The 70,812-nt window shown below is 39.5% G+C and overlaps 2 protein-coding genes across 2 annotated transcripts in view; both read right to left on the reverse strand.

Moving 5' to 3' along the window:
* Positions 1-21,528, reverse strand: part of LOC139717139 (calcium-activated chloride channel regulator 4-like) — a 25,138-nt gene extending 3,610 nt beyond the window's left edge. Inside the window, exons 1-9 of the mRNA XM_071628640.1 lie at positions 20,746-21,528; positions 6,958-7,118; positions 5,921-6,051; positions 4,443-4,765; positions 3,713-3,955; positions 2,338-2,577; positions 1,294-1,596; positions 838-1,092; positions 1-129 (exon numbers count right to left, since the gene is read on the reverse strand). The exon at positions 1-129 is cut by the window's left edge and continues 145 nt beyond it. Coding sequence (XP_071484741.1) covers positions 1-129; positions 838-1,092; positions 1,294-1,596; positions 2,338-2,577; positions 3,713-3,955; positions 4,443-4,765; positions 5,921-6,051; positions 6,958-7,118; positions 20,746-20,940 — 1,980 coding nt within the window. The 5' untranslated portion in view covers positions 20,941-21,528. The remainder of the gene's footprint in view (positions 130-837; positions 1,093-1,293; positions 1,597-2,337; positions 2,578-3,712; positions 3,956-4,442; positions 4,766-5,920; positions 6,052-6,957; positions 7,119-20,745) is intronic.
* A 10,701-nt stretch (positions 21,529-32,229) lies between these two features.
* LOC139717188 (uncharacterized) lies at positions 32,230-58,146 on the reverse strand. Its single transcript, XM_071628687.1, has 9 exons — positions 56,046-58,146; positions 43,689-43,835; positions 41,877-42,062; positions 41,201-41,599; positions 40,485-40,646; positions 39,312-39,436; positions 35,797-36,065; positions 35,550-35,628; positions 32,230-33,418 (listed from the first exon to the last, which is right to left on the reverse strand). Exons 1-9 carry the CDS (start codon positions 57,963-57,965, stop codon positions 32,662-32,664), a joined length of 4,044 nt encoding a protein of 1,347 aa, XP_071484788.1. The 5' UTR covers positions 57,966-58,146; the 3' UTR covers positions 32,230-32,661.
* Between the last annotated feature and the right edge of the window lie 12,666 nt (positions 58,147-70,812).

Genomic DNA, 70,812 nt, shown 5'->3' on the forward strand with positions numbered 1-70,812 from the left:
CTCCCGCTGTAGAAGGAGCGGTCGAGCACGGATGGGTGGTTGAGAAGAAGAGGCTGCAGAGAAAACTTGGATATCCACCGTCTGATCAGGTTGCTGCTGACTGTCTATGCTTATGGTCCATACTCCCTTCTGTTCAGATTGAAAAAAAAGTACGGAATTTCATGAAACATAGAGTGATTAATGTTTCCGATTTCTATGATTATGGTCTCATTTACCCAGGGTATCCTCTTCAGGGTTGCCACTGCTCTACCACAGGGCCCTGCCATTATTATTACCCTAGCGTTGCCAGGTACCCATTTATACACCAGGGTCGAGGGGGACACAGTGGGTAAAAACATCTTGTCCAAGGACATAAGCACTTGGCGGGATCCGAACTCGAGTCCTCCGATAGGGAGTCGGGAGTGTATCCACTATGCCACAGCCCTCCCCCTTAGGATTTCACACATTGACGCTCATATCTGCACTAATGACAGAAGTCAAGGGGAAATTGAGGGTTAGATCGTTCCAATCCAAGAATGGGAATACATCTAAAATGCTGTACTGCATCAAAATTATTGCTGATTTCACCGAGGAGGTATACTGGGCTTGGCTATAGTACATCCTTGATTTGACTAAACTTAAAATAAAGTTCACAAAATGTGTTCTCCATTTGGCAGTTTGGTAGTCAGTCAAGGTAATATAGATGTTTAATTCCTGTTGTTCGACGCTTGGATAGTCACAGCTATGTTGATTTTGTTTCATCACACGAATTTCACTTTGACTATATCTCTCCAATTTCCGTTTTTCTTTGAATTGATACAACGAAAAAAAAAAGGGAAAATGTCCAAAGTACTTCACCTTCATCAGATTGTTAATTCTAAAGTCCATTTGCTGATTGGACTCATCCAGGGTAACCCCTGGAGCGCCGGGCGTCACGGGATGCCATCGTCTTAGTGGGCTACGAAGTGAGAATACTGGTCGTGGGTCGTGGTCCCAAGAAAAGCGGAACGTAGTGGATCGTCCGATAGATCCGTCGATAATAAGTGGTGCAGAAACATTGGTGATCGGGAGCGGATTGGGGATTTCGATTTTAAATGACTGAACTATTTGTACCTTGCACATACACACACACACACACACACACACTCACTCCCTTAAAAATATAGAATCTATATCCTATAAAAGCTAATCTGATAAGTTCATCCTATTCAACTCGACAATATTGTTAGTAGAGAAATCATTTGCTGATGACTTCATCTTATTCCTAAGTTGACTGGTAGTATAATGAAGAGAAAAGCCAAATCCAGTCCATACCTGCACGAAACGAGGATTATTTTCCAAATCAGCGAAGACGGGTTCAGCTTGTGGTCCAGCAAATTCTGGGTTCTCGGGTGTTGAAGAAGGCTGGTAGGCATACCACGTCCCAGGCTGCAGGACACCCGATATATTGATGCTGCGGGGGTTCCCTGGAGGACCAAAGTTTACTGCGCGCACAGCCACCCCCTTATCACGCAGCTCTGTGATGCGGCTTGTCGGAGGTACGCCTTGCCACCCGCTCAGTAAAATAATGTCCGATCCAACGCCATTCATTTCCATGTTTGTTCCATTCAGAATAACCTATATGAAATATATGAAATTGAAAATACACAGGTCCTGTTTAATCGACAGCCATTTGTTTAGCTAAAGTTTCTCTGGCTTACATTTTTGGAACATGTTTAGTTGTTCATTTCCTCTCATGATTGCAAAAATGTGAAGGTTGAATTATTCTACTTTCGGCATAATGAGCAAGGTGCTGTTCTCAGTAGGGTTTTATTGACACGTAAAATGGAAACTTATACCCCAAAAATATGTGGATCCAGTGAAAGTGCAAATGATAGAAGAAACATCTGTGAAGTTTGAGAAAATTGGACAATCTGTTCGAATGTTGTAAATTGCCGTCCTCGCTGGATAAGTCAACTCCAACAAATCGGGATTTGGTTGTGGAACAATATTATAAAAACAATATGATGAGAATGACTCAAATTTATCACTTTTATACTGTTTGACGTATCACTGACACATGACAAGCTTATTCCCTCTACTTTTGAAAGAGTTAAATGAAGTTCTCGCTTTTCTTTCGTTTGTTGTTGTTGTTTTTAAAGTCAAATGTGTATGGGGGGGGGGGGTGCAGCCCTCTTCCAGTTCTGCAGCCAGAGAACAAGTATTTAAAATGTCTAAGACCAGTTGGTCCTATAGAAAATGTTGTAAATGGCAACTCCCTCTCCCCCTCGTTATCTACCTCAATCCCCTCCCTTCGAATCTCCCTATTTTCGTCCCTCTCACATACAAGACAAAAGAAAAGAAAAGAAGGAAACTCACCCTGTAGTAGGAATGGCGGAGAGCTGCTCCTGGGTTTACCGCGCTGGTGCTACTTGGTGACGGAAGGTTATCCAGGACGGTGAGAAGTGACTGCTTTCCTTGTGTACTCATCGCCGTAAGGGGCGCCCTCGTTATTGGTTTCGAACGAGAGTAGGTGACGATTCCTATGAGACTGTCTGCTGGTGCGTCATCGACGAACCGTTTGGACATCCTGATGACGTCATTCCAATATTCGTCATCCTAGCAAAAAGGATGCATACAGTCGAAACGATGGTGAGTGGAGAAAATTTCTTGAAATGAGAACTAGAATCTGGTATTAATTCAGAGACACCCATTAATCGACGAACCGTTTGGACATCCTAATGACGTCACTCCAATAGGCGTCATCGTAGACCAAAAAAAAAAGAAAAAAAAAGAAAAAAAAGAAGAAAAAAAAAGATGTACACAGTCTAATTTGTAATACCTTCATACTTTTTTTTTTAATTCCGGATTTGTTATCGATTCCAGAAGACAAATAATTCTCTGTCGATATAGGGAGATAAAAAACTCCTGAACTCGGGTAATTATTTACTCACTGCAGAAAAAAAAAGTTAAGAAAGTGTGAAATCTAATCATATAAGAACTGAGAGTAATAATGAAGCCGACTCTTTACGTAAAGCTGCGTTTATGATATATATATATATATATATATATATATATATATATATATATATAAAGAGGAATACTTTTCTAAACACATTTAGGAAGTGATCTGAAATACTGTACGTTTCTCTGGTTGCCACTAAACATTACTTCCAGTGACTTCAGCTGTACTAGGGACTTGTTATTGTGCTGCTGCTTTGCGCCGTTCGATCAGGAAAGTACAGCGATATGTTTCAAAACGGCTTTGCACTTTATCTCCTTCTTAAAAAGGCGTTTGAAGCTCAAATGAATTTCACAATCACCCTGTTAATAGTCGTTTCAAATCAGAGTATTTAACCACGATCTAAAAGCATGATTGCGTGTAATAACCGCCTGAAAACGCCTCCAACACGTTTGGAATGGTGATCATAACTATTCAAGAAAGTGTCATGGAAGTTATTGGGGCAAACATTATACACAGCACCTTTGCACCACATTAACAAACCACCTACCTTGAAACCATAGAAGACCAGGGAAAGCTTTGACAAAAATGCTGATAATATGTTGCCATAACTTTAAACAGAACAAAAGATTGACTTAATCAATTGAATTATACCAGTAAATACAGAATACAAAAGAAGAATATGCCACCCTGCCGTGCTGTGCTAGAGGTCTAATGTCTTAAACAAATACAGGGAAACAGGATGGGCAGTGATATGACAGGTGGAACTTTGTGGTTACCATGGTTACTCACAGGCATTGAGTTGGATCGATCGATAACGAGCACGGTTCTGTTTTTGTAAAGCATCAGTGTGAATGACGGAGTTGTGTCAACAACTGCCGGTGGGGGCGGATTTCTGTTGTTGAGAAAATCGGGCGACTTCAGCATGATGTCCCATGAACTTTGACCTGCGCACAGCCTGTTCTGCTCAGTCGGTGCTTCAGAGGAATGGAATGAGGCTGGGTCGTTCGGGTCGCTTTGGCAAAACTTTCTGATCTGGAATAAAAGATGATGCCATGTGTGCGAAAGAGTCTTTTATACTAAACAAATTAAGTTCTTGTATAAACACGCACTGGTTCTTTGCTTTTTATCGCCACAAGACATTTCCACAGGACTGCGTATTGCAACAGTTCCGGTTTACAGTTTTACCTTCAAGTAACATATCACTTATCATAATATAAAGAATAGAAGTGTTAAGGGGCAACTTGAACACTTCATAATGTCGGATATCTATGTACAATGATTTTGGATGCCTTATGAAGGATGTCTTTATCAATCAGAACAAGATGTTGAATGGGTGAAATCCCTAAAGCATACTAGTATCCTCCAAGGAAATTGGATACAAATGTAAACAATCGTTTATCAGGATATTAGCTCTTCACGTGCTTCAGTTGTCTTTCATCAAATGCGTTCATGGTGTGGTAAATAATGTCACTGTTGCTAACTGTGTGTTGTAGATTATCAAATGTAAATCACAACTTACGGATGGAATGCTTGTGCTGTACATGATTGAACCGGAAGCGGTTTGACCCTCGATGTTGTTCGGCCGGAAGCGACATGTTGGCGGCGGGATTTTCCCGGCTTCGACGTCACACACCACTTCCGGGTTCTGTTGAGTAACTGCGTCTCCGCGGGTGATGGCGACAGCGAGTGGCGGTAAAGCGACCCCTGAGATTGCGGTAGAGCACTTCGTTCCCTCCAGTTTGCCGCTGCTGGAGATGTAGAATTGAGGACTTCCGGGTCGCGTGGGGTACTCATCGAATAAACCCCAGTTAAGATGGCCCCACTCGTGTACAAGAACCTTGGCTGTGTGCATGTATGTGTGCGGGGGGTAGGGATAATGGCAGGTAAAAGACGAAGATTGGAGAGAGGAAGAACATAGTAAAGGTCAGGGGTACTTTTCGAGGCCAAAACTAAAAATTGATGGCTTGGTTTGTGCACTCGGCTACATGCAGCTCTCGAGAAATTAGTGTATAGTGTAAACAAGCTGAGGTTTAAATTGACATGGATAACTTGTTGCTGCCTTTTCCATAATTATTGTTTATTCAAATAAATAAAGTGGTCTTCTATGAGGTTATATATCATATCATCGCCATGAAAAGTCCATCGCTCATCGGGGGTTGCTTGTTTCTCGATGCTCTTCAAGATATCAGAATGGCAGTGGACAGCGTCTTATTTCTCCCTCCCCACCCTGCCCATTGAAAATAAAGCAAGTTGTTACGTGGTGTACCACTCAGCCAGGCTATTGCTATGCACGCGAGCGGCTTTCGTTACTATGACAACAGACCTATACAACAAGATCCATACGTCACTGACAGAGAAGGGGGTTATGACTACGTGACGTGTCATGGTAGGTCGGACACACGATAAACATGATAAAGGCGAGAGAAAAACTGGGATGTGTTTGTGTATTGAATGTTTATAGCGTGTCATGAGGTGACCATGAAAACGACGAGACATTCGTGCAGTACTAGTATGTGACGTAGTGCTGTGTAGTGAAGCATAAATAGTGTAATCGTATAGTCGCGTGTAGTGTAGTGTAGTGTAGTGTAGTGTAGTGTAGCGTGGTTAATATGCAGTGTAATTGAGTGTGTAGTGCAGTGTATAGTGCTGAGCAGTGCAACTATGTTGAACCAGGGAGGTGGTTTGTCTCACCTCCCTGGTTGAACCAAGGAGCCTCACTTATTATAGATAGGGCCTCATCCATTTCAAGCTCTGCTTATGATGACGGTCCCCTGTATTGATTTCTCCTTTGTTCATGTATAAATACAGTAGGCCTATTCCTTAATATGTTGCTTTGATTAATATGTTATTACAGACTGATGTTGTTATGAAGTTGACATTTTTTTATATCGATTTGTATGTTATACTCTCCTTTTTTGCAGACTCTGTATCACTTTGTTTTCATTTGTTATTGTATTGGGAGAAAGAAAATGCAGAAATAAGCCAAACCAAACTCACCAGGATCGCCCCATCTCCCTGTCTCTCCAGACATGATAAATTCTGGTGTCAGGTGCATGTATTCTCCAGGGCTTCCGCATTGTCCCGGCTGGCGGACGAAGGGTCGTGATGGGACGTCAGCCGATGTAGGTCTATGTCAAGATAAAGAATTGTGCTAGCATGAAAGCGACATGCTCCGCATTACCTTTAGAACAAGGGACCCGGTACCATGCTGATACTATTTTTCATTACATAATTCAAATAAGATGATAAGGTATGATGGCAAGTGCATATAAAACGAAACATCATCTGCTCTAGTGATTGCAAGTGAAAGTTGGAATCGAATTCAAAAGCTATATACGGTTTTCATGAAAATGCAGTTTAGAAAGCTTCATTAAGGGATTTGCTCGTCGAATCTACTTATTTTCGAAGCAAGAAAAAGCATATATCGTTAATGTTAATGTAAGCGTTAAAGGAGATATCCGGTGATATTCAGACTTCGGCATTTGAACAACTATAATTGGTTTTACTGGATACAGAATTTCAGAACTTCTAGTGATTGGAATGAGGAATAGAAAGTTTTCAAAATTCATAGCAAATCACAATGAACACGGATGACGACGTAACAGCTTCACCATTATTATATGAATTTATGAGTGGGGGCTCAAGGAAGCATAACTAAAAAAGAAAGCCTGCATAAATTCTACACAGATGAACTAAGTAAGCACGTGGTATTGTAATGGAATTATACTACCACATTTCTGAAAGATGTGAGTCTCCTATGTCGTCATCCTTGTTGAGTGTGATTCGTTTCGGGTTTTCAGAGGATTCATGGTGTCTGCTCAAGGACCACAATAAGCGCCAGATATAGATGATGTCGATTTAGGCCCTATGCCCTACAATATGAAATGTTGAAAATCGTCTGGACTTTCCAGGGTGTAAACACATGTAAACATGAGACTCCTTTGGAATAACACATTCAGTGCACCTGTATGAAACACTTCATGGGGGAGGTTGGTCGTCATGGGGACGAAATGAGGGAAATGGTGTCATTTTACCTCACGACGATGTTTGCTGCTGGAGAGCGAGCCCCATGAGGAGCGAACTTTAAACCAGGCAGCCGCGGCCAGGATGGGGGGATGAGAATCGACACGTCCCTAAAGAAAGCTCTCTGGTTCGTAGCGTTGAAGAGGAAAGATGACGCCGAAGTAAAAATGTTCTGTGAGGGGTAAAATGGCATACAAGCACGTTATTGCCTCCTACTATCTAAGAAATTTATGAGACGATAGGTTTAAGAGAGGCAGAGACTGGTCTAAAATGGCCCTGGGAGGTCGGCGACTCCCAAATATTCCCTCCCATATAGTCCTCGAGAAGATAAAGAAGGTTTGAAAAGAAAAACAGGAAGAGAGAGATAGAGAGAGAGAGAGAGAGAAAGAGGGACGAGACATTATTAAACCATAGTCAGCATATTACACTTTAAGAGAATTCTTCTGAAATTAAAAAGTTGCTTATTCTATTTTCTTGAAATATTCTTGATGTTCGCTCCTGCTCAGCTGATTTTTACGATGTTAACAAAAATCTCATTTATCCTCCGATCCATTCTCCTTACGATGGTCCTTCGTTTGACCTAAACTGTGATTAAAAAACCAGGGGCGGATCCAGGAACTCCGTAAAGAGGGGGCGCGTTTACAAAATTAAAGGGGGGGGGGGGCGCACGCACCCCATCCCCCATTTTTTCTTTTTATTTCTTTTGTTTCAACAAAAAATAAAGGGGGGGGGGGGGGGGCGTGCGCCGGTTGCCGTCCTCCCTGGATCCGCCACTGAAAAAACAACAAGCAAACAATGAAGTCTAAAGTAGGATGACAACATTGTATAGACGAATTTCTTCTGTAAGTCGTGTCCATATAATTATCAAAGATGCGCATAAAACTTACAAAAAAGTTAGGCTTTGAAAGAAAAGACACCAAGAAGACCTATTCATCTGCAACATCTGATTGTGACAATACGCACTGATTCACATCGATAAGTCTGAAATAATCTGAGGGAACAGGAATGAAAGATTCAGAACGAGTAAATTAATGGGATCTCGTTATTTCAGTACGCTGGAGAAATGCTGGAATAGGGAGAAAAGGAATGTTAATTTCACCAAAATGCTCACTTCCTTTCAAAATCAAAACCTCAATCAGGGACGTGACTTGTACACGGTCATTTTCCATTTATAGAAGCGCATTAACGCGATGAGAGAAAATATAATCACACACAAATATTGTACCATGCAGTGAAATAGATCTAAAAGCTTATACATACGACATTATTTCATTTAAAAAAATTTCACAATTTGAACGCACTTCCTCTAAAATGACTGGATTTTGTCTGCGCCCAAAGATCATTCACCCAAGGCGGCACACTGACAAAATATAATTATAATGTGGCTGACAAACTTCAAACGATGCGACGAATAGTGGTTTGAGAGAGAAAAAAAAATCACAGTCCCCCTAAAATGAGTTACTGTATCCTTTCAAAAGCTCAGCTGAACAGTCACGTTTAACCTGCAAAACTGATTTTACTACTTGGACCAAGCACTCAAGATCAATAAAGAAGTTAAACTCATGGAATTTGTTCCATTAGAAAAAACAACAACAACAAACGCGCAGGAAGCGTATTTTAGAAAATATATTCACAAACAGCAGTACTAAAATGTGTTTTGGAGTGAAAATACGATAATTATGAGGGACCAAAGGGGGGACTTTAATTGCTAATGACAGAGTAAGAAAAGTATGACAAGAGATGGTAACTATAGACTGCCACAAATTCACATAACGAGAAGCTGATTAACAACGCGAACGGGAAACAGGTGTCAGACGACATGTGTTCCGAGACTGGCGGAGAGAGAGATATATACATGTTGGATAGATATAAACCTAGATAGAGAGGGATAGGCTCTTAATGGTCATTATAATTACAGGAAAAAACATGACAAGTGTTTGAGATTCTCGATGGTTATAGATAGTTTGGTATTACACTTTTTGAAAAAGGTTTAGAAAAGGCGAGAGAATGACTGATACGATAACACGATGACGGGTTTGCCTCTCCGTGCTCACGTGCTGTAGGTTATTAAGAACATATAGTAACCGCGAGTAAAGCTACCTTATGATGAGTTGTCCTTGATTAAGATATATTGTATCATCTCTCTTTGAGTTCAGGCTTCATGCAATCTCCTTAAAGGGAAGGCCTATTCGAGCTTCGAGTCGAACTTCATAAAAGTAGACTCAGTCACACAAGAATACAATGCAGGTTTTACCAAAATTACATCAAAATAATGGGGAACACGTAATTTCAAATTTCATGTGCTTCGATGAAACAGTATCATGATTTGTTGCAATATACGCAAGTTGCAAATAAGATCTGGCGACGATCTTGTGGTCTCAGTAATCAATATTTTGACATGAGGCGTAAAATTATTGTAAGTCGATAAGTTAGCATCTGTAGCTCTCCTGTAATAAGAACGTGGTAGGTCATTCCAATTCTAGAATAATTAAAAGTATATACAGTTATGTCTTATATCTTCTTTAGAAATCATCTTAAGGTTAAGGAAATTAGTTTGATGATGGATGTTGCGTAAACCCATCGGAGATTTGGGTGACATGATAACTTAATCTAATCTAAAGAGATTAATGTGACAGGTATCACTACTTTTGATCTACTTCAGTATTACTTCCCGCTTTATTGCTCGTGTGTTTAATTTCATATTCAAGTCAAATTGAACAAGGAATAGAGTTGTTTTCAGAAGCCCAGTTGGGGTCTAGCTTGCATCAAAGGTACATGTACGCTAGCTGCTGGAATCAGATCAAAAAGAAGAGTCTCCCGAGTTCAGATTGTACTTAGGATTTATTTTTGATTTCACCACCACTAAATCGTTGTAGCCTTCATTCATTACGTCATTGATTTTCCTACATTGTTTCTTGCAGTATAGGACCCCTCTTTCTCCCAAAGTTATTGTGGAAATGACAGCGTGAAAGTGTCAAAGCAACATAAGTCAAATTCTAACTAAAAGATCATCTTCGGTCATTAGGAAAATTATTGAGTAATTTGGAGAACGTATCAAATGAATTCGGAAAGATTTCTGTTCCCACTCTACTACTTTATGTAGAGTAATATTTCAATGGGCCTTTCGGAATCGTTATACGGTGAATCAAAAATTTAGGCTCTTATGAGTATACATAGGCCTATATCTTTTAAAAAGCTTAGTCGAAACATATCAGAGTAAATTATACAAGCGCCTCAATCTAGGCTATGCAGGTGGCTTATAGAAGTTACAGGCGATGGCATCTATGGCACGAAATTCGCATCATCAAAGTGCATGAACCTGCCTAACAGACATAATGATATATGTTCCCTTGCCGATCATGTCTTCGAACGTAAAATAGTTCTTCAAGAACTGTCCCCTTTCCCCACTCCTCCAGGGGTTATGTTCACAGTATATAAGGAACATTAACAACAACAACAACAACAACAAAAGTTTTCTGTTGTATAAATCTCGATGTTTTTCTCAGTTTGGGTTTCTGCTAAGATTCATAAGAATAACTGGAGTCCCGTGTGTGAGAAGATCACGACTCATGCACCCAAAAGATCCCAATTTATTTATACATTCATCGTAAAGAGCAGGTTGCTCGCTGAAAGAAGTGTTTCTCCCACATGCCTTCACAAGAAAACTGGCAAATGATTATGACCTTCGCCAGTAGTTCGCCCCAGGCAGCTAGCAATAGCCAGCAAAGGGTATCAACCATGCAGGCACATAGTGCTGTACGAAGAAAAAGAAAAAGAATATTGTAATATTGTTTATGATATTGTCCTGAAGGACCATAATGTTTCTTTTGCCCAGCCCCTTTTTTATTCTTTTTAACATTGTGCCCCCTTTTTTTTTCTTCTCTTTTTTTCTCTCCCTTTTTTACAGTATTATCATGGAATATTGTGATTTCCGATCGTATCTATTTCTGTTATGCAACTGTTATGAAAATAAATAAAGACATAAAAAAGAAAATACGCTTGTGTTTCTTTTTTTTCCGTCTTGAGTACAGTGATTTGAATATGAATACAGTGAGGATGTTGATGGCAACCAAGGACTGGATCTCTTTCATAGGAGACTTCGGAGAAACCACTGTCAGTTTCTGCTAGGAGAACACAAATCATCTCACACGCAATGAGTTGAAGGATAATGGATGAGCGTAACAAAAGAAGATATATGTGTATGAAGCTTTCGGGTCACTCCATGACGTCATTATCACTGCAATAACTCAGAATGTGCTGCACCCCCCCCCCCCCCCATGCACCAATCTTGAACTATTTTCTCACTTTCTTGCACTTCTCTTCATCTTTGCTCTATTACTGAGTATTGCACAAGTCAGTGTTATGAATTGAATTGTTGGCGTGAAATACATAACAATCCATTTACATGTGAATTTCTAGTATTACCTGTGAATTTCTAGTATTTCTAAGAAACCTAGACTAATGTGACTTTTGTAAACACAGACTTTTTGTAAACATACATCCGTCGTTATAGAGCAAGGGTCAGGAGGGCATTCTTCCACTGACGTCAACGCAAAAGTCGCTTTGTTATAGATTTGACAATGTGATCCAAAATGACCTCAGCACAACAAGTGGCAGGTTTTAGACTGTGGAGTGACAAGCATCCCGAGGTGAAGGTGACTCTGCTCTCTATGTTTTTACAAGCATGCTACAAGGCTGATCAACACTCTGCAACGTTTTCTTCAAGTTCATAGTACTTTCTTAGCATAGAGCGTATTCATATAGATACGATACGTGAGGATATAAAGCAATTCATTTATCAATTTATGCAGTTTCATTTAAACAGAGTAGTGTGTGATTTGTTTGATTTATGTGCAACATAACCAACTATCAAAATATAGAGTTTGGACCAGTACATGAGTTAATCACAAATTCACTGTAACTCTATACTTAACGCATTGCTTCTGGAAGCTAGCTGGCATGTCGTGTACAGTTTTGTTAGAAATTACAGCATATTGCAGCCACCCCCCCCCCCCCATCAAGAAAATAAAGAAAGAATGAACGAAAAAGGTAATGACATTATTACGTTTTCAATGGGAATAGTGGAAATTCTCTCAATCACTCGAGCGAAGCACAATGAGTCCGACCAGGGTTCTCTTTCTTGTTCTTATGAGTCTGGGTTCGGGGGGGGGGGGGGGGTAGGGGGTAGGGATCTAAAAGGGAATATTTCTGCCATGATTGAAAATGGAGTATTTCCATCAAGCTACTTGCAAAAATTAGGTCAAATTAAAAGGTTTGTTCAGGGTGTTAATATGGAGAAGAGAGGGAGAGAGAGAGAGCGCGGAGAAATACAATGACATCACACAATCAAACAATAGGCAAGAATTATAAGAGGATAATTTATATAGTTGCTGGTACATGTCAAAAGTACCAGTGAATGTAGCTGTATAGCGAAGATGTTCCACGATTAAAAAAGAAAATCGACATTTTGCGAGATTGGTATCTGTGTGAGGCCCTTATCAGAGACACCAAGGTACTGGCTGTGGCGCCTGTGAGTAACAATAGCAACCTTGATATGGAGCTCAGGGTGAGGAGGCTAGTTCGCAGTCATGTTCCGTAACATGTTTCCAGTTTGGGAGAAAGAGAGAGGCACATCAAGGAATGACACGTGACTCACCCTCCCTCACAATTTAACAAACTTTCTGTTTATCAGCACCCACCACCACCCTTACCCCTTCCTCTCGATTACTCATACTGAGCGACTCTTACCCTACCTTCCCTGGACGGATCTCACTGGAAAGTATGGCTACAGTTATCTTAATAACTTTCAGTCAAAACGGAAATCCTCTGAGACGTGGCCACAGTCAAAGCGTAAACCACGGGAGATGGTGAGTGGCAAAGGACAGAGAACCAGAACTCTGGTCAAAACAACAACAAAGTCTCGATATCATGTAGTCGGGGTTGATTCAGTTCATCTTCTGTAAATCTTATTTTGCTTTCTTGTAGTGTAAATTTGCATACCTCCAACAAAATGCCCTATTTAATTTGCATATCAAAACAAAAGAAATGTAATCATACTATAATTAGTTAAAGAATGCGCTAGAGTATTATATAATCTTTCATATCATACTAGATAGTATTATCTTTGTTATGTTGTAAAGTATTTAAGATGAATGAGTTCGACATGATTCATGTTCACACCATGCTGTGTACCAGCACATAAGTTATTGCAAGCGGAATGTCATGAAAGGCTCCGAGGACTGTTATACACGGGATTTCACCGAATGTTAGTAGCATAATTAGATTATGCTACTCGGTCATCTTGGCTTTGATAAACAAATTCGGCAGAAGTTCTCATAAAGCGGTTGTATTAATGAGGCAGTGATATAACTAGTCATCCGATAAAGCAATATAAAGCAATAATAACCATGACTTTACAAGCATTAGAAATACCTGCAGTGTTTTTTTTATTTAGTTTTTCCGTTGCCTCAGCATCTGATCCATCCATCCATCTTTCTGCCCCACTCACTCTTTTTCTCTGATATCCTTGCGCGATTTTGGCTCTCCGCTAAGGGTTAGTTGACTTACATCCTCGAGTTAGAAGTGAACCCAGTGACATATGAAGCCGGATGCTGCCGTATTCCCACATGCATCGTTGATGACAACCTTGTGGTAAAGGGCTAAGTGTGGAGGTAGAGAGCCTCTATACGATGGGTTCAAGCTCTTTGTCTCCGTAGGTCCTACCCTTGTCTCTTACTCCCCTGACTGACAAACTCACTTTAACAGAGTATTCTGTAATGGATGTCACATTCTGACTGAACGATATACATGTGCAAGCGCAATAGCTTATTTAAGATCATAAGTGAAAATGACGAGACTGACTCGGCTGTGTTAGCTCTAAAAAAGTCGTCTCAGGGTAAAGAAGGCTGAATAGATTCATGAATAGATTTCCAACATCAAAGGGAATATATGATACAATCACTTTATGTAAAGTATCATTGCAAATTTAAAATAAAAACAAAGCAGAAAAGAATAGGATGGTCAAGAACATAATGAGAAATCAAAAAGCAGCAATCTAGACATTATTGTTCATAACATCGCTCACTTTAAAGCATGCATTATTTAGTGATCTGTAGTTATTGATTGTACAGAAATTTGTGTTTCTGGTACTGTTGATAATAATATGTTAATGTATTTATGATTTTGAGGTATGATATGATAATTTGCCTTGTATTTATCGCCATTTCCATTTGTGAGGGCTATCATTAAACAACTGGGTTTGGAACAATGAACTTGACGGATCTGTATATACCAAGGCATTCGAGATATTCGTTACGAAGCTGTCAATTTTTCTTTTTCTCCTCAAATCTTCTTGTGACAGGAATTGGGGCTGTAGGATGTCCAGGTGCTTCTATAAAATCTGTGAGTCATGGCTTGTCATAAAAACATGCAGGTATCGAGAGTTAGAACGTCACAGTAGCCCGACCCTGGTGGAAAGAAGACAGTGTCCCACAGTGTGAAGCACAATGTCAAACACAGCGAGAACACAGGGTGAAATCTCTTCCTATTGTAAGCTTCGAGCTTTTAACATTATGACCACACTGTGAATTCAAAGCGTGAAACAAAACGTTACTATGTTAACAGTCTGCGAAAAACTATAGCACAGTGTGAAACCATCTTCTCATTGTCAGATCACGCAAGTTGACTTTGTGAACACATTGTGAACACACTGTGAGACACTGTGAGACACTGTGAGACACTGTGGGATACTGTGTTCTCTCAAGCAGGGGAGAATGACGGATGGATATCCTGCCTTTTAGTAGGATGAACATATCGTCTGTTGAGAATGAGAAGGGCGTTAAGTTGTCTCGAACACTATGGGTTTTGTGACAACTTAATGCCCTTATCATTCTCAAGCGACGAATATTACGATGTATACAAACCTCCGAAGACCACCTTTTCAAAATATCGTCACATCGCAAAAGGCAAGTTACCAGTCTTGGATGACAGAGTTATAGATTTTAAGCGTAAACGTATAGTATATACGTATACATCTCTTGGAAAACCGTCAACATGCCGTGACGTGAATCTCTTGGAAACCGTCATAAAACCGTGACATTTAAACTCCATTTCAATCAATTTTCTTATACGGGTCCTCATCTTGGAATTCCATGTTAAATGTATCACGACAGTAATTCGACCATCAGGGTGTGGCTGATTGCTTTAATGGTGGCTGTACCCGGTGATCAGGTGCAAATGCGGTCTTAAAAGTCTTAATGTCACGAGGGTGTCATAAATGCCTGGCATCAAATGCCGTGTTAATCACGAAGATCATGCGAATCGTGATTTCAAGTTATCAAGACAAAACACGTACACATTTTTTTTAATACATAGGCCTATCCATCAAGTTCTTCTGCGATTCTCCAATAACGATCGATGATACTCCAATAATGTAGCATAATAACCCTCTCCGATTCCCCCCCCCAAAAAAAAAAAGATTAGATCGAGCATCGTGTTTCTAAACGCATATGAATGAAATTAAACCATTCATGAATTTATAATACAGAACATTCAATCATGTCGTATCATTCTGGAACCACCATCCACACTTATTTTGTAAATTTCTCCCGAGAATGTTCTTTCTCTAATAACGCTTACAAATCCAGGTGATCGATGCTATTGTGATGTCACCACGCTCTTTCCCCGTATGGATGTTCGCACAAGTGACAGTGAAATGAATCTCTGCTGGTATGTTTATTTATTCATACAATTTATAAAATCACAAAGTAATAATGATACAATAAAACTGGGATAGAAAACTGAAGATAAACGGATGGATTGCCCTGCTCAGCTCGGCTTTCATGGTCGTGCTGGTCTTCCCGAGGGGTCCAACTTCAAATGGATAATCACATTTGAAACTCCATACAATGAAATCAACGAAACTAATAAATACATACACACACACACATACGCATGCATAGATAGGCCTACATAGAATAATATCGTACGTACAAAGTGCAATATTGATACATCAGTACGTCAACTATAACAACATTACACAAAGCCCGTTCTAAAATCATCCCTCCGGGCCCATCCCGACTGCAAATATTCCCTCCCCACCCATACCGCCTCCCAATATAACATGATCATCAACATAATAGGGACATTACAACATATCACAAAATAAAATCATAACATTCAACGCAAAACATGATTATTTATTGCATTCGGTGGAGAGGATATTATCTAAGGGAAGAGAATTAAACATGGATACCCCGCGATCATGCGCTTACAATATTCTGTTCTTGGTTTTGACAGCGATAGCTTTCTCTGCATACATGAATATGTCGACTGATGGAAATTATACGATGAATAAACTAATATTTGCGATGACTTCGTGTGAACATCATGACCAATGTTTCCAAACCCTTACAAACGTTTCACATGCATTCAAAAAGTTCCAAGGACCTGGGGAGGTATCCTATTTTAGATCTTAATGATCATAAACAAATGTATAACAGACATTAATCTATGAATGAAATTTGAAGTAATCATGACGACGAGCATGCCTACACTACCGTTTCAAGGAATTCTGTCACGTCCTCTGCTAGACACTGGTTACATTGCTTGCCTTGCTGAAATCTGTCCTGTACATCTCACTTTCGAATTCACCTCTCACATTCGATAATGGCATTTTGCATGAATTTCATCTTTATCAATTCTTATCATGTAATGCGGCAGAATTACTTCGATCAGCTTCTGGTAGCAGACTTGTTTAAAAGACTCTTAATTTCTATTTTGCTTTCTCCTTACAGACCTTCGTATCCTGTATGTTCTAACTTCGCGTCTCTATTAAGTGAAAAAAAAATAGCGAGGTATGACGCATACTCTGTCTCTTTGGGTCGAAAGATGGCCTTTTATTGATTTCTCTGTGCTGGATTAAACAATGGATAAAATGGACGACTAACCTCCTTCGAGGCTCTGTAAGTGCATGACTTTACTTGACGGCTCTCCAAGTCAGAAATAGCCACGCCGGAAGAGAAAATTGTGCAAACCGACGGTTCTCGCCAGGGGTTCCTGACAGGGTAACGGGGCGGGGCTCCCTGCCTACAGTCTCCTGAACACACAGGAGCTATCTTATGTTTCTAATATCTGCTCTGTACAACAAACAGCATATTATACCTAAATTGCAGTTTGGCTTTTTTTTTTATGGCGCCATCAAAGATACATCACTAGTATCGTGATCTGGCATATCTAATATAAATCTCTCTTCGAGAGAAAATCAAATATAGTACAAATTTTCCCCTACAAATACAATAATAATTGCGAAGAAAAGCATGCAGAACGAATAAGAATAACGTCACAGACGGTATCTCGCTAAAATGCTAAAAAACAGATAAAAAATGAATAGATGCTAAAAAATAGATAAAATATGGCTTTGCTGGGTGTATGATATAATAGTGTAGTTGCTAGAGACACTTCTTATAACGGGTGACTCAGTGGTTAAATAATTTTCCCAGTCAGCCTCAATCTGATGTATGCCCGTGAGATCAAAAGAGCTTAGCTCAGGGACAGCTGACGAAAGCTTGTGAACTGCCCGACCAATCAACATGTCTAGTTCAATTCCGATTGTTTTGGACCGTCACCAAATAGAGGGGTTAGCTCTTCTCTGTGATACATCATTTAAGCCTGCTATATTATACCTGACTTGTATATCATTTCGAGTCAAAGAAACATATATGATGATATGAAAACACTAATTATCAATATCAAGACGTCACAAAACAACATACAATGTCACATGGTCATTTTGCCATCTTGATTTCTGATTTCAGGTATATCTTTCTCACGAGTACTAAATTGCACGCATTTAGATGAAGTTTACTGTTCTCTTTCATAAGGAAGGTTTTCCACACAAGATAGCGCACAGGGTTTTGATTCAACGAATTTGCCTCTGTGCAAAACGATCATTCCATCCCCAATTAGTGGGTCTCATTTTTATTTCTGTCACTGGCGTATGACGTTTGTCTATTTTTCATCATCTTTATCAGTGGATAGTTTGATGAATGCTTTCCCTCATGAACAAAGTATGTTGTCTTTAAACTTCATTTTAAGCGGTGACTGTTGTTAACATCCCTTTCGCACTTCCCCATCCAATTTTGTAGATGACGGCAAAGCAGAATGCATCCGAAAGACAACTGAGAATACAGCTGTAAGTCAAACTGTAAGCCAATGTGAGCAAAACAGGTAACTATCAGGTATGGGAGATTAGCTTGACCAGAACAAAGTAACATAATTCCACTGAGTTCTAAGATGTTAGAAGGGGACCTGGAAAAAAAAACTATATCTAGACAAATTATAATATTGGAGAATAAATCACCTATAGCAAGAGAATACATAATTTTGTGTCATCAACATAAAGTATACAATGTCATATCTACACTTCTAGAGAAATAATGCAAAGGAAAAAAAAAAGTATAGTCATAGTTTCCTCTGAGTATGTTGTACTTCGTGATAAGGTCGTTATCAGGCATCCAATCCTGTGTTACCAAGGTTACTTGGGTCCCGATAGAATTGACTGACATTATGTCGTCATCTGTGAGGAAGCCCAAACCTGACACAAGGTACTGAGGGTGACTTATCATTGGCTAACATCTAAGGGAATGGTTCTCGCTGTACAAAATGGACAATAATATCACAACTTGTACTATTCATTGATACTTAGCTAAAACTTCTTTCCAACATCATAATTTTGGAGATCTCTTTGCACATCCGCAGTGATGATTTCAAAATATCAAGCTATATCAGATGCTTGAAGTCTTTAGTTCTCTTCTACATACTTCACAACGACTACGGGGTCAAAATCAAAGATTTCTTGTAATTACCCAATTTGCCTCTTCTAGGGCCTATAGCGCTATATCGGGATGTATGGTTCAAATATTGATACATCTGTGATACCACCTCCCTGGCCTATGATGACCTGAACATGGTAGACCCCTTTTCAGCCTCAACACCTCAACTCAGAATGATGATGCACGATGCACTCAGATTTATTGCAGGTGACTTGACCCGACATTTGTCCTGTTCTTCATCGATGATGACCAGTTTCAAAGACAAAGTGTGTTTTAAAATGGAAAGACTGACAATAAGGACTTTAAAACAGACGCGAGTGACCCTGACCCCTGAAATCGCTGTGGTCTCTTCCTCTGTCATCACAATAAATGACAAATTTCTCCCCTAAGATTTTAATTGGTAAGAGAGAGAGGTTTATTCGGAGAACAGAGTAGTAAATGCTCAAGTTGCTACAAAACTGTCTTCTAAGAATCTGTTCACTTATAATTTCATCATAGTAAAATTCACAAAGGTTCTTTGCATGGTGTGTTCGTGTTTTCAAAGGAAGAACACGAAGAGATAAACAGACAATACAGCACATAATCTCCAAAATAAGATATTAAAAATTGGCCAGATGAATCTTAGAAATGCCGTTTTGAGTTTCTACATAAACACACTCTGTACGAAATATAGCATACAAGTTGAAATTCGTCCTTGTAAGCTCTGTGGAGGTCTAAGAGCTGTACTAACCCATTTTAAATCAACTGGTGACGAGTATCTGAAATCTCTTTCAAACCCTCTGTATTTATAGTACATTGATGTTATTTCAATCCAGGCTCGAAATGTTGGTGTCTGTGTGTGTACAGTGAATGCAATGGATGTTGCCAAGAATTATTATCGCCTATTCATGATGATGCCTAAAATGCATTGCGTGTGGTTTATTGGGTTCGATAATGAAATCTGTCAGACGCTCTTGCCTAGAAAAATTCTATTGTCGATGGTCGTAAAAAAGCAAAACGCCTGCTTTAAACTCGACATTGAGGGGTATAAATCTGTGTCTCATCAAAAAATCTATATGATTACTTTTTTTCTCATGTCACGGGTTCGTATTTGACGGGAGGCAATATTCAATCACACAGAAATGAAACAACAACATGTGGCCTGTATCAAAATAAAGACGTTCCACAATTTTGTTTCTTACAGTACGGCAATCTAAATATTCTGTCGACAAAATCATTCTTTTATCTATTACTGGGGATGTAGTGACCTATCAGGCAAGTAAAGGAGAATTTTTGTCATTACGATGAGCTTTCGATTTTAATTATCATCGAAGCACACAGGACAATAATGAGTTGCAATATCAATTCTATTCATTGACTGTTCTCAGCTGAGCTCAAGTAACAAGACTGATTTTACTCGAAATGAAAATTTGATAAATATTATTTTTTTATTTCATTTCCTGCTTCGAAAACACATGTAAAATAAAGAATTCTTCATCAAAACTACCGCGGGAAGCCCATCGTCAGAAGTCACATTAACTCACAGTTGTGGTCTTTTATGAAACCTTAACTACAGAATCGATTATCTGCTGGAAATAGGCAACACTATCATATGAGACATATCGATATACCTGAGTGATCCGTCATCTGATTGTAACTACGTTGGTGCCTAAAGGGGCACCACAAGCAAGTAACGTACAATGTAGGTCTGGTATGAAAATGAAGACATACTCACATTGATTGAATTCAAATCATCCTGTGTGCTACTGACACAATAAGTGCCAAAACCCTCATCCCAAGCAATCAACAACCACAAAGTAACCGCGGATAATGCGTTTCCCTTCCTCACGCTCTGGGCAGGAGTGCACCTGTGTTAGAACTGCTGCCATCGTAGTTTATCATGTTAATTTCACTATTGAAATCGTCACCGTCTTTCATCAAAGCCATCTTAGTACAAGAGATAAAGTCCATGTATGGAACAAAACTCACCTTGAAAGTGTTAATGAGTGTCTCATTAAACGGCACATGTGGGTCGATAGCTGCCAGAATACCGGAGTAGCCATTGTTGTTCAAACTTATTCCACTTCTTCCCCAGTTTCCGATGGAAATTGGCCCCTGACAACGGACATTTCCCGCCAACAAAAACCCAAGGAGAATCGTCTGGACGAAGCGAAGAGGTGCCATGGCTCCAACACCTGATATTCAAACCTTTATTTGAGTCGATGGTCTCAAACTGACCAGGGCGAGGTACTCGAGAGGTTTTCTTTCACGGTCAACTTGGGCGGAAAACCGGTATGTTTGATTCAAATTGATATCCGATGCCTTAGAGCGATGCCAATACGCTTCAAATTAATCGCTCATATCCAGATGATTAAAAGTCTGCCTGCAATTCCTCTTCGCTGTAATCGTGAATATGGAATTTCATTTCTTAATATCTTTGAGGGTTATATCCAGTATGAATGGGTGTCAAACAGTTAAGGCGTTCATTTCCTGCTCTAATTCGTGCCCTTCACTATTTTTAGAAAATAGAATGTTGGTAATGAGGTTGAGATTTACAAGAACTGCTCTCCAGCGAACTTTCAGCCTCTCTCGAAGAAGGCTTGAGGATTGAATACTTGGCCTAGCAAACAGTCGTCTCCTAATCACACAGTCTCTCCACTCGACCGACTGAAACTTCGCACGATCTGCGATTGGCTGTTTGAGTCACACACCTACATACGCAAAAACTCACCACAGAGTGTCTTTGCTTCTATCTGAGTCTGACATAGCAGTTTCTTCTACGATTGAACATAATTGTAGACCCCAAAACCGACTCTCAGGGCATTCATCGATGAAACAAAGATGATGTTTGAGACAAGTTTAACTCTGTTGATTATGAAAGGCCAGTTGGTTGCAGAGCGTTATAGACTTCGGATCCCCTGCCTCGCGGAGCACATTACGTGACAGCAGCTAGGGTTGTTGCCTTGGAAACAGCCCAGACATGAAAGTCGACCCCTTACTCAGAAAGAGCAGCTGCGCGATGAGTTCGCTGGATGCAAAGTAAAAAAGTCAAGGCATTTACTGAAAGTGATAGTACAAATGTAGTACGGTAGTCTGGGAACGGAATACCCATGATCCGTGTCGCCTGATCACAGATTTGATATCTCAGCTGAGAGGAAGGGGTGGCAACGGTATGACGTCAATTTGCAATTTCTACTGTGGAAATCCCATATTCTGGGTCATATTTAGATCGGCTACGAAATTGTAGGTGACCAAATGTGTAGGCACCCTATTGTTTGTGTCTTTGCCTGTTCTGTAGTGATAGATGTTACGTACCGCATAGGTTCCTATCAGAAACAATTACCTCGATTAGTGATTTCTGATTTCCAAATGTATATTATAGAAACGGTTCCATCTGTCAATGTGCATATAAAAAGAAAAATTACTGAGACTGAAATCAATTATATAATAACAGGAAGTCACAGAGAATCGAAGATGATGATGTTGCAAACACAAACAATAGAAAGTAGAATGCATTTCTTGAGTCCAGTTGAGATTAGAGGTGTGTGTGTGTGTGTTTTAACACAGCACAAAAATAACCTTGATCTGACAGCCCTGTGATGTGGATGCATAACATAACATACTCTCTAAAAAAAATCGAGTGAAAATTTTCACTCTAAAAAGAGTGAATACAAAAAAGAGTGAATTTCGAGTGAAATTGGAGTGAATTTTGAGTGAAAATGCTCATTTTCACTCATTTTGGAGTGACGTCAGGGATCACTCGAAGATTTTAGAGTGATCCCTGACGTCACTCCAAAATGAGTGAAAATGAGAATTTTCACTCAAAATTCACTCCAACTTCACTCGAAATTCACTCTTTTTTGTATTCACTCTTTTTAGAGTGAAAATTTTCAATCGATTATTTTTAGAGAGTACTATAAAAGACAACCTAAAATAGCCTCAAACCTGACTGAAATTTGATAAATGCTATTTCAAAGATATGATTGAATCACTGGTGGGGGAAAAGAACTTTGCAGCAGACTCCCGTTTGCTTTGTTCCATATACTCCCGTTTACGGTTCAACACAGATCTACAGTTAGAAAACAAGACGTGATTCAATCGCTGCGTGATATTTGCTCACTCAAATTACGTTATCCCGCTCACAGCTGAAGTCTGAGAGATATTTGAGAAGTTTAATGATGACATCTTTCTGGCATCATTTTTCCTCTAGACTATGGTTCCCAGTTCTGGCAGTTGCTCCAAAATCTAACAAAAAGCAAGATGTGAACTGAAATTCACTTTTTGCTAAGAAAAAAAAAACTATACCGGCCATCAAAATTCTTGATAAGGAATAACATCTAAATGAGATTTATAGATAAGAATTATAAATATGATATTGCGGAGAAATATTTTGCATCTATCAATGCAGTTGGAAGATGAACATTATGAAGTTTTTAAGATGATATGAAGCATCATAATCCAGGTTATTTTCCCCTCAACTTCTTATGTTAATAATGATAATGATTCACAATATTTATATAGCGCATTCTCACATGAAATGTCTTTAAGCGATAAAAGATATTATGGGATATGAGGATGATGAATGATAAAGGGATGACAAACTGAAATGTTAATGGCTTTTAAAAGGTTACAAGTGATTTATTCACAACAGCATCGATGAGATTGTCAAATAAGCTGCAAACCATCTATCCCGATCGGTCGACAAACGGATTACAATTCACGGATTATTTTGGTATCAAACCAAAGGGACTTAATGTACTTTCAGGGTTACACAAGTCATCAGAAATTGGTAAAGCGTCATTGTTTCGTCATTTATCATTTGCAGCAGAAGACAACATCATTTCTGTGTGCTTCCTGCTTTCGATGAAATTAGGAGAAAAAAAAATGATTTCGGCTCCGAATGTCTGTGGCCCCCTACAGAATCCCGCGTGACACTGTAACTCGAGATAAGTTCGAAATATAATGCATATATACCTCTCTCTCTCTCACCGCCAGACCAGATGGGTTTAGTCTCCCCCATGATTTATTTTCTCTGGGGGTGAAGTTCACACTGTTCCCTGAACCAACAAATATGCGACTTCTGACTAAATCCAACCAGTCAACCTCACGCGTGGAAGCGCGTTAAAGCAAGCTTTCTCTTCAGCTATAGAATAGTTTTCTGGAGGATCACAGATTGGTGTGAAATCACATAGATATCATAACGATTATAAGTTTGATACCTGTGTGTATGAGTATGATGTGTACTATTTTTACTGTGATTAGTTCTTAGAGCGTTTAACAAAGATGATTGGCATAAAATTTCGTAATGCTGTGCAGAGCGTAATGGTGAAATTGAAGCATATAATGGTGAACTGGGTACATGCATTTACAAGCATTTACAAGCATTTCTTTCAACGTAGTTGCATTCTTGGCATCACGAAAATTGATGTGTGAACTATACCGGCTGCAACTACCCACAAGTTCAACGGTACTGATGTATCAGTTTTATATGTATTTCTATTACTTCAGACATCTTACCATTGTCCTATAAGAAAGTAGGTCGAGGCCTCCGGGTAAGTCTGTCTCTAACCAGGGCGGTGGGGGAAAACATCTCCCTGCTTGTGAATTGGAGACCAAGTACGTCCGGTTCTTTAAGACCCTCCGAGGTTTACCAATATGATATTCTCTTGTATAGGGACAACGGCAACCGTAGCCTGATCAACTTCACCATGAAGGTTGGGTAGGCCTATAAACCCTAACATTTAGACTGGCCATTTAATGACTCTCATCGAATCTGAATTAGGTATCATTGAACGGAGGAACACACAAATGAGTACGATTGTCTCATTATTTTGGCATAGGAATCTGAATATAGAAAGGTGACATTTTCAATCCTGCGAAGCTTAGGAAACTGGCATAGATCGGGTGGTTTATTCACGTGACGTCATCAGATTATATCAGCATAGATTGAAGTGGGTCTTGCTATAGTTACTGTTACCTACTATGACATGGGACCGTTGAATGGGTAAGAAATCCCTATCAACACATTCCATAACATTCAATGAGATAATATTCATTATCATTTCCATACGAACAATGATCAACTGCTGTAAAGTAAAAAAATAAAAATAAAAATCCAACTACAAGTAGGTCTAGGTGGTTACATGATAACATCTGGCATCAAGAAAAATGAAGTCTTGTAATGAAAAACAGATTGAGGTATACCCTACTTTTCAAACTTGGCACAGATTGCAAAGAAGTTATTGCCCACTAATCGACCATAAAAAAACACAAACCCCTTTCAGATGAAAAATAATGATCTGGATTTCTTCCACTTTTGTCTTTTTGAATTTTTGCTAGCATCTAGGTCAAGGCCATACCAGCAAAGAATTCATCAACAAACTAAGCAGAGAACAGCGAAAGTTCTCACAATATTAACAGAAATCACGTCTACCAATACAGCGAATTGAATAAGCGTCACCTATACGATAATAAGAATTGTGCAAGATTGTTTATCCACATTATCTTGTTTCTCTTCAATTCTACTGATTTTCTACTCTGTTATTATTTTCAGCGTTTTTTAAGCAGCAATATCATATCACCCTAGACATACTTGAAGTGGCGGATCCAGGAGGGAGTGCACCGGGCGCGCTCCCTTCATTTTTGTTGTTGGTTAAAACAAAAGAAATAAAAAAGAAAAGAATGGTGGGGGGGGGGGAGCGTGCGCCCCCTTTAATTTTGTAAAGGCGCCTCCCCTTTACGGAATTCCTGGATCAGTCCCTGCCCTTGACTGACTTTCTCCTTTAACGGTTCGAAAATAAGGCAAAACTCACATGAAGTTGGGTGAAGGGAGGTGAAAGGAGGGGGAACTCCCCCTGCGAATGATGGTGACGTCTGGTAAAGGTATCACAGACAGGGGCCTAAACATGGTGTAATTTGTACAAACTGGGAAGGATTACTCCTTGAACTAGAACGGCTGAACCAGCTGTTTTTCTGAGTTAAAGATAGTTCTAATGTACATGTGACCCTGCATGACAGAGCAATAGTAATAAACTATGGTGGGTAAGTGACATGTAACTCGTTCGCATTCTACTTCGGGGAAACGCGAAGCATTGATCGACATTATGAAAGCTTACGAACTAAAGAGCAATGCGTGAGTGACAAAGGGATTTAGATGAGGTTGTGTTGTTGAATTACATCTCTTTATTTGGCTTTGTCTTGCTTTGAGTTGTTTTTACTTCATGGAAATAGATATTTCGGTGGTGACTGCTATGAATTTTGTTTGTGGCGTAGCGCACAAGCAATACTCAGTGGTAGAATTACAAAAAGATTGTTTATTTCTGCAAGAGTAACCCAGCTCTTTCACCCGTAAACCGTTTACAAATATAACCCAAGCTGGTTATAGTGACAAGCACTGAGTAGAAAAGGCTGCAAGATACTTTTTTTTTTGTGTGTATTCCTCCACTCTCCGGCCGAGTTTCTGACACACGTCTGCTCTAATAACACACAAATTTCCTGACCTGCTCAAGTTCCTCCGACGCCATAGCAACGAAGGGCGGAGCTTTTCGCTCTGCAGTATAGATATTGGGATTCGAGAATCTTGTTCATTGCGTTGTCATAGAACCAGCGCTAGCTTCTGTAGCAGAGACCGTATTCACCCTGGCATTTGCCCACACAAAAGTTCGCATAACGTTATTGAATTATACCACTGTAAAGAGTTTGGGGATCAGTCGGAATCATAGTGGAAAAGACACGAAAGACGTCATATCAAATTGAAAAAATAGCTTTTTGGATCCATGTCGAAAAATTTGATAATCAATCAACACGGCCTGTACCTATTCTTATATCAATGTGATAATGACTTATTAAGTAGTGACAAATAAAGATAATGATATTTGCAATCGTTGTAGAAGGATTGTGATAGCATAAAATAATCATATCCTCGTCAGTATGCCCCAGCCATTTTTTGTTTTTCGTATATGGACGATGATGACAACACAAACACCTTTCTCCACGCCGTGACTCCACAAACTCATTGTGCTTAAAATCATAAATTCTCATAATATATTTGTACAAAATAAGTTCAGAACCACTCAAGCCGGTATTTTTTCTTTATTGTTACGATGGGGGTGATAAAAGGATTTTTATCCAAGAAGATGACATAAGAAGATACGAATCCATGAGTGTGTTTCGTGTGTTTTTAAACAAAAGAACTATCGAAGAACAAAACAGTCATTTGACAAGAGACACGCGATAGAAGGGTCCATAACCCGAGGCAAGGAATGGGACTAACATGTAGGGGGCAAGTTATAGAAATCTCTTGAGTGGCAAAGGTCGTGACGGGCTAACTCTCATATTATTCATTGTCTGTCTTGTCAAATTGCTACGAGGTTGTACCATAGGTGACGTCATAAATAAAAAGAAACGGGAATACACACTGAAATATCTGTCATATAAATTTACAGACAGCTCGTAAGGGATTAGTCTACACACATAGGCGTACCCAAATTGATTCCGAAGAGTCTCTATTCCATAGCACACAGGCAATTAGATATTTAGAAAGTACATGTACTAGACTTTTCCTCAAGACATTTTTGTTGAGTTTCAGTCTCCTTGCGTTCAGTTTGTCCACGAGATGGTCTAAATGTTACTTAAAATTGCAAGCCTAGTAAGTCTATTTATCCACTTCTGATTAAATTTGCATTTCATTTTTTTTTTTTTTTTGTGCTTGCTTTTTACATGATTGCCTGAGGAGGTCTGCATTATAGACATTCTCTCCGGAAGTAAAGGAGGGAAGAGTGACGGGGAGCGAAAGGATGAATCGACGTATTACCTCTTCCTCCTTCAGTCAAGATAGAGGGTGAGAGAGAGGGAGGGGGTGAGGCGTGAGGGAAAGAGAAAATCATGTGAGGGACATAGCAAACATTTAACTTTGACATTAGATTTCAACGGTACGCACTTGAGTGTACATTATACGGAGAATGAGAGAAAGTTATTGAATTTAATATCTAGCGAACTTTGTAGATACAGATAGAGCAAAAACTGGAAAAGAAAGACGAATGAGTAACTTGACGGTGTAATGTATTCCGGTCTAGAGCCTTTGTGTTCCTCAGCTCATAGAGTTCATTACTTGTCCTAAGGCATATGGTCTGCTAGTTCTAACAATTTGGAAATGCGACAAAATTGTTCAGAATTAATCAAAAAGTTGGTTGATCGGTCGAGTTCCTTTTTTCATCAATGTGTTGCACTTCCTGAAAGCCCTTTCTTAGTGAGATACTTTACTGATATACTGGTAGGCCAGTCATAACAGGTGGCAATTAATATGAACTAGTTGATCCATGCATCATCTTTCAATTTTAATTCGTGTTTGTTTCAGTTTGTTTGTTTCAGTCTCGCCACACACTTGATTCCATATAGGACCTGTAAATACAATACTGCTACTTCATAACTACTTCACTTTGATTCTCATTCACAGCAAAGCTATTAGAGAGAACGGCGGGCTTTGAGGTATTGCAAGGGATGTAACGAGCCTCAGCACAGACTAAGCACAATGTTCGGATGATTCATAAGAGATGTAATGAAGAAAAAAAAATCCGAAAGTTCATAGCCATTTTTAAAGGTTAAAGAGCTGAAAGAAAGCCCGTGCTAATTCACAATGTGCCGCCGACAAAAGTAGAGTTTGACCACAAGCATCATAAAAAAAAGATGCTTTGAATTAGATTTAATTTTTTATCACGTTTCATTCAAAACTAATGTCGATCCTCTAATTTTCTGATAATCACCCTTGGTTACATGTAATAACTCGGGAAAAAATATAACATTTTTAGTATGTCTTTCTAATAATGACGACTGAAGCAGAACCAGTGAAAGAAAACAAAACAAGAAAAAAGATTTTCAATTGGTCAAAGTGATGATTTGATGTATGACATGGCAAGCCACATGTTAGGAGTCCACAAAACAATTTGTTACCGCTCTCATACACGAACTTGTGCTTAAGAGGGAGGGAACTCAGTCGTGTCTTCAGACTCCGGCCTCAGCCCTAGGAAGTGCGTGGTATCAGAAATCTGTATCCTCCACTGTTTTCTATGTTTTGCTCCCTCGACATGTTCGGGATATCGTGTTACCATAGCGATCTATTTTCAGCCGCCACACGTGGTCGGTGATGAATAATTATGCCTTCTGTTTGATACCGAGACAAGATAAGCTTGAAATATCCAGCTCTCCCCTTTCGAAAAGGAAACCGTTCGTGTGTATGTGTATATGTACGTGAAAATGACTTTGTGATGCGGCGTGATCTCTGCAACCGAGCTTAGCCGCAGAACAAATTTCTCCTGATGTCATGTACTTAAATAATGTGTTTAAATGTCAATATGAACATAGCAAGTAAATTCCATGCGTATCACCACAGTGTAACGTGTCTTTCATCATAAGGCGGTGATTTGGCTCAGTCGGTAGTGCGTCTGCCACAAGATCAAAAGGACCCGGGTTCGATTCCCGGGTCTAACTGAGCTTTGTTGTGTGTTATCACACCCCGTCCCCTCTTTAGTAAAAGGCAAAACACTCTGTCCCTATACGATACGGCATAGGAAAGAGGTCCTGTGTATGAGAGAGTCACAACTCATGTAGGTCAGGGTCCATCTTTCGCATCCGACTGGCCCCATGGAAGACCAGCTATTGCACAGTTGATTGCAGCTGAATATGGACAATCCACGGAACCATCCTCTCAGATGGCATTAAAACACACAAACACGGGTTTTTAAAGAGCCAAATCTGAAGATATTGACACAAAATCAGAATTTTATAATTTCTACCCTTGATATAAACAACTATGGTTACATGCACCCAAGTGTCAAAAGAACCGCAATCGCTTTGAAAACAAAGTGATTTGTTTGCTTATTTGCTTTGTTTTGTTTGTTTTGTGCAGCTATGACGCCAAGGTTGATTTTGATAGCCACTACCACCATAAAATTGACCCCAAAGCAGTCAAGGTATGATAATATCATGTGGTCTTACAAAAATCAAATCTTAACTTTACCAGGTCAAATTTCACTTACAGACTGCAACTTGAATGCATGACTAAGATGAAGAAGTAGTTCTGATAAAAGAACATGTCATTTTTATTTTACTCGGCACTTCGATAGCGATAAATAAAATCACGTGATAATCATAACATACGCACCTATAGCTAGTAAATAATGAGCATGCACAGTTGTATCTGTACCATGAAGACTGTTAGTTGCTGAAGAGGTCGACTTTGTAATCCTGTCATCTTCCAAACATTCAAACAATCTGTGAAAAGTTTGTGATGCATAACACACTCCGATACAACATCTCCAAGGTTTAAAGGGGAAGGCTAGTAACTGATCAGTGGGAATCAGTGGAAATGCTGGGAGATGATTGTTCCAATCCTTATGGGATTCATTCAAGAGTTCATTGTATATCTATTGTTGTGTGAAAATGATTTGCTTCAGAATGGTCTCATATTCAAGTAATGTGCAGTTTAATGCTTCCAGGTTAGCGTCCCTGGTCAGTGACGGAGCATTAATCTGCACATTACTTGAATATGAGACCGTTCTGAAGCAAATCATTTTCATACAACAATAGATATACAATGAACTCTTGAATGAATCCCATAAGGATTGGAACAATCATCTCCCAGCATTTCCACTGATTCCCACTGATCAGTTACTAGCCTTCCCCTTTAAAGTTCAAAATCTGAGGGGATGTTGACGTCGGAATAAGGATGTGAGGAAATGAAGAGGTTACTTTGTCAGAATACACTACTCTTTCCAAACTACTTAGTAAATGATAAGAAATACATTGTACACTTTATTATCATCATCTTACACTAGTTGCAATACATACTACATTGTACAACATTATCAAAAGAAAAATCAAAGTGTGATAGAATTAACCCATTGTTTATCGTATACTATTGGCTTTGCTATCTGTTGAAGGTCCGAGAAGTGTAATATCTCGCGGGCACCAAGGGGTTAAGAACTTACAACAAAGAAACCAAGGAACATGGGAAATTTTGTACGACTCATTATATAGATAGCACGCGAGCACATTGTTAGAAAAAGATCAGTTCATTATAAGTGTATATCAAAACATTCGGAGACTTCTGCACAGGTGGAATGTCAAAATCTATACAAGTTTACATCAACAACAGTCGACATCACGCACATATCTTGAATCTATGTCGAGTTGTAATGGCACGAACTTGCTGAAAAAAAAAACAGCCTCTGGTTAATGTCAGTTTCGTGAAAAACTAAAATGAATTGAATTGCATTGAGCTGCATTACAATGTTTTCGGATTTTTTTTTTTCCGCTGCATTCGACCTCAAAAGTTCTAAATTTCATTGAGGACATTTAAAAGAAAATTGATGAAAAATTCCTTACCGGATTGACACTGCCTGCCTCACTTAATTGTTGAAGGGATTTAATTACATTCATCACAAGAATTTCTTTGCTAAGTTGTACTTGTTGGGCATAACTGCACTCAAGTTGTTTAAGTAGTAATTCCCTATCTATTCCCAACATATTTATATAAAGCGGAGTGCAATCGGAGTGGTGCTACACTCAAGTGCGGCATATTTTGGTTCTCGGCCACTTGCTATACGCATCTCATGTACATAATTCTGTAACTTATCACAAAATAGAAGTTATTCTTAGCATTGTGCTGATGATAAAAGTACTAACTACCGCTTAAAAATGCACGTGACATCAAATACGTATAAGATTTAAAAAAAGTACGTATAAGATAATAACGTATAAGAAAAATCTCGAAAATACCTCGGTTGGTAGTTGAGCCCTGAAAATGTTAGTTGTAGCGATGGGTATCTCTTCTCATGCTCTACAACACATGCACACATGCACACACGCGCAAACACACATACACAACTTGAACAAACGAACAGTCAAACAGTCAAACATACACGCAAACACCAACAAAGTAAAGTAAAGCAAAACAAAACACTAAAAGCCACCAAACACACGAACGCATGTCAAGACCAGGACCAACCTATTAACTCTTAGAGATGGTGAATCTCCGCAAAGAACATCCACACACAATACAATTACACGCAGTTCTCATCCATTCAAGTCGATGCAACTATGAAACACAGTTATCTGGGTTTCTCATTTTTAAATAAGTATCATATTTCTTACAGCGTCTTGAACATTAAAGACTTATATGTATTTTTTTTTAACTCCTACAGACATTAATAGGGTGGACTACTGTGAAGTTAGGTTTGCTTGATGCATACGTGTTATAAGTTGTAACTGTACAATCTGTTTTTGAAAAACACACTATGAAGAATGTTTTAGAACCATGCAAAAGATATTTTTATATTATATACAGTACATAGTATCAAATGAATAATTATGAAGACAACTGAATGTAAGTTAAAGTTGAATATCCTGTTTTGTTGCAGCGCGGCTGCTTATTGTATATACACAATTACCATAATTATTGTCAGTATTACTACTACTACTACTACTACTACAGTCATCATTATCATTACTGCTGTAATTGTATTAAAGGTATCACTACATGCAGCGCCATTTGACCGTGTGTGGATGAGCAAGCACACCTGCAGATGACATTATGGAGGTATTGTACTTTGTCATTATTTCTTATTTCTGTTGCAGTTTTCAAGTGTGTTGTCTGCTATCAATGTGCTTATATGCAAGTTTTAACATTAAAAATCAATTTACCTTTGAATTACAATGTATTATCTACGGAGTAAAACTTTAAAATCATAATACACTGGAACGAAGCACTGACTGTTAATTGGTCGTAGAGGGAGTGTTCTGTCCTCAGTTCACGGGGATGTGAAACGGGCTGAGAGCGAGTTGAATCAGAATGCCTATATTTTGTACTCTGAATGTGTAAACTGTCATTGAATGTGTTACTCTATGCATTTAAGAATCTAGGTAGAGAGTTCCAAAATTACTCTCTTCACAATCCATTTCAGAGAAATTCCGCTGAGCATCACTTGGATGAAAACTGTCATCATTGGTATCATCACCAAACACATGGGTGGCCCCATAAGATTTACTCTTCGAGATAACCACTGTAGAAGCTGATTCAGATGATAGCTCCATATTCATCATTCGACTATTTCTATTCTTTGACGTCAAGTCGTAGAATCCTTTCACCCTACCAAACTTTTGATACCACTTGACTGCCTTTTCCTCAGGAGATGTTTCAAAGTCGACATGAGAGTCGGCCAAGGGGTGAGACCGGGAGCGAGATCGCGACTGACTATCTCCCGTGGAAGCTGTGCTGGTTGAATCCTTCGGAGGTGGGAGGCAGCAGCAGAGTGCTTTACGCCACTTGGCGCGGATAGCTGGTCTCCTCAAGCAGTAGAAGAGAAATATGAAGACGCCCTGGAGGGAGTTAAAGATGATGAAGATAACCTGAAAAGCCACGGTTGCTGCCTCGATGGACGTGAGGAATCCAAAGATCCAAGTCGTTCCCATGACAATGATAAAACCCACGGCATGCTGCACACGCTGTAGGTTCTCCTTGTATTTAGGTCTGGTCATCCGCTTGCCATCCACTCGCTGCGAGAGGCGCCGCATCACCATCGTGAAGACGATAGTATCGTATATGATGATGGTTGCTATGGGAACCAGAACAGCGCCCACAAGTGGCCATTTGTTTAGAAAGCCACACCTGTTGAGAGACAAGGGAAATTGATTTCACAAGCTGGCAACCGAGATGTGCACTAGGATATCTCGTTGTGCATCGTCTGTGAGTGATAACGACACTCAAATAATTTGCAGTAAAACTGTGTTATTTGTGTATTGCAGGGGCAGATCCAGGAATTCCGTAAAGAGGGGGCGCGTTTACAAAATTAAAGGGGGGCGCACGCACCCCTCCCCCATTTTTTTCTTTTTATTTCTTTTGTTTCAACAAAAAATAAAGGGGGCGTGCGCCGGTTGCGGTCCTCCCTGGATCCGCCCCTGTATTGAAACGTGGTAAACCATAAAACTATGTCGTCTCAAGAAAATTTTTTGGATTAATCAAGTCGTGAAAGAGCATATTCTTCGGGGAAACTGTGTTTTAAAGTATCATAATAACATATAGAAATAATACGTTCCTTACAATATCCTGATATCCACATTTGTTTTGCGTAAGATCTACTTCGGTTCCCGTGAATAGTAGGGTATCAAAGAGACTCCAACCCCAAGCACCTTCTGATCTGGAGATTCTCCCGCCTGAAACCCCTAGCAAACAGAAGACTCCATCTTCATGTGCGAAAAGCGCGAAGTTCCCTGCTGCCGGGGTCCAACTGCAGGGTTCTAGATGTTATCTCGTGCTATCTAAGGCTTATTTTTCTGCACACAATGACACTGAGTTAAAAATCATTTCAAGCGGGAGAAATTAAAGCTCAAGCGGGAGAATAGGAGATTTTTCCAAAACTGGGCTTTCGGCGGGAGATCTCCCGTCGAGAGCGGGAGAGTTGGAGTCTCTGGCATGATGAGATGAGTGCGATGTACTACAGTGAAACCCCGTTATAACGAGGTCCGTGGGACGGCCAATATTACCCGGTACCTCGTTATAACCGTACGCTTTAAAAACAAAGAAAAACATTATGGAGTCACATACTTAAAAGCAATCAAACTTATGAGCAGTATTTGCGTTATTACATTACACAAGTAAATAGTTCATTATTATAGAGAAAGAATAAAAAGGAATCATTCGTGAGTTGATACCAAAAGAATAAAAAAAAAGAAGGGGTTGAAAACGCGTTCTCTAACTTCCGAAAAATCTCTTCGCGTGTGTTGTACATGTGTTTCTACACCTATCTCTTCCTCGTGTATAGGACCATTCTGAAAGAATGAAAATATCTTGTGAAACACAGTAAAATGTTTAATAAACAAAATCACATTGTATTAAAAACGTTTGTTTCTTTATTTTCTGAACATGGGAGCACACAGAGTAACATGTATTATTCAACGTATTTTACACTGTGTGCGCCCAGCGGGATCGCAATGATTACAGTAATTATTTGGGCTGTATTCCATGATGTTTGCGCCAGCAGAGGTTGAAAATGCGTTTTGTATTTTCTTCCCAAAATCTCTTCGCATTTTCATGCCTTCTTGAAAGGTGCACGACATGGTTGAATTCGTGATCCTTTCTACGCCTATCTCTTCCTCATTATAACGGACCATTCTAAAAGAATGAAATTATTCATTTGTAAAATACAGTGTGAAATGATAATGAACATCAAGATGATTTCATTAATTATTTCGGCTGTAATCTTTTACGCAGTGTACACATCAATGTTTCCCAACCAGTAAAACAACTGGAAGTCGAAACTAATATGGAAAGGATTATGATAAGCTGCACATGCATTCCAAAAATATATTTCTCCATGTTCTGTCACCAATTTGTTTCACTGGATGAAACATTTTTGAATGAGTATTTTTTTTTTCACATTACGGACTGGTTTGAGCTAATATCAAGTAGGCCGCATACGCGTATCTCGGAAAAAAAAATCAAATGATTATGTTCAAAGACTAAAGAACATCGGACGGTATCCGTGTGTCTTATCGCATGGTTTATGAGAAAACATGCAAAGAACGGTACTCGGCGTTTGTCACTGTTAATGGAGGATAAAAGAGGGATAACGGCGGGACAACTGAGCCTAGCACATTAGTTTCCTCTTCCCGCTTCGGATCATTCATGTAGAGAGACGGCATGGGGTTCGCTACATTTTAAGCGAACTCGTTATAACGGGTAGCTGTTAAACAGCAAAATGATTTTTACTGCCTACATAAATGTATAATGTGCATCTCACTGTTGGGTGTCCACATTGTAGCTCATGTATTCGGTCCTTGCTACTCCCGCGGCTATTCCTACTATCAAGGCAGGGGTCCCTGTACGTAGATCAAACATTGATATAAATATGTCACTATTGATTAATGTCAAATGTTACGTTACCATAGGAAGACAGAGGAGTTTGACAAAATGAATTTGAAAAATCAAGATCTACAGCGATAAAAATGGTCAGAGTATAATATTGCATAATGTATCTTATTGCTCACCAATGGCAAATATTGCTGCTTTGAGCATGAAATGTTCTAGTCCCATCTGAACAAACACTTTGATGACCATGAGGTAGATGTTAAGACTCTCTACGGCCATCCAGCACAGCGCCATCAAGAGGGAAAAGTGAAGCAGTCCTACGATGACGCCACATATCACCATGGAAACTCGATTGACGGAGAGCAGTACGATGAAGACAGTGTAGAGACACAGCAGGGAAGCACTCAAAGACATCAGGATTTTATTAGGTCGTAATTTGCGTAGACTTCTATAAAGGAGAAAAATGTAAAGAAAAAAAATGACTCACATATTTTTAATCACATCAATAAAATATAATGTAAGAATAACTCATGTTTCTTCTTTTCTTCGTCGATACGTGAGTCGTGTTATAAAGGGGATGGCTAGTAACCGATCAGTGGGAATCGATGGGAATGCTGGGGGATGATTGTTCCAATTCTTGTGGGATTCATTTAAGAGTACATTATACATCTATTGTTGTGTGAAAATTATTTGGCCCAGAACGGTCTCATATTCAAGTAATGTGCAGTTTATTATCGTTAACGGGCCGTTAACGATCACCCCGTCACTGTACAGGCATGCTAACCTGGAAACATTAAACTGCACATTACTTGAATATGAGACCATTCTGAAGCAAACAATTTTCACACAATAGATATATAATGTACTCTCAAATGAATCCCACACGGATTGGAACAATCATCCCCCTGCATTTCCACTGATTCCCACTGATCAGTTGCTAGCCATCCCCTTTAAACAGTTTCAGGGTAACCGGGAACGAAAGTGAGGGTGGCCGAAATTGGACAGGGCTGGATATTGTCAAAGAGGAATTGTTGGGAGTGAAAGAACAATATGGCGACTGATCAAAAAGAAGGTTGTAATAATTGACAGGAGAGAAGAGGAAGGCGAGGAATGAGAAGAGGGAGAAAATGAAGATTGAGTGACTCAATGACGTGTCATTTGAAATGATTATAACAAGGACAGATCATGATATCAGATAGTTGTTTAATGTCATGTAAAGCTGTTTTGTCTACTCAGAAGTCTCCTATAAAATCCGTCTGGCATCGAAGTCTGTGGACATGGAGAAATTAGTGTTCAATATCACGTTCAGCCGTTCAAACAAAGTGTCTATGCTGTCTCTACTAGTCGTTGGAATATAAACTACGAAGAATTATTTTGTCAAATAAGCGTTGCATTCCGTGTAGCTGTTTGTAGTCGTTCATTGATAAAATACTCATAAATACCTACAATATTAAGTACATCAAAGTAAACAGTTGACGGATCTATAGGTTTTCCCGGTCAATTTCATACTTTTGTCATTCAAGTTCCTATTCCGAGCATTCGATTTCACGCATTCCACGTTCGCAGCACTGAATCAGCAATCAAATTCAAAATCCGGTCATTCGAATTCACTCTCGGAGCATTCAAATTCACTATAGGAGCATTCAAATTCACTGTTGGAGCATTCAAATTTAAGAGAGGAGCACGCATTTCATCAATGAGCATTCAAATTCATGTCAAGCTGGCGACGGAATCTCGTCGGTCATTCAAATTCGTGAATAGGCAACCATGTTCCAAATAACTGCATTCAATTTAAAAGAAGTCCTGAATTTAGTTACTTTGGGGCCGAGTATGCATGTGTTTCTCACTTGGCTTTGAATATATTGGGATTTATGATGATTATTTATTTTGCAGTAGAGGTTCATCTGTTAATTGATAATTTTGAACTCGCGCTTAGCAAATAGGAATATACAGGCACATTTCCCTGGGATTGGACATAAAATGGAGGTCCCACGTGTAAAAGAGTCACAACTCATGCACGTAAAAGATCCCACTTTATTTATTCATCGCAAAGAGCAAAACATCTAAATGGACCCCATATGGAAGACCAGCTTTTGCAGCTGAATATGGGTTATCCAGCCATCTTCTTTGATAGAAAATTAAAAAACAAACAAAAATTAGGCACTGTATAGGCCTACAGACGAGCATAATACGGAAGGTTGAGTGACACTTTCGAGAAAAAGAAAACAATTTCGACTATATTGAAACTGATACATGAGCATTTTTACGTGTTGTCTGTTGTGTATTGCTGTGTTATTGATTGAATTTTGCGGGACTATGTGAGATCATTGTGTGTCAGTTTGTCTTAAATTGATGAATTGTCATTATATGGTTGGTGTTGGGGCGTTGTCAGCATGCAGTATCATCAAGAAATATGATTACTAGTCGTTTTGTTGTTTGGATGCAGTGCTGATTGGACATTGCAATTTGAAATTTATTGAGATGAAAAACAAAGAATACATGAACAGAGAACAATGTAGAACATGTAAACAATCCTAATTACACTATATGCAAGCATTCATTGGTTGTGTTGGCCCTTTTTCCTTTCTTAAAAGTCTCATACATTTTCCTCGTTAAATTGATTGCACGAAGTAGGAACTTGATCGCCTAAAAATGAATTTGAACGCTCCAAACAAGCTCATTGAGACTACCACGTGACTATCGTATGAATTTGAATGCACGAGTAGGAAAGTCGGTGCTCGCATTTTGAAATTGAATGCCCAATCGTGAATTTGATTTCACGAAAACGAAATAGAACGCTCATAAATGAAATTGGTCGCTCGGATTCTGAATTTGAATGCCCCAATATTTTCGCGGGCGTGCGCTGCGTGAATTTGAATGCACATTAATGAATTTGAGTGACAAAAGTATGAAATTGACCGGGAAAGCCTATACTATCAGTGGTAACTTTGAGGACTCTAGCGAGGTGAAATAAAAGTCTCCAGTGACGAGTTCTAATCACTGGTTCAGGACAGATGTAAGGTTTGATTTCAGGGAACAATGTATGGTATACTCAGTAAGGGGAAAGTGACAGAGTATCAGCAAACAATGTGCTAACTATCAGTGGACAGGGAGATGATATATTAGTGGACAGTGACATGGTATATAGTGGACTGTATGTGGTATATAGTGGACTGTGTGTGGTATAAATGAACAGTGTGGTATCAGTGGGCGTTGTGCTGTCTCAGTGGACTGTGAGATGGTATATCAGTGGACAGTGTGTGGCTTCAGTTGAAAATGACTTGGAATCAGTTGATAGTCACATGGTACCGATAGATAATGACATAGTATCAACGGAAAGTGACATGGCGACAACGTTGATGTGTTTGTGTTAAACTGAGTGTGTTGCTCCACCAGTTTGGGTTTTTCCTAAACTAACAGAGAATACTTTTTATCGCTCTTCGAATTTGGTCCTTTGCACACATTCGCGAGACCTTTGCTCGTCTCAAAGAAGCTACCTTCGGCAATAGGTATACATGCATAACTTGGCAATATGCATGCAGTCAATATCAGGAAGATCAAAAATTCGGTTTTGACATTATACTCTTGACACTTGAAGAGTGTGATGCATTCGTTTTCTTTCAAATGGACAGACCGATGCAAACTTTTAATTTTGAGAGGAATGTTTTTTTCTGAGAACGGATGGTAACCTCACCTCGTGGTGAGGAACGTTGCCAGGGTGACGATGAGACAGACAATAGACAGACAACATCCAACATAACTCATGACCTCCAACACGAAATCTTGATAGCTGGTCAAAGTAGTTCCTCCGTGGATGTCCTGAGGAAGAAAGTCGGAGTAGCGTTTCGTGATATCACCGTAGTACAATTTGACTAAAGGAAGACATCTTTGCAAAACCAAAGTGTAATAGCCTTCACAGAGTAGAATAGATATTAACCATGCCATTTTAAATAAACACGTAATTTATAGTTCTCTTCGGCGTAAATCTCATATGTTACCTCAGGCCATGATTCATCCTATTTAACCTTAGTAAGAGCCACATAGTGGACACGGGACGAATACTTTGTGACAATATTTTTAGTATACTTTATCCAAAACTTGTTTGTATATAAAGCTTAGTTTCATGTTGACTATGCGTAGGGTATCAGCGAGAGACAATTCAGCCTCATAAAAAATGTCCATGGCTTATCATGCCGCCTGATTTACAACAGACAAAGAGGAAACACTTCAAATTTATGATATATGGCTTATCAAACTGATAGCGTGATATGCAGAAGACACTTTGCCCTGGGCGTAGTTTGCAACCATAGATTACTACAACCACACAACGCAGTGGGTTAAACATGACGTCATATTAAGGGCACCACTGAAAGGAATCCGGAAGTGTACATGATAATTTATGACTGAACTTTGAACCTTAAACATAAAGATAGAGTCTAAGAAATTCAGAATCACTACTTGACATATCTTAATGAGTTGTTACGAGATGGGATGTAATGTTCAACATCGCATTTAGACTACACTGGGTATAGAATGAACGAAAGTGATGTCGTCTGTGATATAGGCTTCCTGTCCGTAATGTCATAAAAAGCCTTCAGTAATTGCACGGACAGGTGCCATCATACGGAGATGGACTCTTCTCGCCATGACGAACACGCTTTTGCTTTGAGTCTTCTGTTTCATGAATATGAAATGAACACATTAGCAGTGGGCTTATTATCAGTACTAATACAGCGAGACGGTTGTAAGTCGCAGCTAGAAGTTAATTGCGTACAGCTACTTCTACGAACTTGTGATCTACCCTCAAAAGCAAAGCGCAAAGATCTTTGACTTGTACAGAAATGATAGATTTATTGTTTTACGTTACCATGAGGATGGCGAAGTTAGTGAGGTGATTGCAATGACACATGAGCTCGTCGACGTCGTCTGACTCGACCAGGTAGCATCCTTTTTGTGTCCAGTTCCCTCGACCGTCATCGGCCTCGAAGTCCCAGGAGACGCATAAAGGGTTTGTGACGTTCGTGACATTCTGCATTTAACATTAGCACACGAACATACAGGCGATTACAACAAAACCTACGTGATCATTATGGTGATGGCGGTTTTCTTTCTGCGATATGAGAAATGTATTCTTACAACGGTTGACAAACATCATAGTTATTGTCCTTCATTCTTTTTAAAAGATACACACTACGTGTAACGCTCTCTTACAACTCTAGTAAAAAAAGTGCTGGAACATGACAATACCTGACCAGTTATTCTTATCCTTTCGTATTGCTACAGATTATGACAGAAAACCTTATTTAGTTGGTCTACACTAACCGCTATGCACACTCCATTCCTTTGGGAGAGTTGAGGTACAGTGGATTAGGCTCTGGACTTTATAAAACGGCGATATCCCTCCCTTGGGCACAATGCTCCCACGAACCCCTTGATGTAGAGGTGAGAACCACTAAATAATGTAGTAATGGCAGGGCCCTCTGAAAAATTTCAGAAAGTTATATTGGAATTCACGAAGGATTCGGCTAGAATGAAGATAAAGCGTCAAAGATTGACACTCTTTAATCTCCACTATAAGCTCACCTCTCCGTCTGAGTTGACGAGGGGTAAAAATGTCCCCTCCACTGGGTCCGAGAGATTTGCTATAGGTACTCCATTGACAGTGGCCGAAATGATTCTCGTGTTTGGATTCCTTGTGAAGTCGGGATTTTTCTCATTGTAGTCAAAATACCACGAGGACAGGAACATTGATGTCGTGCGGTATACCACAAATGAAACCCGGGTAATATTGCCATCGATCCTGCTACCAAGTGACGATGGAAGGGTTAAACGCGCTTGGGTTGTTACTTCACTCATCGTCACATTTTCATCATTTGCAGGGATCACCACTATCTCATCCGGCTTTAGGGGTCCGTCCGGATCATTAGTTGCATAGAGGAAAGTAAGTCCAGCGTCTAAATCACCTGGTGAATACTCTGTAACCTAAGGAGGAGTAAATCAGATATGGGAGAATAATGTAGAGGCAACAATCAGGGAAAGAAACAACCCCCAAGGAAGTATTGAAGCTATGTGACATCGCTCTAGCCCTTGGACTAATCTATGGTAAACTTTAAGTTTAAAGTTAATTGAAGCCCGGTTAATCGCCGGTACGTTAACCTAAACTCGCGTCAAACTAACAAAATGGTATGAATATAGCTTTCACAAGTAAAATTGTTGAATCGGAACCAAACCAAAGTTGAATGACCTAGCAGTGGATTACCTGCACTCCGACGTTTTCCTGTACGTCTTTGTAGGTGCCATTTGTAGCGGATACATTGACGAACATGAGTTGGCTTTCGAGGGCCTGCACCGCCCTATTGGTAGCCCCGTCTTCGGCTGCTGATTGGAGCTCTTCCTCGCTCACTGCCATCAGGTTGCTAACAGTCTCAACCACAGCCGTAGTCACCTGTATCAAGGAGACATCGAGGAAATATCGAGGGTATCAAGTCTGCTTGGATATAAGTCTGTATGATACATAACAATCAGAAACTTGTTTGAATATAGTGTATATGACGGGTGCTGTTCGTTATTCCGACCGTTCGTTATTCCGAAGGTTCTTTAATCCGAAAATGAAAAAGGGTTCGTTAATCCGAACATTTGTGGCGTTATTCCGAAGGTTCGTTATTCCGAAGGTTCGTTAATCCGAAAATGAAATAGGGTTCGCTATTCCGAAGGCTCGTTTATCCGAAAATAAAATAGGGTTCGTTAATCCGAAAATGAAATAGGGTTCGTTATTCCGAAGGTTCATTGATCCGAAGTGATAAAGGTCCGTAACGAACCTTTGGAACAACGAGCTTTGTTTCATTTTCGGATTAACGAGCCTTCGGAATAATGAACCTTATTTCATTTTCGGATTAATGAACCTTATTTCATTTTCGGATTAACGAACCTTCGGAATAACGAATCTTCGGCGTAACGAACCTTTGAAATAACGAACCATCGGACTAAAGAACCTTCGGAATAACGAACCACTCACGTGGTGGATCTGAGAGTCTCAGCCGCAGCTTGATAGTTTCCATCACTCGTGATGACTTCAAAGAATCAAAAGAACATTGAATGCTAAGGTGATTATAACGGTTAGAGCTCACCTTGAATTTTCTGGCAAAATAATAGCAGTCGAAGTCCGTAATATGAAGAATTTTGCAATAGTTATATCTCTCTCCAACAAGGATAGGTTACACAGAAACGCGTGACAATTTTGCTCAGATCTATGTAATCACCTTTCATGAAATCTGGTAATTTTTTTGGTATCATTTTGAATTCCATACGGTGAGTATTGAAAGGAGGAAATGAAATAAAGATTAATGAAAAAAATGGATGATTATGGCACACTTTAATCGCCTCGCTGTTCAATTGCAAAATATAAAGCAATAAAACATTAATGATTGCCATCGACATATTTCACCGTGTGACAAGATAATTGGTCTCAACATTGATTAACAGGACCTAAGTATCGCTGATTAAATCTCTCGGCGTAATGGATAACAGTCTAATAACACGCTTCACGTTCCGCTTTCGTCCAGGGCACGATGTCTCTAAACTATTGGCTTCCAGACCGAGTAAAGAGCTCGAGTTGATTTTTTTCAAGGTAGTGTTCAGGGAGTGACGATAATGACATTGTGTAGAAGACATTGCTTTTGAGAGACTGGTGCGACAGGGGGAAAGAAAAACGTTTCTTTTCTGACTCTATCTGATTCACATCATACTCCACTAAAACCTACTCAATGCTGCTAGTAATGAGTTTACATATGAATATGATTCAGTCTGCATCATGATAAGCAGACAAATGTGAGTTTTATCTAGTGTCAATATGCCAGCGGCGTTCTGTAGAGATCAAGTTGAATTAGTTTGTTCCATTAAAGAGATGTTGTACCATTAGAGCACCCGCATTAAACAACCGATTTGGTTGAAAATAACAAGAAAATGCATGAAATGATTTTCTTCCTTGCTCTATTCTTATTTTTACACCTTCATCCACTTAATTTTCTCCAGGCTATCTGTGTCATCACATGACATGATAACCCCCTCTCACCTGTGGTTCAGATGAATTAAGAGCTGTAATATTCTCCAGAATCTCGGCTGTAGTGTCCACGCCGTCGGCCGTCATGTCCTCGGCATCCTCCGTGAGTTCAGCTAACTCCTCCGCCACCTCCTCAACATTGTCCTCCGTAATCGGCTCCTGGCGAAACGTGACGAGGAAATTATACGGAAGGGAAAATAGTCAAACGGATATAACTTAGAAAACTCATTGACGTCATTATGACCTAACATAAGGACACTGCATAGGTCCTACATAATAAAAAAATGAACAATTGTATGTACTTTAAATTTATGAAAATGATTATATCTACAATAATGAATATTGCGTCAAAAAAGGAACATATTTACAATAAGGAATGTAACTGTTTGGACTGTGAATTCATAATTTTTTTTTCTGAAACAATATAAACTAATACTATTGTTGTGTTTAGCACAGTTACATTGCAAAACGCACTGGTTGTTTAACCACCCTGCCAGTTCTATAGTAGTTACATTCACTCTGGTAACTGTGCTACCTTTATCAAAAGACCTTTCATCAATAAATGATTTCGAGAAGTGCACCATTACTATTCTAATGAATTTAACATTTTCTATGGCACCTTTTATCTACCACTTTTTATCTACACCGTACACTAAAAAATAATCAACCCATTTGGCAATAATGTGTTTGGTAAGTACAAGGTTTAGTAAAATATTCTTTTGGTATGTACATCTGTCTTTCTTTACTGAAGAAAGAACACAAATAAATAATGGAACTATCTCCAACTTCCTTCAGCGAGCATAATGTATGTAAACATCATTCACTGAATCTCGCGAAAGTCGGTTGTTCCTGACGGGGAGGGCCTAATCTATGAAATCAGCAAGTAAACCTACACAACGTAGTTGCATCGGTGTCACTTAAAATGAGGAAATATGCGTCTCAAAGCTAAGTCTTCTTTTTTAATCATTATTATTGGAACAAAGACGATTTGACCATGCTGCTGCATCCCAATCTTGTTCTGATATATCCTTCAAACGCAACTTCAAGGTTTTTTAGTCCCGACTACCTTCCCTTGTGATAAAAATCTTTCCGTAACCTGCTTTCTGTCGTATATCTGTGCAATGTAACTTATCCATTTTGCCGTGAATTGTACAATTGGATCTCAAAAGAGTAAGCTATAAATGAAGAGCTTGCAACCAAAAGGCGCTAAATCCATTGGAAAATGATGGATTCAGCGCCTTTTGGAAGCAAGCTCTTCAAATACAGTGTACGTGTCCTCCTCACATTTCACAATTCTGAGCCAAAAGCCAATCATTCTACATCTAATATGACTTTGGGAAGTGGAGTGCCCAGTTTCTCCATACTCCATAAGCCATGGCATCTGGAGTAAAATCATTTACCCTCAAAATAGTTCTCAAAACTTTGTAAAAAAAATCAATATGAACAATATCGTCATAGCCCTTTCCTTCACCACTCATTATTATGTCAGTATTGGCAACATCCGATCAAATAATTCTCACTGTGTATCAAGGGATAGTTGTAATATTTTTGCTTTTCCCAATAATTTGTTCAAAGCTTTCCTTGCCTGGGATACCTGCCTTGTGACTATCAATTTGAACGTACACTGAAAGAATTAATTCGTAGGTCATCCTCAAAAGTTTGTCAAGTAATTTGTCATGAGTGGTATGACAACTTTTCATCACTCACTACAAATGTTTTTACTCGCAGTACGATTCTTTGAAATGTAATTACGAATTAATATCATGTAATGACGAATGAAAATTCCCGAGTGACAAACGACAATGTCATGACGAATCTTACATTTGTTTAACAATGATTCAGTACAAATTCGCATTGTCACCCGAAGTGGTACTGTACAAGTCTTCTTAAACACTACGAACTTCAGTTCATACATTACGAATCAGGTAACACTGATCGCCCAGTTTCATGACGAATTAAAATCAAACGGGTTTCTAAATCTTAAAATGATTTGTCATGCATCATACGCGCCAAAATTACATAAACCTGTGTAAAATCATAACATAGCCATGGGTACCGATCGAGTGCGCGCAGCTGCTAGAATGGATTTTGTGCACGTGCGTGCTGCATGCATATGCATGCAGCTCACACGTACACACATACGTACTAGCTATTACAGCTACGACCCGCGCTGGCGGCCGACGCATTCGAGTACATACAGTATTCGTCGATCATTCGCTTCAGCTTCGTCTTCGATATCTAACTTAGATCGCTTTTCTAAACGTCTGACGTCCAGATGAGGACCTCCAAATATTAGTGACTTGTAAGTAGACGAGATCTATTTGGCGTTTTTGATACTTGAATGAATTTAGTGTTACTTTGTAGGTTGATGTGCAAAAACCATGTACTGTACTGTTACTTTAATAATGTCATTATGATCGCTGTACTGTACAGTCTGTAGAGTCTAGTACAGTAGTGTCGCTTGATAAGTAACAAGCGCAAAATCACGCATGCTAACAATGGTGGGGGCTATATTAGTATTAACGTTACCGTGCTTTTTTTTTTCAAGCACATCAGTTATCTAGAAATTCGATAGTTGAATGTTCCAAATTGACTTTCTCTATAAAATTCAAGCATTTTTTTTTTCAAAAGTAAACATTTTAACTTGAAATCGCGGTGTCAGTAATCTAGTCAAGTCCTTCCCTAACTATACATAGCCCAGTTGCTGCTACGGAGCAAACGTACAGTATATAGGTTGTGTACATGTACACTGTACGTAGATTCACATAGCGTAGTTGTATTACAAAGAGCGTCTGGTCGGGCTAGGTCTAGTCCTTCCCTAAACTGCGACAGCCCGCGCCCTCGCACGTAGTGCGAGGTGTGGATATTAACACAATGTCACAGTCTGTATTCTTCGCGGTTTTAAAAAAGTTAATTTGAATATGTACTAAAGTAGCTTCGATTACTGAATAAAAGTGGCGGGCTTCGCAATGTTATTGATGTTTTCTATTTGGGTCACAATTGTCAGCTTTTTTTTTTTTTTTTAAATTGGGCACTTTTAATATCGGTGCCTGTACCGTACTTAATATACTATAGTATGGTTAGTGGACTAGTACTAGTAGTAGGAAGGTGTATGATTGAAGGTACCACCTATCCGATTGTCACCCTAAGGATTTGTATCCTGTTTATTCCAAAAGTATAAAACAAATTCACCTAATTCTCATCTCAAACATGCCATCTCCCCTGCAGTTTTGAATGTCGTGACTGTTTCGTTGATTCTGAGTCTCCATTTTAAAATAACACAATTTTAGTGCATGCGTTCCATTTTCTTCGCGCAGCTCAAAAGGGGACGTAATGATCGGCACCCCCTCCCTCCATAGGTAATACACGTGAATTTCACAGCAATGCGTCATTACTGAGCGGATGTCTAATATTGAAACGGATTTGTTAGTTTGTGAGTTAGATTTTCATTTCTTCGTTTTTATTGTTTTCATAGCTTATGGCACTTATTCCCCGACGTACCTTTATACGCAAACAGCCATGATACGCAGGGTGCCGATGTCAAGGTACCCTGCCAATAGGTGGTACCCTTACCATACTGCTACTTAACATACAATGCAAATGCTTCAGGGCCCTCCCACTGTCATGGGAGGGCTCTGGGGTTAGTCCTTCCCTAAATAGGCCCTAATATTTTTTTTTTTTTTTTTTAATGTGTGTGCGAAATTGGGCCCTATTACTGTGCAGCATTCCCTGTTACTATGAGGTTGTAAAGTGCAGCTGAGTTGAGAGACCAGAGAAAAAGAGAGAGAGAGAGAGAGAGAGAGAGAGAGATTGATACATTTCAGTGGCAAAGCTACATTCCATGTGAAAAATGTTAAAAATCATTAGACTTTAATATCCTAATAAATGTATTTTGATTTATCTTTTTGCTCCTTGCTGAATTTCGTCGGATACATGGTAGAGAGGAGGGTATCATCAGTCTGTGAGATGCAGGACTTAAGACGCAAGCCGCAACAATCCTGCAAAGCTGCATTGCTACAACAGTCGGAGGGGTAAACCTACTTCGCCTGCAAATTGGACTGATGAAGTCATTGAAGATATCATCAAACTGGATGATGGAGATTGAAGGAAAGGCAAGTTCTTGGGTGATTTTTTTTTATTTATTTGTTCATTCTTTAAAATTTATGATAAAGTTTTTTTTTTTTTCATAGAACGCATATATTCACAGGCATAGGCAGTATACATTTTATTTATTTTTCTAAATTTATGATTTCAGTTTCCTGATGTAACCCATAAAATCTCAATTCCTAGGCTGCACATGTTTCTAGCAATGCAACCTTTAACCTTTGTAAGATAGAGGTGTGGGAGGGGGTCCAGCCCCCAACTGATGTTCCCAATAATTTCTTAATGCCCAAAGATAATTTTCTGATTTGTGTTTAAGATTTTTTGGAATGTTGTTCTCCTTCAGTTCTTATAACCCTCATTTGTTATGTTGGTTTAATCACTAATGATATTGATTTGTGTTTGCAATGGTCAGACAAGAGTCTGAAATTGATCACAGTCAATTCACTTATCAAATGTAGTCCTATTTTCTTTCCCCCCCCCCCTTAATTATAATAGATGCAGAGTCAAAGGCTGCTATTACTGTCATCCCGGTGTTGCTGAAGGAGAGTGGCAGCTTCGTCAGACAAAAGGTAAAAGAAAAGGAGTCTTCAATTTATAGTAGACTTTCTATTATTACACAAGTTAATTTGTGGGCAGGGTGGAAAATTTCCCACCATCTTGTGAAAAAGAACTGAACATATTTTTGAGGTTCTCTTGATATTTATTAATGACTCTGCTCAATACATGCAATGGTTCAGTCCTATTCTATGTAACATTCAAGTAAGCAAGATATATGAGTCTGTGAATTGTGTACTGTGATCTGAAACTTGCCACTGTTATTCATGTCCAAGAAGGCACAATAAACTAACTAATGTCTTGCAAACACCAGACAGCTGCATGATCTGATGGCCCCCATAAAAATAGGGATGGTAAATTTATGGTAATTTCGTATGTCAGAAAACCTTTGTTTTTATGTACTTGTATTCATTTAATTGGTTTTTTGCTAATGATGAGTAGATTGACCATGATTGTTGATTTTGGCTAAGTAGTTTTGCTACTATACTACCTTCACTTATTTCTGGAAACTATAGGTCATCTTGAAAATCATTGCAGTGGGAACCATGAAGCCACAGTTTTTGGTTCATGCATTCACTGAGCCATGACATTGGCTTCATTTAAATGCATATGAATGCAGGCTTATACTGTTACATGACTCGGTGAGCGTGGTCATGTGAGCTCTATTATCTGCATACTCATGAAATGCCTGAAATTCTACAATTTGGGGGGATACACCCCAAAGATAAAATGATATTTAGAATATCATTGTCTGTTGTAAATGAAATAATTTACTAATTTACTAATTATAAAGTGCTGTATTTGTAAAATAATAATAAAAATAAAACTGGATACTAAATTGGCTTCATCTTTGTCTCTTTTACTTAAAGAATGACGACACGGTAGATCCTGTCTCGATGTTGACGGATGAAGAATCCCCACTGGACTCCACCGAGTTTACGGTCAAAGTTGAAAACTGTACTGTCTGTGCAGTTGGTGACATCCTCACAGCAACCGTGTTGTCCTTGGCTTGTTTCTATGTATTTCATTTACATTACTCTAGGAATGTTCAGGGGCCCGTTGCATAAAAGTTACAATTATGGTAACTTGGTAACTAGCATGACAACTATACCCAACAGCCAATCAAAATAAAAAATTCCATGGAAGAAGATACTCGAGTTTTTGTACCCCCACCCACACATAGTGTGTATTGGGTGGGGGGGGGGGGGGTATATAGGAATCACTCTGAGGTTGGATGGCCAGACGGTCGGTTGGTCCATTGCAAAATCTTGTGGATCAAACTCCTCTCTCATTTTTTGAGCAATTGACCCCAAATTTAGCATGTGTGACCGCTATCAAAGGTAATGTACAAGACACCTTTTTCGTTAGTATCGCGTAATGCGTTGCCATGGCAATGGCATATTTTCATAAAAACTTGTGACTTGAGCTACTTTCTCATTTTTTTAGCAATTAACTTCAAATTTGGCATGTGTGACTGGTATCACAGGCAGATGCGCAAGACAACTTTTTCATGAGTATTTCGTAATGCATTGCCATGGCAACGGAAGATTTTCGTTAAAATCTTACAAAATGTTGTGGATTGCACTACTCTCTTAGTTTTGCAGCAATTCAGTTTGAATTTGGGATATGCGATCAACGTAATGAATATTTGTGCAAAACACCTTTGATGTGTGTGTTGATAAATCTGTTGCCATGGCAACAGCAGTTTTTTTCTTAAACAATCAAATACAAAAATGTGTGGATTAGCCTAACTCCTTCAGTTTTAAAGCATTTTGCTTTGAAATTGGCACATGTGACCACTATGGTACGTAGATGTGCATATTTACTCTTTTGTCATTGTTGATCAATGTGTTGCCATGGTAACAGCATAGTTTGAATGAAAATCATATGAAAATATTCAGTTAATTCCCTCAGTCTTAGAGCATTTGACTTGAAATTTGGCACACATTGCCACCATAGTATATAGATGTACAAACTTAATCTTTCGTCAGTGGTGAGCAATGGGTTGCCATGGTAACAGGGTTTTGTTTACCTAAAAACATAAAATATTGTGGATTCAGCTAACTTCCTTTAGTCTTCGAGCATTAAGCTAGAAATTTGGCACACATGACCACTGTGGTACGTAGATTTGTAAACGTAATCTTTCATTGGTGACCAATGTGTTGCCATGGTAATGACATATTTTGAAAGAAAATCATACAAAAATATGGATTCAGTTAACTCCCTCACTCTTTGAGCATTTGGCTTGAAATTTGGCACATGCAACCACTATACGTGTAGCATAAAGATGCGCAAACTTAATCTTTCGTCAGTGGTGAACAATGCGTTGCCATGGTAACAGCATCTTTTCACTAAAATGCATACAAAAATATTGTGGATTCAGGTAACTACCTCGGTCTTTGAGCATTTAGCTTGAAATTTGGCACATGCGACCACTATAGTATGTAGATGAGCATACATAGTCTTTCGTCATTGTTGATCAGTGTGTTGCCATGGTCACAGTGGATATATTTTGAATGAAATCATGCAAAAATATTGTGGATTCAGTTAACTCCCTCAGTTTTTGAGCATTTGGCTTGAAATTTGGCACATGTGACCACTATAATAGAATATAAATGTTCAAACTTAATCTGTCATTATTGTTGAACAGTGCATTGCCATGGTAACAACATTTTTTCACCAATAAGCATGTGCAGTCGGCCAACTCCCTCAGTCTTTGCGCATTTAGCTTGAAATTCGGCACACCTGACCACTGTGGTACATATATGTGCAAACTTAACCTTTCATCATTGTTGATCATTGTGTTGCCATGGTAAAGCAAAGTTTGAATGAAAATTATATAAAAATATTGTGGATTTGGGAAACTCCCTCAATCTTTGAGCATTTGATTTAAATTTGGCACATGCAACCATTATAGTACAGATATATGCAAACTTTATATTTCATCATTGTTTAACAATATGTTGCCATGGTAACAGTGCATTTTGAATGAAAATCAGACAAACATTTCGATTTCATCGTAACTCTCTCTGTTTATAGCATTTTTCTTCAAGTTCGGCACATGTTACCTCTACATTACCTAGATTTGCACAAAAAATCTTTTGTCAGTGTGGAGAAGATGTTGCCATGGTAACAGTGTATTTTGAATGAAATTGATACACTTATATGGTGAATTCCTTTTAACATTTGGCTTGAAATTTGGCACATGTGATGGCTATGTATTGTGCTAACTTCATTTTTTTTCTTAATGTCCAACATTGTGTTGGTATGGTTACACAATTTTCAATAAAAAACATAGAAATCGATAGACATTCCAAAAAATAATGTGTACTATATGTTTTTCCACAATTTGTATTCCACAATGTTGTTAAAATTGAAGTAATTGAATGTGTATGAAATAATATAAACTGTTCAAATTAATAAATGGACATTAGGATGTTGTTATTCCTTATATCCCCGTGACGCAATCTGTTCCTTCTTCAGCAGTTAACCAAAATGTTAAAATGTTGAAATTAGGTATAATTTGTGAACATAAATTCTACAGTTGCAATGAAAGATTGTTAAGAGTATGTATACCTAAACATTCCTAGAAATAATCTGTACGAGATGTTTTTTTTTCCACAATTTGTATTCATCAATGTCATTAAAATTCAAGTAATTGAATCTTTACAGTTTTGCTCTGTTTTGATGGAAATCTGCTCTCCTGATGATAAAGTGGTTGCTGATATTATTTCTGATTTCCTGTATGAATTGATTTTTGTGCCAAACAGTATTCTCACAATGTATAGATAAAGTAAAATTACAGTAGCTATTTGTTTATGCATGACAAACGCATAATCATACTCGACAAACTACTGCATGACAAATAACTTGTATTACACATTCATTCTTTGCATGACAAATGAATTTTTATGCATGACCAATTAATTTTTGCGCTCTACGAATTAATTTTGGTGCACTACAAATTAAATTTCTTGCATGACAAATGACAAATTAAAATTTGTCAAATAAGACCACTTTTCACGACAAATAAATATTTGTCATGACTAGATGAAAATTTGTCAAATAAGACCCATTACACTACGAATTAAAAGTTGTCACACAAATTTGTCAAGTAAGGCCACATGCATGACAAATTACTTGACAAGTTATTAGTTTGTCAAATAAGACCACCTGTATGACTAACTTTAATTTGTCAATTGACTAAAAGATATTTTCAGTGTATACATACAAAGCAATTCTGAAACAACGCGTGCTGGCTCATACCGTCATATCACATCTATACCGCAAGACTTCTCGCTTCATTTCCCCTTTCTTTTGGACATGTTAAAAAATAATCGGCTCAAGCGTATCTCTCCGAATCCAAATGAATGGCTAATTTATTTATTTATCTAATTTATTTTCTGATCTTTTGTCAGGGTAGCTCATTCACCAATAGATAGTGGTCTTCCATGGAGCCCTGAATAATATCGATGAACATATTATGTACATTGAATAGCAAAACGTTGTTTGTTGTAGCCCAGAATAAATTTGGTGTATTACTTACAAATAAAAACTAATGAAAGAACGCCACTAACATGTTAGGCTATTCAAGTATTAGCAAGGGATGCGAACGTATTTTCAAATTTCAAATTCGGTGGGCATTTGTCATTGGCTCGATACGCTCTCCAAGTGTGACGTGGCCAAAACCAACTGTTAACCAATTAAAAAAAAGTCCTTTCACTAATGTGTATATGAGCTAATTGTGAACGGGCTTATTGCATGGTATCCCCTCTCTACCGGGTCTTAAAGCGAAATGTCATGTGATGGATAGTTTACCAATCGGGTAGGACCAATCTTTAGAAGCGTTGTACTCTCCTTTCTACACATGATGCGTCGAAGAATTAAAACTGAAAATGCTTCTCCCAAGCGTTGCTGAGGCAGCGCTTTTAGATAAATTAATCATTAACTTGGCTACATTGACCACAATACAAATCCGTACTGACTATCTCATGAAAGTTGCAGAGCGAATTATATATCAGTGCTTTCGCAAAGAGTGGTTTTTTTTTCGATTATTCAGTATTATTGGGAAATAACGCATTTGAGGAGGCACTACACTCGTCACAAAGTAATTAGGCTTCTCCACTATATTTTTAAATATTAAACTCTTGAGAGAGTTTAATAATTTACATTGTGTTTGACAAATGTATTGCATTCTGGCGGCATTACGTATTTGCATTTCTCCCCCATGTCACCAATTGCACGCTGCATTGAATGCAACCGAACCTTAAAGGCCTGCAACCGAACCTTAAAGGACAAGTTCACCTTCATAGACATGTGGTTGAGTGAAGGCAACAATATCAGTAGAACACATTGGTGAGAGTTTGAGGAAAATCGGACAATCCGTTCAAAGTTATGAATTTTGGAAGTTTCTGCTCAGTCACGGCTGGATGAAAAGACTACTATAGTTTGTGATGTCACATGAGTACAACGATATAAAGAAAGAATAAAGAAAATTCAACATATTTCCATTTTTCTCGCAGAACAAAAGGACATTCGACTTCTCTCTTTCGGAAGGTAGGGGGAATAATATTACCCTTAACATACGTCAGTAGCAAGTCAAAGAAATGTGCACTTTATTCAAAAAGTAAAGTTTTGTGAAATTCTCTTTTTATTTTCCTTATATAGTTGAAGTCTTCTCTTCCAGCAGTGACTGCGCAGATACTTAAAATATTCGTAACTTTTGAACGGATTGTCCAATTTTCCTCAAACTTTCACTGATGTGTTCTACTAATATTGCTGCATTCTCTCAATCCTTATGTATATGAAGGTGGACTTGTCCTTTAAAGGCCTAATTTACCATTTGCAGATGAAACAAAAACCCAGCATTAGTGCTTTAAAATAGTTCTAAAATGTGGATTAGGGATAGAACCACTGCAGAAATTTGAATCCGTATAATCGATGTTAAGTGTTGTTTAATACACGAAATGTGAACAATAGTTATGATAAAATGTTTTCATACTAAACCGCCTACAGTTATGCTTTATTGAGAAAAATACTGATCTCCCTATATTGTAAGCTTTATTGCGAAAATTTTTTATGGTACGATGTTTCTGTGATAAAACAGACATACACATATACATCAAATGTGATATTTTGAACATTTTTGAAATCACTTCTCCAAAAGGTAAACTGGACCTTTAAACATAATATTAATGGAAAATCACGATTCAAATCTCATGAAAATAGAAATGAATTTGCCATCAACGAGGACCCGATATGAAATTCAAAATGGGTGAGGGCATGGTGGCATCGAAGTATACAGTAATAAGTGCTCAGTGATCAAGATATTACACGGGCTGTAGACAAGATGTCTCAATTCAGAAGGAAGTGACGTCATAGTGTTTTCTTCTTATAACAGGCCCCCCTTCAAAATATAGAATAGCATAAGGGAAAAGGTCTCCAATATGACTTGCTACGAAACATCAGAATCATAATCAAACATTATTTCCTTTGTTCAGTGCTGAGAATTGCTGTGCTTGTTAAAAAAACTGGAATTACCAAAAATTCGTCCGATACTTTACAGTCACAAGACTAGGATATGTTTCTCGAAATGAACAATTACTGCATGATGCTAAAGTAAATTACAGATAATAAGGTATACATAACTTTCTTTCTTTTTCTCTTTAATGAAAAGAATGATAAGAGGGGTGTGTCTCACGGTACTCTCTTTTCGTACCTCATCAATATCTTCTATTTTCACACCTGGCATGATATACCCACTGACAATAATGTTGTTTTTCGGTTATTTCTATACAACGAAATAGTTGACCACATCCTAAGATGTGGACATGGCGGTTGAACATTTTCAGTGCGTATGCTTGCGAGAGTTTGGAAAGTTGTCATGCTGACAATAATCTTATGATAGCTGACGTCTTCGAAAGATCCTGTGCTGTTGGAAGACTTGCTGAGAGAGGACACACACACACACTACACATTCAAATACTTCTCGGCGAATAGAACCAGTTAGAGTGCTATTCCTAATGTGTACGGTACCAAAGTAATGAAGTGAACAAGACTTAGTCAGGTTGAGACAAAAATAATACAAATAGTCATCTTTATCATTACCATCATCATGATCACTAGCATCACTCTCATTACCATCATCGCAGTCATTTTATCATCACTACTATAATTATCATTCAGCAATCGACTCACATACATGTATCATCATCTATCAGCTAAATTAAATCAGCTGGGTTAAACGAAGAGAGAGAAGGCTGTCTATTAAGACGATCCTTGTTAAAAAAAGTAAATCAATCCTCGCTTTGCTGGAGACATTCTCTTGGGTTCAAACCCCGGCCGCGTCATACCAAAAGACGTTAAAAGATGGGAGTTGCTGCTACCTTGTTTGCCGTTAAACAGTTGAAAAGGTTAGAGCAACGTCGATCTGGCGCTGCTCAGTGGCTGCCGGGCCCACGATCAATTGGGCAAAATGAATTTCCATTCTTGGACAATAAATTTGGAGTTTATATCCAAAACAATTATTATTATTATCATTATTATTATTATTGTTTCTCTTCTGGCTTAGCTGGCCCATGGAGCTACTTAGGCTGGCCCAATTTACAGACCAGACAGTCATTCGAGTACACTGCTAAAAACGGCAAATTTGACAAAAGATTATTAACCAGATATTACGGTACTCAACCTGGAATAAGTTGCCATACGTACTTCTAAGAGGTCCTTCAACTCGTCATCCACCGGCCGCTCAGTCACTGGCATCGTAGTTAACCAAGGCTCTGTAGCAAGTCTTGTTGTTGCCAATGTTGTTGTTCGAAAACGTGTTGTTGGTTCAAGAGTTGAAGGAATGTTGGTCGTGACTCTGTCGGTTTGTGGGATGGTGGGTGTTGTCTCTGTTGTGAGAAGCGGGGTTGGATCAGCTTCCGTTGTTCTACGTGAAGTGGTAGGAAGAGTACTAGGTTGCGGTTGCGATGTTGTTACAGCAGTTGTAGCTGATGAAGTTGTCGATAGATCAGTTGAAAGTCTCTGGGTTTGTTCTGTTGTCAGAGAGGTAGCTACACTAGATTGTGCTCGCGATGTTGGTATAGCAGTTGTAGCTGAGGCTGTTGTCAATAGATTAGTGGAAGGTCTCTGGGTTTGTTCTGTCGTCAGAGAGGTCGATGAGTTTGTCGAGTTTGTCGTCGCAACAATGTCTGTCGTTGGAGAGGTTGAAGCAACAAATGTAGTAAGGTTGCTTGTTTGAGTTGTGGACAGCATGGTTGATCTGGGGTTCCAAGTGTGCGTGGACGTAACATTGCTCGATGTGGGTGTGCTGGTATCAAACTTCACTTCTGTTGTCGACGGGAGTTGCGTAGTTTGGTTGGTTAGGTTTTGGGTTGAGGATTCTGTTGTCTGTAAAGAGTCCGTTGTTGCATTGGTTGACCAAGAGGAGGTGGGTATTGCAGTTGATGTAAGTTCATCTGAGGTGACAGTTGTGTTTGGGTTTAGTGACTGCGTAGAAGGAACACTACCGTTAGTAGGGATTTCAGTTGAGTTATACTCACTTGTAGTCGCCAGTGTAGGGGTGGAATCTGTTGCTAATTGGGTTATATTTCCTGTGACGAATGCGGTGACATTTTCAGTGAAAAATGTGGTAAAATTCTCTGTGACATATTCGGTAAAATTCTCTGTGACATATTCGGTAAAATTCTCTGTGACATATTCGGTAAAATTCACTGTCATGAATTCTGTGGTGCTCTCAGTAATATTGTCTGTGATGATTTCAGTAAATTCTGTGAGGAATTCGGTAACGATTGCTGTATTGGTTTCAGTCACATTTTCCGTGACAACTTCGCTAACATCCTGCGTAACAACTTCGGAAACAGTTTTTGTTGAAAATTCAGTGATTGAATCATTGAAGAAGTCGGTACTGACGTGCGTAATCAACTCCGTAGCGTTGATTGTTGTGTCCCAATTTTCAGTGGTGGTTACAGTTTCGGTAAATATTCTTTCTGTCAGATCTTTTGATACCATGATCGGTGATGTACTTGTACCCAAGGTTGAGGGATCTAAAGATGACGTCTTTAAGGAAGTTTTGGACGTATTTGACGAATCAGTAGTGACAGTGGGAGTGCTATTTGTTGATGTCGAGGCGTTAGTGGGGTCGGATGTCTCAGCAGGTGAAGTTTTAAGTGACACAGCGTCAGTGACTTGCAACGTTATTTCAGAAACAGGTGACACCGTTTCCGTTACAGGTGATATTCTACCAGTTCCAGGTGGCGTACCGCTAGTGGTTGAATCATTAAATTTCGAAGTGTTTCCATCTGTTGTAACATTCACCATGTCCACTGTCGAGCAGTCAGAGCACGGAGAAGCTAACGTTGTCAGCTCATCACTTTTGGCAATAAGGGTGAAAGTGATTTCATCTGTACTGTCATAAACAGGACTCGAAGTTTCATCCAGTAACAAGGCTACTGCTCTGGGCTCTCTCCGTGAAATCTCTCTTGAGAGAACATCAGGCACGTCTTCTGCGACGGCTACATGCATATTATCCACCGTGTTTTTCAATGACGATGTTAGTAAGAACTGATGATGGAGCACTACTGCAAGAGTCACGATATACCACAAGTAACAACTTTTATGGATAGACATTGTCTTTGATTGAAGATTGCCACTTCTGATCACAATGAAAAAAAGTCCTCTTGTACATACAGTTGCCCCGTTTACTGTTTATGCGAAAAATAGCGCCTTGGTATTATCGACATCACAGTCATGAGCGAGATATCATGAACGCCACAAATTTCCGCCTAAAGCAAAATGGGCCATGCACGCCTTCTGGTTTCTAGAGTCTGTGAACCAGAGTTTACGAGGGATCGATGAGTGAAGGATTATGGCAGTAAATTCGATGCAAACATCAAAGGTTGAAATTATTGACAGCCGTGAGTAAATATAATCTGACGCCAAAGGGGATAAGTGGACATACACGTTTCTGTGATTCTCAGAAGAATGAAAAGCTGGCGAGCCGCTGAATGGGGAGGGGAAGGGCGGGGGGGGGGGGGGGGGGGCTGGGAGGTGTGAAGAAAAAACCCCGGTACACATTCACATCATATTTTGTTATCTACACACGCAACCCCCCCCCCCCCACACACACAAATCACATTAAATAAGAACCGAATTTCCGTGAGAGTGACAATGAACTAATTGCACATACAAACATTGACATAATCTGTTCCCATATCTTTTAATCTTGAATAATATCAATACTCACGGAAAACCTTGATACAGTTATACAGGTCTGATTGTCACTCGATGTTGTACTTTGAAATGTCACGACGACATTCAAGTGTTTAATGAAACCCTGCCCCTCCCCCCCCCCTCCAAAAAAAAAAAGAAACACAAAATCAGGGAAGTTCAGTGTCATGTGTAACGTACGAAAACAGGAGTATTGAAAGCAAACAATGGCTATGTCGATGGCGTGCAATCTTGGTGAAAATAAGCTGAATAGAGCGTCCATTTGTATTGTTCTATTTTCAAACAAAGTTTGATAATGAAATCAAATAAAAAGTAATAACAATGATTATCAAAAGATTATCTGATCTTCCTTATCCAAGGTATTCCTTATCCAAGGTATTCAGTATTTTCACCGCTCTACGATAGCGCCCCCCCCCCCCCACTATTGTTGCACTAGCTCTACCCTCATACATAGAATATATTTCTGGGTCGAGAGGGGCACGGTGGGTAAAAAAAAATCTTGTCCAAGGACGTAGTCATTTGACGGGACTCGAACTTGGGACCTCCGATTGAAAGTCAAGAGCTTCATGCACTTTATGACACCATGTCCCAAATTATCGCTGATTTATAACACGCACGAAGGAAACATTTCTTCAAGCTTATCAATAAAAGCTTTATATACAGTGCACTCCCGTTACAACGAACACGGTTATAACGAAATTTCGTTATAACGAAGTAAATCTTCTGGTCCCAAAACTATCACCATTAAAGTCTATGGTAGAAAATTCGCTTATAACGAACACGGTTATAGCGAAATTTCCGTTATAACGAAGTCTTTTCCGAGCGCCACCAACAAAGAAAAAACAAAAGAAATGTGCTCCGTTATAACGAAATGCGAATTGCTTTCGAAAATACGTAGCGGAACAAGCATTTATAGCGTCTCTGTATGGGTGAACACTTCACACCACTGTGTGTTTGCTCCTTGTGTCATGCACAGTTTCTGAGGGGAACTTGCGTTTATTATCGTAATACAGTTATCCCATCACATTTCACATAGCTTTCCAGTGTATGATGAGTATTCAGCAAACATACTATGATATATATACGTGGTTCCTTGTTTTCGTTATATATTGTATTTGTTCGGTTATTACGAAATTTCGTTATAACGAAAGAAAACTGCCGGTCCCGAGCATTTCGTTATAACGGGAGTGCACTGTATCACGGTTTGTACCATCATCGACTTACAAAATCATAAAAAATTTGGACTAGGGCATAAAAGCAATTTGAACCTTGACCAACCGCTGAATTCAGTTATTAAATTAAGTTAATATTAAAAGCAAAGCCTATCTATCTTGGTCTTTCGGTCACCCTGCATGTCAGTTTGTTATAAATAGATGAGTAGCAGTACACTTCTGAAGTGTAATTCCCTATAGTCGAGTGTTATCTGGAGGTATGTCACTTCACCGTAGCCACATGAATTGAATCAATGACAGCGTCATGGGGGAATTTCAGAAATCGCTTTTAAACACATCAGCACAACTAGCTCTACAATATCTCCGACATTGTGACATCATAACGGAGTTAGATATCAATTTGTGATTGAAAAGCATAATAATAAAAACGAAGTAAACAGAAGTTGGGTCCTATACATAACACGGGAAGAGGGTTGGGGTGATGGGGAGCTGAGGGGCTGCAGCCCACTCCTCCCCCTTTATTCTTTATTCATCCTGAAATGTAGTGTACGCAAGCACATTGAAAATTATGTGCTTATGTTCTTGTTTTTGTTTTGTTTTATTTTTGTTTGTTTTTTTTAATGTGCGCGCTTTTTACCCTTTACCATGAATTCAGACTAGCTGTGCCCACGGCAATCCATCATGAATTACTAATAAAGCATTCATGTACCTTGGGGCAAGAGTCCAGAACCCTTGTCATCCGAACTCTGAAAAGGGTGGTATTCGTGGCATTCATGTCTGTAGTTCAGGGTCATTGTAAGCACATACTCACATACACATCGTTGGTTCTTGTGCAAAGTTCAATTTTGTACAAAGGGTTCAAATTTGACCAAAATCTGGAACTTGTCGTAAAAATCAATCATGGGTTTAACGAAACTGATTCATGCCCTCATATTCAAATCACCCCCAAATAAACTGTATAACACTATTCAGCTTTTACTCATATCTTGGTAGAAACCAGTCATTAGTATCACACAACTTTGAATGCTTGTGTCATTTTAATGTATTTCTTTGTTTGGGCTACCACTGGAAAAGCTCAAACACACATCAAGTTAATCTGTTTCATAAATATAAGTGTTTTCCAGGACTTTGTAGGCAATAAGGTGATGATGACACCTCCTTAACCAAGGATAACCACAAGCATCTATTTATTCATCTTATGAAAACTAATCAAAACTGCAAGATTTTTTTTTGAAAAAACTAGAAAGGGCTTCATTTTCAAAAGTGTCTCTTTGAGAAGCTTTATAACCATTGAATGTGCAATTTCACATATGATGTAGGGGCAAATATCATCAAAAACACATCTATGATGTTAAAAAGTCAAATAAGAAATATGACCTCCACTATACCTGATGTAAGGCAATCAGTAATTCCTGTACAGGGCGTTTTTCACGTTGATACTCAGTTGTCCTGGAAGGAGAGGGTTGTACTGATGTGCTGATGGTGGTTCTAGTCCCTGGTTTCAAAATATTCATCATGCCCAGGTATTTCTTCGTTGTCCTTTCAGGTAATACGGTGGAATGGGCTGTAGTATTAAACATCGTTGACTTCCCTGATGTGTAGTTGCTAGGGGTGACGAGAAGAGTGAAAGGGTCCATGGTGTCCTCCTTCTCCTCCTGCAGTAGAGTTAAAGAAGATACCGGAGTGGAGAGATGAGTTGACTCGACAATCTTGACGTGTTGTTTTGTGACTTGATACCAATCATGTGCATCCACTTTGCTTCTTAGAGTCAGAGGTGACTTGGTGCGAATCTTACCTCCTCCACCTATTCTTTGGGATTCGACATTAGCTGATAATGTGAGTCCAACCAATTCATATTCATCGTAAGAAACGCTTGCATTGCCATGTTTGGTTTGATAAGTTTTGTTAATATTTGTATCTTCCGAATTGTTGGAGGAATCGTTGCTAAGAGCTGTTGCAGGATGTTGGCCATTAATGACTTCGGCAATGTTCACTTCATCTGTTTTCACTGCATAGGTCCCATTCTTGCTTGTAGAAATAACCCTGTCGATATTGGCTGTGACTAGAGCTTTGCTATCGTTAGACCAATATAAACCAGTCTGTCCTGAAGGGAAATCGCCTGACATATCATGCTTCAATGAGTACATTTCGGATAGCAGCACATTAACAACAGGTAATGCTACGAGGATAATTCTTCGTGACAGCGCCATGCTATACAAGACGCATATCTTGCTTGAGGCCTTCTTTGTATCTCAGATTTGCTGTGTAGACTAATGAGATCGGGGGAGTAATGGTGTCCATTTATACAGATGATTACCAAGCAGGGCATGAAGATGACCAAATACACTTGTTTGTCTTCTTAACTTTCACGAGAGGTAGAGATTCTGGCAGGTTGTCATTTCTTCTTTCAGGAGCACTCAAGGTAAGTGATACTCAAGGTAAGTGATACTGTTAATATTTAGCCCATACAGACTACACGCTTCATCTTTTCTCAAAGCCTGGGTTGATGATGATGGCTCACAACATATCAGTTTAAAAAACAACAACAACAACATCAAAAAACAAAACACACATTCAACGTCGCAGACTCTTCCAAGAGAGTTAGTAGGTGTATCTGGCGAAAATGTGAATCTTGAGTGCAGCTTTGACGTGCTCCAGATTTTCATTTTCAAGGAGAAAAGATGGGACGGGGTTCCATAGGCGAAGAGCGATAGAGGAAAATGCCCGGTCTCTTGAGATGTGTAATGGGCATCCTGGAGAGTACGGCCAGATGAAGACAGGGACGAGAACAACGCCGCTCAATCAGGCATGACAGGTATCCTGAAGCCTGACCATGAATGTAAGTGAGCAGTATGAGATCTTGAAATCAATTCCGCTCTTGACAAGAAAACGATGCAGATTGGCTAAGGCCGGGTTGAAGCGATCCTACTTCCTCAGCCCAGTGAGCAAACGTGCTGCTGCATTTTAGGTTATAGAAGGAAGGCAAGCTAAAAGACTGTTTATTAATTGATTCTCAATTCATTATAGATAGATTCTCTCGTATACACATTAAACACGAAATCTTGTGTGAGGGTTTCATAGTCACAAAAGGAAACGATGAAAATGTTTCATATAGCCTACATAGAGCTCCATTGGTACAGTTTACCCGTCACATATGAAATGGTACGGAACGGCTTCATTAAGCGTACGTGTGATCACTTTACCTCTGAACAGTAAAATGAATAAATTGGGACAAATTTCGTATGAGCTATTGTATGATCAAAATGCGAAATCACGCTGTTAAAGTCTGGAAAGCACGGCTCTATGCAATGCCGTGGCATCTCAAGTAAGAAGAAGTTTTGTAAGTTTTATATTTCGTATTTGCATTTCTCATTGCTGCAGTGTAGCAAAAAGTACATGTAATCTGGACAAAATTTGGCATTATGAGTAAAATGTCACTCCATGTTCATACTGACTTTGGGAAAGAGAATAAGCTGAAATAACTTGCATATCATTCTTAGTTTCAATAGAATCCGATAATCATGGAATTCTAAAGATTATATTCTCGCCAGTGCAGTGATATTGGTCACAATCACATGAATCAGGGATTCACGTGAGATGATATCATGACAACTTCCTAAGATTTACACTAAATATTGTTGTTCTAAAGGAAAAGTCAAATTTTTATGACACTTCTAAAGTTCCTTTAGTTTAACTTAGAATTATCCAAATGAATGCGTCCCTACAGTGGAGCCGTAAACAATTCTTGCGTATACCTCAGTCAAGCGCTTTATAGAAGTCACACATTGAGTGGTAAACATGGGCCAAACGTTCGTAAGAAAGTCTCAAGAAGTACGCCAACAGTTCGAAAATTGGTTGAGAAATGATCTTACGAATTTCGCTGTTTTCGCGGGACAAACGCAAGACATTCTCCAAGTGTAGGGATCGAGGTTTCAGGAAGACTTTGCCAATATCGCGCACTTTTTAAGTTGGTCTTGCGCATAATGACAAAGCTTACACTTTCAAGAACAAAGCGAGAGAAAGTTACGACCCGGGATTCTGAAAACACTCGCGAGAAATTTCAACAATTTCTTTTTCTTTTCACCCGCGAACAGCTGACGACGTTTCCGAACCTCCATGTCGGTTTGGCGATCTTTTTCAGACTGCTATAACTTTTCGGCATTTGCATCCTTTGGAAGTCATGCGCATGCTCTGTGATTTCTTCTTTTCATAGCCGATAACTGACACACATCTTGCAATTGAGGGCGCTACCACAGACTGAGGCTTTTGGGACATCCAGCCCTTTGTCTCAATCATGACCAAAGACTGAATGAGCAATGTTGTGACTAAAGATATTATATTTACATCAATTTGTGTTCTGTTTAAATGTAACCTTTGAACGCAACACATAATTTGCTGCCTTGATATGAAGATTTATAGTTGTGGGAATTTAGCATTTGGATAAAAATGGCAGTTTTTTGATGCATTACCAGGTTGACTTCACTGTTCTGTTTTTGGATGACTACGTTCATTCCTGTAACAATTTCTTTATAAATAATCACAGAACAAACTGTAGGTTGCGTCTGACCGTTGCAGCTATCAAGAACATACAAGCAAACTAGTACATGACTGTAATCTAATCTATCAATGGTTTCTTCTCTTTTCAGTCGACATTGGTTAAAATGAAATCCTCGGGACCGGCAATTTCGTTTCGTTATGTTGAAAATTTCGTTATAGCAGCACAAAGTCAGAACAATCTATAAGAAGACACAGGTACAATGTAAAAAATTTTGATGACGACATTTCACGCAGTTTTGGGTTTAGGGAAAAATGACAGGGTAAAGATTGTCGAGTACTGTTTTGTTTTGTTTGTTTTTAGGATGTATGGCAAATCAGCTTGCTTGAAATGATTTCCATCGTTATATTCTATCGTATACTGACGTTGTCAGATTTTATGGGTACATTACTTACAGTTTTCAATACATCACTGTATAAATACTGGCAGAGGGTGGGTTAAAATTGCAATCTCTGTAGTATAATGTACAGATGTATTGTTAAGCATTAACTATTTTATGAAGAGAAACTGTGCTCACGAGAAGCGGGTAGTTGTGAGGCATCCTAAAATGAGCAGGTGGCGCAGGAAATTTCATGTGTCACGGACCTGGGTTGGAAATGTACAGTGGTGGCAGGAATGATTATAATACTGCTTATTACATTGGTGTCTGTATGTGTGTGTGTGTGTGTGTGTGTGTGTGTGTGTGTTGGGGGGGGGGGGGTAACTGTGCACCATTTACATTTACACATGTTCGTTATATCATAATAATAAAAAGATGGCTGCGAAAAGCATTACATATACCTCTTGAAAGAACTTTATTACCTCGTAAAATTTGATCACGACAGTGCAGATTTGGACATGCAATATAATAATTTAATATCTAGAATAATCACCAAGGAAAAGCAATACAAATATAGGTAAATTACATCATTTTCCAAAAGTGGCGTTATCCTGGATAGCAGTTTGAACCCAAATATATGAGAGAGAGAGAGAGAGAGAGAAGAAAGACTCCACGCAGCTGAGATAAATGATATATATCTAATACATGTATACACTCTGAATATACAGTGACTCCCGTTATAACGAACACGGTTATAACAAATTCCGGTTACAATGAAGTAAAAATTTAGACCGCAACATTATCCACTCTATGTATCGTTATTGTGTATTTATTCTGTTATAACGAAATGTCGATATTATGAAAGAAAATTGCCGGTCCCGAAGACTTTGTTATAACGGGAGTCCACTGTATAATGGAATCTGAGCTTCTTGTGACTAATAAAACTTTTTGAAATTTGAATTTTGATTATTATGTATAGTTCTCCGTGACCCTGTGGATAAACTACAGTTTATATAATTCTTACTCATGCCCCAGTATCTTTCTCTCTACAAAATGCAAATCAAATGCCTTAACATTGCTTAGAATCAAAGGTTTCACTCAAACTAATTGTACATTTTACATCTTTAATAATGAAAAATATTATACACTTAAAATCTGATACGACAATTTTTTGATTGTGAAGGAGATCTACACATTCACATGAAGATTACGCTGTTTAACATATTACATGTCCTAACTGATTGAACTTGCGAAATGGAAGGATTTAAATCGGGTATTCACCTACATAGACAAGTCTGCTACTCGTCTCAAACGTAAGTTAAACTGAAAGGTGTTGCTGACACCAATTAGTCCTGACATGGACAGAGGTGAATGTTGCGGCATGAATCAAATGGGTCTGCAATTAAAAGACTAAGACTATGAGTCTCTGTAAATTATCCAGTTGAAGAAGAGAAGACCCAATTGGTTCAAGAATCATACTTTCCCCTGGTAACAGTCCCCCAAAGTGAGATAGGCCTACAGTTGGTCGAGCCTATCCTAGCAAGGCCAACTCCACATAGCAACAGTTTGCTCATTGGATAACACCTTGAGCAAGCATGCAAATTAGCCCAAGGCTGGTGGGAGATGCCAACTCCTCACCATAGCCAAATCACTAAGATAGAATAGTCCAACGGCTAACATCATGTTTGGAACCTTATACCAAGAATTTGAGGAAACCCAGAGGCCAAACAATTGCGAACCACTCCACTCCACACTCCATTCACTCCACTCCATATGACACCCAACTAGCATGTTTTATTCCATGTTTACACTCCGTAAGATATTCAACGTTCCAATCCGTTTAATTGTCGTGGACAATTAAACGGATTGACAAGTTCCAAACTGACAAGTTCCAAGTTATATGCAATTTACTCACGTTAATGTTCTGATCAATGCAATGAATTTGCAGATTCATTGAGCTCTTCCGTGGATAGTTGACTTGTGATTATTTACGTTTAACGACAATTAAACAGATTGGAACTGCACTTATTGTTGTGACTGTTTGTTTATTAAAGGAGTGCGTTCGGATCAACCTCCCTGTATCTGGTTTACGTTTGAGAAGCTACATTAGTTCGCAATTTGGGACTCTAGTTTGCAATCTGTGCTCTCTAGTTTGCGATTTCTTGTTCATAAGTTCGCGAGTTGTAGTGTTTACTTCGTGAGAAAGTGAGAACTGAATTCGTGATATGACAACCAATACGGAGCGACTTCCACAAACTGTCGACCAAGGTGATGATGTCACGACCCTCAAAGTCGTGCCGTGCTTATGCTGGCAGCCTCACAAGAAGGTTCATAAAGGAACTGGAAAGCTGTATGTTAAGCACGGACAATAATTAGGCCGTTGTAAATAAGGCTGGCCAGTTAGGTGACACCTTCAAATCATACAAAGAACACTGTGGGGAGTATCATGCACGGCTAACTGGCCGGGAAGCGGAATCTACGCTGGAGGAATTCAAATCCAGGTGGAGGAACAAGGAAGAGTTTGACGTCAGATTGGCGGGCTGAATGGTGAAGGCCAATGAGAGCATGCGGGAAATGATGCAACTGGACGAAAGCGGGGACGACGATGGCGACGTGTCGCTGCAGTCTTCCGCGACCAGGAGCAGTAGGTCATCCCGGCGTTCAACAAGCACCACATCCAGTGTCAGACTGAGGGATACTAAGATCAAGACCGAAGTCGCCAAACTTAAGCTTGAACAAATGAAAAGGACACAAGAACTCAAGATTGCTCAAACGAAGCTTGAGAAGGAACTTGCTGCTGTAGAGGTGGCAAATGAAATGCAACAGGCGCAAGTGGAGGCTCAGTTACTTCAAGAAGAAATTGAGGGTTATTGCGCTGGTGAGGTGAGTGCCTCCAGATTACGTAGTGTATAGTAAAGAAGAAATTAAATCCTAATGCCCCCGTTTGGAATGCAAATGATCAAGCAAATGCCCATGAAAATATTGATGTCAGCCCCACCCTTGTAGACCCTAGCGTGAATAACTCTACATTGCCTGATATTTTCACAGCTGTTGATCTGGCCATTAACATGCCCAAGCCTGAACTGACCCAATTTGATGGTAATCCATTAGAATATTGTAGTTTCATTAACAAGTTTGAGACTACAATCGAATGTATACCAGTTGATGATAAAGTAAAATTGATGTACTTAATACAGTTCTGTGCAGGAAAGGCCAGAGATAGCATTGAGAACTGCACATTTCTAGGTCCAAAGGGGTACAGAGAGGCCAGGGAAATCCTTTACGACCAGTTCGGGTAACCCTTCCTGGTGACCACTGCCCACGTGAAGAAGGAGTTGAGTTGTCAGCAAATAAGATCCAACAATGGAGCTGAACTGTGGGACCTCACCAGGGCCATGCGGCAATGTGAGATGGTCTTGTCATGTACGGGATTTCTGCTGATATGGACAGCTCGGATAACCTGCTGTGGATCCAACAGCTTCTTCCTATGCATATGCAGGCGGAGTGGGCAAAATGAGCACACACCATGATGAAACAGAGGGTGTCACTGACCTTTTCGATGATGGCTGATTACATTGAAGAGTGTGCCCAGCTCTCCTCTAACATGTTCTCCTCTAACATGTTCTGTCAGAACATAGGCAAGGGCAAGATGACTACCCCCAAGGATGGCAAGAAGCTCACGAGTAGTGTCAAACGAACAACACTAAGCACGCAAGGGCAATCACCGAAACAGGCATCGCAGTGGAGGTGCATATGCTGCTCTCAGTCACACAGCTTGACATCATGCCAGCGCTTCAGGCAAATCTCCTGTAATGACAGGTTGAGGGTGATACGACAGGCAAGGCTGTGTGACAACTGCTTCAAGCCAGGCCACCTAGCCAAGGAGTGCAAGCAGGTCAGCAACTGCAATGTCGAGGGCTGTAAGTGGAAGCATCACACCCTCCTTCATTTCCACAACTCAAAGAGCAGTCCCGAAGGGCCACAAGGGCAGAAATCGAGCACAATGACGAATCATGGTGCCAAATCATCAGTAGAGCGTTTGATAATTGGGGCCGTGAACAACCAAAGCAAGATAGAGAATCCAAGGGTAACAACTACTCAAACAGCAGCAAGTCCACACAGCAGAAGGTGTGCTTACAGGTTGTACCGGTCAGAATCCATGCCGGTGCCAAGATGGTGGAGACATGGGGGCTGCTTGATGAAGGAAGCAACTTGTCCTCATGCGATGCTAGCCTAGTTGACGAGCTTGGACTCAAGGGCAAAAGGAGAACGTTTGAGTTAATAATGGTCAACAGGGCTCACACCCAGAAGGATGGCCTTAAATGGGTTTCACCATCCAAAGTCTCGATGGCAAAGAGGAAATTGATCTACCACGTGTCTGGACGGTGGATACATTGCCCATCTCGGACAGCCTTATCCCTAACAAAGAAAGCATTGAGAGATGGGATCATCTGAAGGGAATAACCTTCCCTTTCATCGACCAAAGAGAGATCAAGCTCCTAATCGGTGGGGACACCCCTGAGGCATTCTGGGTGATGGAGCAAAGAAGGGGAAAGAGGAAGGAGCCCTATGCCATACAGTGTCCTCTAGGCTGGTACAAACATCAACAGGGGAAAGATCTTCAGCAATCATTAACTTCACCTTTCTAGAAGATTCTCTCCAGAATCAACTCAAGCAGTTCTGGGAGACGGATTATGGAGGGTACTTGGTGGAAGAGAAGATAGCTGACTCTGTTGAAGACCGACGTGCACTGTAGATAATGAAGGAAAGTGCTACCATTGTTGACGGTCATTATGAGGTTAGTCTGCCATGGCGCCACTATCCCCCAAGTTTGCCGAACAACCTACATCTGGCAGAAGCAATACTCCGATATCTGAAGTCAAAACTTGAAAGGGACATGCTTCACTCAAAGTACACAGCAACCGTCAAAGACTATGTTACGAAGGGGTATGCAGAAAAGTTGCCAACGCAGATACAAGAAGACCAGCAGTCAGGGAAGAATGCCTAGGAACCTACATCGAGTATATGGTACCTCCCACATCATGCAGTGGTTCATCCGCGGAAGCCTGAAATGTCAGGGTCGTCTATGACTGTGCGGTGAAATGACAGGGTACTTCTCTCAATGATGAACTCTTGCAAGGACTGGACCTCACAAACAACCCGGTGGGAGTACTGCTGTGAATTGGACAAGAACTTATTGCAGTGGTGAGCGACGAGGAGGCCATGTTTCACCAAGTGAAGGTCCCCAAACGAGACTGCGATGTGTTACGGTTCCTCTGGTGGAAAAATGGGGATCTTGTATCGGCACCACAGGAGTACAGGATGAAAGTGCACCTGTTTGGTGCAATGTCCTCTCCAAGCTGTGCTGGATTTGCACTTCTAAAGACAGCTGAAGACCACCACAGTGAGTATGACCAGGCCGTAGTTGATGCAGTATGGAAGAACTTCTACATCCACGACTGTTTGAAGTCAGTGAAGGACTGAGGGGCAGCCATGAAACTGGTGGAAGACCTGAAGCAGCTGCTACAAGAGGATGGTTTCCAGCTCACCAAGTGGCTGAGCAATGACGGTGATGTTCTGGCTGAGATACCTGAATCCGACAGGGCAGCATCGGTGATGAGTCTTGAACTCTATGAAATGCCTGAAGAGGGTATGCTGGGCATCCAGTGGAATATTAACAAGAGACCCGCGGGTCTAGCGCTCACCTGAGTATCGCAAGTTCACCTTTCACGCAGTCACTAATCTAAATTATTCACAGCTCTACCAAAATTTTACGAGGCATTCTCAAGTGGAAGATGAAAATGTACAATAAGGGCCCAATTTTTTCAAGATTCCTTAATTTGGGGGAATTGGGGCCCCCTGGGGCCCTCTGGGTGGGGCATGGTGCCCAGTTTGATAAATTGAGATCCTGACCACCTAGGGATGCTACCTGCCAAGTTTGACAAAAATCCATCATGAGGTTTTCAGGAAGAAGATGAAAATGTACAATTCAAGGCCTCCATTTGGACCCTTCCAACCACCCCCCCCCACCCCCAAGAGGGGCACCCCTGGATCTCCTATGAACAAACTTGAAACTACAGTCATTACTGTACTCACTCATAGTATTATCTCAGCTCTATAACTTCTGATTCTAGAGAAGATTTTTAAAGATTCCTTCATTTGGGGGGTTTGGGCCCCCTGGGGGCCCCCTGGGCGGGGCAT

This window comes from Diadema antillarum, unplaced genomic scaffold, assembly GCF_040938485.1.
Source record: "Diadema antillarum isolate AM-2024a unplaced genomic scaffold, OU_Dant_1.0 scf00000072, whole genome shotgun sequence".
NCBI lineage: Eukaryota > Metazoa > Echinodermata > Echinoidea > Diadematoida > Diadematidae > Diadema > Diadema antillarum.

What these genes read in the sequence shown, in the direction of transcription:
- LOC139717188 (XM_071628687.1), bottom strand. Translation starts at nt 57,965, where the DNA reads ATGTCTATCCATAAAAGTTGTTACTTGTGGTATATCGTGACTCTTGCA. An exon ending in AGTTGAAGGACCTCTTAGAA is followed by an intron (nt 43,836 to 56,045) that starts GTACGTATGGCA and finishes ACGTTTCGCCAG; the next exon opens with GAGCCGATTACGGAGGACAA. An exon ending in CTAACTTCGCCATCCTCATG is followed by an intron (nt 39,437 to 40,484) that starts GTAACGTAAAAC and finishes TTTCTTCCTCAG; the next exon opens with GACATCCACGGAGGAACTAC.